This window comes from Setaria italica, chromosome VII (genome assembly GCF_000263155.2).
Source record: "Setaria italica strain Yugu1 chromosome VII, Setaria_italica_v2.0, whole genome shotgun sequence".
NCBI classification, from domain to species: domain Eukaryota; kingdom Viridiplantae; phylum Streptophyta; class Magnoliopsida; order Poales; family Poaceae; genus Setaria; species Setaria italica.
In genome coordinates, this window is record NC_028456.1 from 5,049,820 (window position 1) to 5,121,203 (window position 71,384).

Here is a 71,384-nt window from a genome sequence, read left to right on the forward strand (position 1 = left end):
CACGAGTAGACCTTGGACGGCCCACTAAGGGGCGTACTCGGATATGATCAGGATAAGGGATAGGCTTATCCCACTCGGACTAGTCAAGTATGTATGGAAAACTACTCGGATTATACCGAGTAGAACTTTGTAATTGTACTCGACTAGGACTCAGACTTGTAACTCTGCCCACCCGTGTATATAAGGGCGGGCAGGGACCCCCCTCAAACATGAACAACTCCAGTTCATCCAAGATCAATACAAACCAACACACAGGACGTAGGGTATTACGCGATCTAGCGACCCGAACCTGTCTAAATCGTGTTCCTTGTGTCACCATTGATTCCTTGATTCTCGACAACTCTTACCGCACAAAAGACCACCGAGGATACCCCCTAGGCGGGTTGCCGGTCTAAAACACCGACAGCTGGCGTGCCAGGTAGGGGCACTCATCGAGTTTCTCAGCACGAACTCAATGGCAACGGTCATCATCAAGCCCGTCTTCTTCATCGAGGCGGGCGCCACCTTCGTTTTCGGATCCTGACTTTGCATCGCTGATGGCTCGGGTTCGTTCTGACGCCAGATCATCAATGCTCAGGAGAAGAAAGTAGAAGATCTGACCAGAAAAAACCAAGATTTCAAAGTTGAAAATCTCGAGTTCGACTACGCGTCGGACTCGACGTCGCTTCGGACTAGTCGGTCCCCGTCAATTGCCAAGTCGGTTTCGATTTCAAAGCGGTTCCCGCACGGACTCCGCAATGCAGCCGAAGTTCACCAAGGTTTTCTTACTCGGATTCAACTCGAACTCGGGCACGATGAAGACGACGACTCCGACTCGGTTTATCCGCTAGAGATACCATTATCTGGTCCAGTCCAAGGATTGGTAATAACTTCAACGTCACAAGGCAGATTCATACATTGGCCAGAATTACGACCATCTCTTCTCGCCCGTGACTACAACTCGCGCCTTGTCGCTCATATAGACAACCTCCCATATCAAGAGGGCGTTCCACTCACTTCCAACCGCGAGGAAAGCTCCACAGAGATTGCAACAGCAAGCTCCGGAAGCTACTACCTGGACAGAGAAGTCCTTGTTATTACTCAAAATAACAACCCGGGTACTAGCCAGAACAGAACCCCCAAGCGATTAGCACAACTCGACAACATCTCCGAAAATGAGTCTACAGCTGACGCTCCTCACAATGAAACCTCCAAGCAAAGAAACCAAAGAAGGATGCGCAACGCCGCTCGAGCCGAACGACGGCAATCCATGGCCACAAATATTCCCATCACAAACCTTGAAAGGGCTTTCGATGCAGTGCAGGCTCAGGAGCACAATACTCCACTCGCAGAAATCGCCTCAATCAATCTTCTAACAACGTTGATGCCTCAAGATAGGGATAACGAAGCCACAGCTCAACTCGTGCAGCGCGACAACGGACTGATCGCACAACTCGCGGAGCAAGCCTATAAGTTACTTGACAAAGAATCACCAATTCCGTCCGTTCCTCACATCACAGCTCACCAAGAAGGCAGCAGGGGAGCTGCAGACAACAACAATGCCCCAAGAAACGACAATGAAGTTGTCAACCAACCTCGGCAACACAGCCAAGGCCCAAGCAAACACAAGGCCCCAGTACGCCATAAGGATGTTGGAGAGGTCAGCTGCACCAACTCGGTAAAAAGCATTCGCCCTACTTGGAAGAACCACGAAGTGTCCAACTTTAGTGATCTGCGAGAAATCCTCAACAGTCGGCACGAGCGAGAAGTCGACAACTACAACCATTTTCCTACTTTCACAAACCGGGTAATGAAAACAAAACTACCCGAGAAGTTTAAGCCAACTCAAATCACCAAGTATGATGGCAAACAAGACCCAATTCAATGGCTACGATGCTACTCGTTAGCCATCCAAGCAGCCGGAGGGCAATAATGACACCAAAGTTATCCACTTCCCCATATGCATGGAACCCGCACCACTGACCTGGTTTGAGTCACTCAAACCATGGGCAGACTTGACAAAGGCTTTCACCAACAACTTCGCCGGCTCCATGGCTAGACCAGGCAACAAGATTGACTTAAGTCAAATTAAGCAAAAAGAAGGCGAGACCTTATGCGACTATTTGCGACGGTTCTTCGAAAAGAAGGCTACCATAGTTGACATCTCAGAAACAGACGTCATCGAGTGCTTCCAGAATGGACTTTACGATCGACGAACATACCAAGACTTTGGTCGCCGACGACCAGCTAATGTCAAAGACCTCAAAGTCATGGTGCAGCAGTGGGCGGATGAAGAAGACAAAGAGCAAAAATGTTTCGGCTCCCACCGTAACCGTGGACGCGACAACAACAACAATGACCAAGATAGAACTCGACACAATGATACTCGAAACAACTATTCGAGTAATCACAACCACAAAAGGAAGCCCGACAACACTGTTGCTGCCATGACCAACTCTGGGAAAAAGGGATCCCGCAAAAACGACGAAGGGCCAACCTTCACCGAGCTACTCAAAAAGCAGTGCCCATAGCACCCGACTAGCAAGCACTCGGCAATAGACCGCTACAGCATGCACCGAGTAATGCAAGACTTACCCATGCCACCACCCCCTGAAGAGTACTCCAAGAAAAAAGATAAGGGCAAGAACAAAGTCTACAACGATGAAGACGAAGAAGGCGACTTCCAGACCGCCTCAAAAACTGTCAACGTCATCTTCGGCGGCATTCCAGGCACCGCATCCAAGCGAGCCAACAAACTTGTACTCAGGGAGATCATGGCCATTGAACCAACGGATCCAACTCCGCTAAAATGGTCAGAAGTGCCCATTTCCTTCAGCAGAAAGGACCAATGGACCAAGTTCTCAGAACCAGGCTGTTTCCCTCTAGTACTTGACCCGGTTGTGGCAGGCTCAAAGTTAACCAAAGTACTCATCGACGGCGGAAGTGGACTCAACGTTATTTTCGCCAAGACATTGAGGAAGATGTGCCTTGACGTCACTGAAATGCTTACTCCAACAGATTCACCCTTCTACGGTATCGTACCCGAAAATGCGGCTATACCACTAGGACAAGTCGTCCTTCCAGTTACCTTTGGAACTAAAGAACACTACCATACCGAGTACATCAGATTTGAAGTCGCCGACTTCGAGACATCTTACCACGTCATACTTGGAAGACCAGCACTTGCCAAGTTCATGGCCATACCACATTATGTTTACTTGGTACTCAAAATGCCAGGCCCCAAGGGAGAACTAACGCTGCGAGGAGATCTACGGCGATCCTACGAATGCGACACTGAAGCCGTGGAAATTGTTGCGACTTCTCAAGAACCTAGTCCCATGCAACAAGTCTTCACAGCTTCAAAGAAGCTCCACCCAACCGAACTAGAGATCCCAGAAAACAAATCGGGGTCCACAAAGGTGAAACCCGCCAACGAGCAAGACTTCAAACCAGTCGACCTCCAGACGGGCGACCCTTCCAAGACAGCCCTGATCGGAACAGGGCTACATCCTAAATAGGAATCCGCGCTCGTCAGCTTTCTTCGGGCTAACCACGATATCTTCGCTTGGAAACCATCTAACATGCCAGGTGAGCCAAGGAGCTGATTGAGCATTCCCTAAATGTCGATCCCAAAGCTACTCCAAAACGACAACGACTTCACCGGTTCGCTCAAGACGGACGAGAAGCAATCAAAAAAGAGTTAGCCAAGCTACTCGCGGCAAGGTTCATCAAAGAAGTCTTTCATCTTGATTGGCTCGCCAACCCCATGCTCGTTCGTAAGAAAAACAATGAGTGGAGAATGTGTGTCGACTACACCGACCTCAACAAACACTGCCCAAAAGACCCTTTCGGGCTACCCAGGATTGATCAAGTGGTCGACTCCACTGCCAGATGCGCTTTACTATGCTTTCTCGACTGCTACTCTGGCTATCATCAGATAAGCCTCAAAGAAGAAGATCAAGCCAAAACAGTGTTCATCACGCCTTTCGGAGCTTTCTGCTACAAAACAATGTCCTTCGGACTAAAAAATGCAGGGACAACTTATCAACGGGCCATACAGACGTGCTTCGAAAAGCAACTTCACCGCAATGTCGAAGCTTATGTCGACGACGTAGTCGTCAAAACAAGAAACCAGGAGGAACTCATTGTGGACTTGGAGGAAACTTTCTCTAGTCTACGCGCTTTCCGATTGAAACTCAATCCTACTAAGTGCGTCTTTGTAGTACCTTCCGGCAAACTGCTCGGGTTCATCATTAGCCATCGCGGCATTGAGGCCAACCCAGAAAAAATATCTATCATCACAAACATGCAGGCACCAGCAAGCATTAAGAATGTGTAGAAACTCACAAGCTGCATGGCCGCTCTCAACCGGTTCATCTCGAGACTTGGAGAATGGGGACTATCCTTCTTTAAGCTTCTCAAACGCCAGGACAAGTTCAAATGGACGGAAGAGGCAGATAAGGCACTAACGCACCTCAAAGACTTTCTGTCAAAGCCTCTTGTACTCACCGTCCTTCTCCGAATGAAGACTTGCTCCTATACATATCAGCTACTACTCATGTCGTCAGCACGGCAATAGTAGTCGAACGATCTGAACTACAACGGAAGTACAACGGATCATCGGTAAGATCTCAGTAAAGGATGAGGGATATAAGCATTTCCGTCAGGACAAAACAGGAGGTGTGTATTATGGAAACCGGCTAGTAGTACCCGCCGACCCCAAGTTGAGGAAGCAAATCCTAGATGAAGCTCATCTCTCCAAGTTCTCGATCCATCCTGGCAGCAATAAGATGTACCATGATCTCCGTCAAACCTTTTGGTGGAGTGGAATGAAGCCGGAGATAGCTCGTTATGTTTCAGAATGTGACACCTGTCAACGTGTCAAGGCCAGTCATTTGAAGGTAGCAGGAACCTTGCAGCCGCTACCTATTCCCTCTTGGAAATGGGAAGACATCAGCATGGACTTCATAATTGGACTACCCCTTACAAAACAACGGTATGATTCCATCTGGGTTATAGTGGACCGTCTGACCAAGACAGCACATTTCCTTCCTGTTCGCACCACCTACACAGTCAAGCAGTATGCAAAGTTGTACCTCGATCGTATAGTTTCCCTACATGGTGTACCCAAGACTATCGTCTCTGATCGAGGAGTTCAGTTTGTGGTACGTTTTTGGGAGTAGCTACAAGCATCTATGGGTACCAAGCTCATCCGAAGCTCGACCTATCATCCTCAAACCGATGGCCAAACCGAGAGAGTCAACCAGATTCTTGAAGACATGTTAAGAGCGTGTGTTATCCACTATGATAAAAACTGGGACAAGTGTCTGCCCTTGGCAGAATTCTCCTACAATAACAGCTACCAGGCCAGTTTGAAGATGGCACCATTTGAAGTCCTGTATGGCCGAAGATGCAGGACACCCTTGAACTGGTCCCAACCAGGGGAAAGACAGGTCTATGGCCCTGACTTAGTGGCAGAAGCCGAAGAGCAAGTGAAGGTAATTCAAGCAAATCTCAAGGCTGCCCAATCTCGACAGAAGAGTTACTTCGACCAGCGGAGAAGACCCCTGCAGTTCGACCTTGGTGATCATGTGTACCTTCGAGTCTCCCCGACCAAAGGAGTGCAGTGGTTTGGAATAAAAGGCAAGTTAGCTCCCCGCTATGTTGGCCCTTATGAGATTGTGGAGATATGTGGACCCGTTGCTTACCGGATCCAACTCCCAGAACAGCTATCGGCCATACATGATGTTTTCCATGTGTCTCAACTGAAGAAATGTGTCCGAGTTCTAGCAGAGATGTTAGAGCAAGGACAGCTTCAGGTAGAGCCCGACCTGACCTACGCCGAGTACCCAGATCGAGTTCTTGACCAAAAGGAAAGGCACACCCGACGCCAAGTGTTAAAGATGTACAAGATCCTCTGGAGAAACCACACCGAGGATGAAGCAACATGGGAAACAGACGAATATCTGAACAAGCGTTTTCCAGGTTTTCTATCCCCTCAAGGAGGTAAGGACAGCACACCCCCTTGATCTCTGAATCTCGGGACGAGATTCTTTTTAAGAGGGGTAGGCTGTAACGACCGACCCCTCAACCTTCCCGAGTTAATCTTGATCAGAGCCCTTGATCCTAGTCATCTGTCTTGCTTGACCGCGCCTAAGTGCTCAGCTATCCGCCTGGTCCCGACCCCTGAGATCCGACCCCTTCCCGCTTCGCTCCTCTCCCGACCCCGGCGAGCTCAGCCCACCATCGGATTCTGCTAATCTTCCTCCACCATCCGATCTATCCACTGGTGGACCCGTGAGATCTTTTCCAGATCCCCCGCGACAGCTGCACTCGAGTTGCATGGCTGCTTCAGAGTCTTCCTGCCGCGTGGCTCGTCTTCTCCAACGCCTGCCGCTCAGTTTTGTCTCTGGCCAGCGACCGAGTGGGTTCCCGCGCCCCCTTTCCCCAATGGCAGCGGCAGCCCTCTGCACCCCTTTCTGCAGAGCCTCGCCTCCCGCGCCCATCATCACGCCGCCAGATCCCGGCCCCAGAGCCTGATGTCGCCCGTCTTTTTCGTCCCTTCAGCCACAGTCGCGCTGCCTGGTCAGCGCTACCCGACGATTCCTTCACTGCCAATCCCGACCGCGGCCGCGACAGTTCCTTTCCCCCGCTCTGTCAGAAGCCGCCCGACAATCTGTTGTTCCGCGCTCTCCCCCGCGCCCGCGTCCGCCTGTCTTCTCACCTGTGCGCCCTCGATTCTAGCGCCATTAAGCCGGTCGCTTCTATCAAATCTTCCGCACGACGACGCCCGCTTTCCGCCAAATCTCAACCACCAGTCTACCCGCTCCTACGCCGCCCTGACGGCAGAACGCAATGATCGCTGGCGTCACCCCCGGAGTTCTGCACCACCGCCCTCTTCGCTCAATCGCCGCCCCGGCAGAGCACTCCATTGCCTCTCCCCGGCCTTCGCGCCGCTCCCCTTCTCTCTCTCTGCGTCGTTTCCTTTCCTCTGCTCCAGCAGCTATAAAAGGAATGCCCCCGTCGCCTGAGTTCCCTCCGCCCTTGTTGCCTTCAGCCTTCTCTAGCTCCCTGCTCAAGCTCCTAGCGCCACCCACCCAATTCTTGAGGAGTTCTTCTCTCAGTTCTCTCTCAGTTTTCTCCAAGTCACCCAGCAGCTTGCTCCTCCGTGCTGCGTAAAAGCTCTCTTGTGATCCGCAGGAAGCAGCGCCGCCGCCAGAGCATTGCCGGTCTTAGCTTCTGTTCAAACCTTAGTCCCTCCGCCCAAAGTCCGCTTCTTTCCGACCCCAAGCTTTCCTTTCAGGAAAAAGGTGAGTTGCCGACCCCAGTCCGCCTCGCCCGACCCCTCCTATTCGCCCGACCCCGGTTCCATCTCGCCCGATCCTATCTGTTCCGCCGACCCTCATCCGCCTCGCCCGAGGGCTTGGCTGTGATCTTTTTCTTCAACTCGAGGGTGTATGTGTAAAACTTGGAAACCCTTCAGCGCTTGCGTCTAAGGACCCCCAGTTTATCACATCCTCTAGTTCAAGGATCAGACCACTAGTTCCTTTCCTACCCTTACCTCTTGATCATCATCAGCTCTCTCGAACCACCATAACCTCCTGCTCTTTGTCGCAAGTTTCTAGGCTCAGGCGAGCCAATGTTTCTGTTGAAATAACCGTCTATGCTAACCCTTGCATTGCATTCGTGTAGAGCTGCACCTCGCCGACGGCTTCTACGAGCTTCACCCGGCGCCAGAAGAAGAAGCTGTAGCCGAGCTCCTGTCCTCCGAAGCCGAAGTCGCCCCCGAAGTCGAGCAGTTTCCGTCCTCCTTGCTTGAAGGCAAGCCTCGGTTGCATGAAAATCCTACGTGTTTTGCCAGACTTGCGCATGCCTTCTGTAACATGCTTGTGCATTTACGTATGGGAGTTGTGTGAAACCCTAGATGCATGACTTAGTTATCCCAGTGATCTGAGCACTAGCTGTTGGACCGAGTAGCTGCATTGCTTAACTAGGAGACGGTAAAAGTCGAGTGATTTCCTGTCACTCTCGAGTTGTAGGAGTTGCATGTTTACTCTCCTGTTATAACTATAAGGACGATGGACGGGGCAGGGTTTTGGTAACTCTTTGGTGGTCGGATGGTTGCCCCGTCTGTCTATGAAATCTTGCTAAGGCCCGACAGTGGTGGTGTTCGTGATCAAGTGTTTGAAAGTACTAGCCTCATACTTAGTATGGGATGAGGAAGCCTAGTACCAGATTGAACCTAGACGTGAGCGGTCGCCCCATTGTTCTTGGAACGGAGTTTCCCCTGCTGGTTGTCGCACGTGGTGGCAAGCGTGGTCACGGAACGGCAGAGGCCGGGTCTGTGGAACCTTGCACCAAAGGAAATGGGCCTGACACGGGTTAGGGGATTGATGGGGAAGGCCGACACAAGAAGCGACCTCCGGGTGCGCGGATGTCGTGAGGCTAGGTTCACCATGCATGGTTAAAGAACTCGAATCGATTCGTCTGCCTCTCACAGTTTGAGATTGCTTGATCGCTATGTCACCCTGAGTAAATGAGGAATCTGATGATGGCAATGTTTGTTGTTATATCTACACATTTTGTTTGGTTCTATGAATGCTTAGAATAGGTGTCACAACCTAGACTGGTAAATGAACCTAGAACCGGAGCTAAAACTTGAAAATAGGGTAACTTAGTGCTTTTGGCAAACCAACCCCTCAGCCAAACAGCCTGCATGTCTAGAAGGAGGAGTAGCCCTTACTCCTATCGGTTAAGTCTTGTTGAGCTTAGTAGCTCAGCCTTGTTGTGGCTCCTATTTTTCAGGTGAAGTTGCTGCTTCCGACCCCTCTCTGGTTGGTGCTTGGCTGCCCCAGCTCCCGCCAGGCTGGACGGTCGAGTGGGATCCTTCCTCGGACGGCGAGGAGAGGAGCCAGTGATATCCCGGGTGGCCTCACCAGGGATGTCCGACCCCGACGAAGTTTTCCGCTAGTGTTTTCTCTGTTGTTTCTTGAAAACTTGTAAAACTCCGATGTTGGATTTTATGGCCAAACTAAATGGGTAAAGCTCGTTCAACTCAGTGGACTTGTTGTATTCTCTGTAACCACTCACCTTCGTGTGGGTTTGCTAAACTCGATCCTGTTTAAGTGGTTAAATCGGATGAAATCCGACGGCACTTTGTATTAACTCGGTTTAGGCAGGAGTGTCGCATATTAGGCGGCTTAACCCTGCTTAATCAAGCTAATCCGAGGTGGTTCCGCCACAGCTGGTATCAGAGCCGTGTTTAGCATTTCAGAGAAATCCAACAAGCCCTAGACACTTCTTTGAAAGGGATAAAAGTTGCAAGAAACTTTTGAAAAATCTCGTACGATCGTTAAGGATGACTTAGTGCGAGAGGCCCTAGGGGATTTTGGGGTTGTTTTAGGTGACTAATAAGTATTTGGTTATTTCGCTAACCCTTCCAGCACTTCGCCACGTCTATCATACATGTGCCGAGTTCCGCATCGCGAGCATGCGAGGGTTGATAGGGAGCTCCATTCAAAGGACCCTATCTTCGCGGTTGTTTTCGCCCACGTCTATTACACGTGCGTAGGTTCCGTATGTGTTCCATACGAAGGTTGGTACGGTTCGATTCCAACGAACCTATCAGCACGGTTGTTTCGCCACGTTTGTCATACGTGCGCCGATTCTGCATCACGAGTATGCGAAGGGTTATATGGTTCCATTCAAAGGGGACCTATTTCCACGGTTGAGTGCTATCCATGCAGCCTTAAACGCATGGGTGTCGTTCCTATAGTGAGCGGTAATGTTTGGGAACGCTTTCGTGGGTGCTGGCATGAAAGGTTCGTGTGTGGTGTTTTCTGCAGGTTGCTAACCGCGTTCGTATAAGAGACGTTACTAGAACCGACTAGTTATTATAGGGAGAGACGTATTATTGCCTTGTCACCGGCGCTGACCGCGTAAGACCCAAAGTTCGGGCAGTTGTTTTTGGTTAAGAGTAAGGTAGGCCGTGCATGCGTCATATCTAAAAGGTTGTACGGTTCCCTTTCTCAACAGCAACCCTGTTCGAAAGAGTTCTTCTGGATCTAAGGATTTCTAGTTTCTCTTAGTTGCTCTCGGTTGAAAACCGTATGCTTCTCTATCCGACCCCTAACCCTTGGAATCTATCTCACGTGGTTTTCGGTTTTCTTGGTTCCAGATGGCTGTTCCCGGACATGTTGTTTTTGGAGCGGACGGTACCTTCCAATCGACGTGCCTGCACTTCGAGGGGTTTCTCGCGATTCTGCGGGATACGCTGAAGTGGTTTGGGTACCAGTCCCCGCCCTTGTATGCCGGGCGGTTATATCTGGAACAGGGCATTCAGACCTGCCAAGTGCAAGCGTTGGTACCACCTCCCCTTGCACGGCCCGACTGGCCCTCTCTTGGCATAATAGCCTATGGTCTCACTCCGGAAGATACATGGGAGTCTGCCGCCCTTCAGTTGCTCACCCAGTTCTGTCAGCTGCATCCCGTGGAAATCACGCTAGACCCGATCGGCCTCTTCCCCGTCAGGAACCGGTTGGACCCGGCATGGCTTGATCGCGTCGGGAACATCGAGGTGTTAGCCACCACCTGCGCCATGGTCACCATCTCCACCAACATCCGGTGCATGGCCGCTCTCTACCGGTTGATAGAGCTTCAAGGGAGAGCCATGACCCTTTTCGCCTGGACGGCAGCAGATACCCACGGTTACCTCCAGGCAGCAAGAAGAGATATGGTAGGCCAAACCTACCAGCTGATCCAACGTGGTATCCAGATTCACGATATGCAAGATCGGATCTCCGAGCTAGAAGGAGAAGTCGCCGACCTCGTGGACGGCATGATAGAGCTCTCGGAGGAAAAGATGGAGGTGGAAATGGAGTTGGCAGTTGCCAATGCCCACCTGGAGGAGCACCAAGCTGAGCTCGAAGATATGCATGCCCTCAACATGCAGCTCGAAGCTCAGGAGGACCCTGAGGAAGATGAGGGAGCGTCCAGCATGGATATAGAGGAAGATGGCGCCCCTTCTCCGACTCATAGTGTCCATTGGTAGATTAAGGGTTCTCAGGGAACCATCTTTTTGTTGTACTCCTCGGCAGCCTAGATTTTGGAAAAGTTGTAATAGGTTAGCCTCGAGTTGAGTGCTCCCTGTGTTGAAACACCGTTGTATATAAAGTTAACCCTGGTGCATAGCTTTCTCATCTTTGTATGGTGTGGATGCTAGGTTGAGAAAGTTGCGCCGTGACCATATGCTGTGTTCTGAGGACCTATTCTTGGGCCGACCCCAGCTTGTGAAACCGAGTGCGCCGACCCTTTGAGGCAGTTTCCGCCTCGTCCGACCCTTTTCAAGTACGGACCGTGTCCGACCCCTTGGTTTGAGTGGATCAGATCATAGGAGTCTGTATGTGGCATGTGTTGCCTGAAGTGGAGTTTTCCATAGAGTTGATTCCTGGCACAGCCCCGATATCTAAGAGACCCTATCGGATGCCACCCGCTGAGTTAGCCGTGTTGAAGACCCAGTTGCATGATCTGTTGGAAAAGGGCTTCATTCGACCCAGTACATCATCTTGGGGTTGCCCCGCCCTGTTTGTGAAGAAGAAGGATGGCAGTCTACGTATGTGTGTGGATTACCGATCCCTCAATGCTGTGACAGTCAAGAACAAGTATCCGCTGCCACGCATTAATGTCTTGTTCGATCAGTTAGCCGGAGCAAAAGTGTTCTCCAAGGTCGATCTTCGTTCTGGTTATCATCAAACAAAGATTCGACCCTGCGACATACCCAAGACAGCTTTCTCTACCATATATGGACTGTACGAGTACCTAGTCATGTCCTTTGGACTCACCAATGCACCCGCCTATTTCATGTACCTTATGAACTCGGTGTTTATGCCCGAGCTGAACAAGTTTGTAGTGGTGTTCATTGATGATATCCTAGTGTACTCGAAGAACAAGGAAGAGCATGCCGACCATCTTCATATAGTTCTCCAACGGCTGAGAAATCACCAGCTCTATGCCAAGTTCTCCAAGTGTGAGTTTTGGTTAGATAGTGTCAAGTTTCTGGGACACACTATCTCCAAGGATGGTATCACCGTGGATCCCAGTAAGGTGCAAGAAGTCATGGAATGGAAGTCTCCTGCCTCAGTACACCAGATCAGGAGTTTCCTTGGATTGGCAGGTTACTATCGGCGTTTCATACCGGATTTCTCCAAGATAGCTAAGCCGATGACCGAGTTACTGAAGAAAGAGGTCAAATTTGTGTGGGACACCAAGTGTGAAGAGGCCTTCAAGACCCTGAAGCACTTGCTGACCACCACTCCAGTTTTGGCTCAGCCCGACCCCTCTAGGCCGTATGACGTATACTGTGACGCCTCTAGCACTGGACTCGGATGTGTTCTCATGCAAGACACTCGAGTCATTGCCTATGCCTCACGTGCGTTATGACCTCATGAGCTAAGCAACCCGACACATGACCTTGAGTTAGCAGCAGTGATACATGCCTTGAAGATATGGAGGCACTACCTAATGGGAGCTCACTGCAACATCTACACCGACCACAAGAGGCTCAAGTACATCTTCACTCAGACCGACCTCAACATGCGTCAAAGAAGATGGCTGGAGTTGATAAAGGATTATGAATTGGAAGTGCACTATCATCCTGGCAAAGCCAATGTGGTAGCCGATGCCCTTAGCCGCAAACCCCATTGCAACTGCTTGTTGTCAACAGCCTTCACCAAGACTCTGTGTCACGAGATGGGAAAACTAAGTCTGGAGATTATTCCTCAAGGAACCCTTGGTCACACCATCCTTGACTCAGTTTTGGAAGACCGAATCCGGTCAGCGCAAGTAAGAGATACAGAAGTACAACGGATCATCGGTAAGATCTCAGTAAAGGATGAGGGATATAAGCATTTCCGTCAGGACAAAACAGGAGGTGTGTATTATGGAAACCGGCTAGTAGTACCCGCTGACCCTGAGTTGAGGAAGCAAATCCTAGATGAAGCTCATCTCTCCAAGTTCTCAATCCATCCTGGCAGCAATAAGATGTACCATGATCTCCGTCAAACCTTTTGGTGGAGTGGAATGAAGCCGGAGATAGCTCGTTATGTTTCAGAATGTGACACCTGTCAACGTGTCAAGGCCAGTCATTTGAAGGTAGCAGGAACCTTGCAGCCGCTACCTATTCCCTCTTGGAAATGGGAAGACATCAGCATGGACTTCATAATAGGACTACCCCTTACAAAACAACGGTATGATTCCATCTGGGTTATAGTGGACCGTCTGACCAAGACAGCACATTTCCTTCCTGTTCGCACCACCTACACAGTCAAGCAGTATGCAGAGTTGTACCTCGATCGTATAGTTTCCCTACATGGTGTACCCAAGACTATCGTCTCTGATCGAGGAGTTCAGTTTGTGGCACGTTTTAGGGAGCAGCTACAAGCATCTATGGGCACCAAGCTCATCCGAAGCTCGACCTATCATCCTCAAACCGATGGCCAAACCGAGAGAGTCAACCAGATTCTTGAAGACATGTTAAGAGCGTGTGTTATCCACTATGATAAAAACTGGGACAAGTGTCTGCCCTTGGCAGAATTCTCCTACAATAACAGCTACTAGGCCAGTTTGAAGATGGCACCGTTTGAAGCCCTGTATGGCCGAAGATGCAGGACACCCTTGAACTGGTCCCAACCAGGGGAAAGACAGGTCTATGGCCCTGACTTAGTGGCAGAAGCCGAAGAGCAAGTGAAGGTAATTCAAGCAAATCTCAAGGCTGCCCAATCTCGACAGAAGAGTTACTCCGACCAGCGGAGAAGACCCCTGCAGTTCGACCTTGGTGATCATGTGTACCTTCGAGTCTCCCCGACCAAAGGAGTGCAGCGGTTTGGAATAAAAGGCAAGTTAGCTCCCCGCTATGTTGGCCCTTATGAGATTGTGGAGATATGTGGACCCGTTACTTACCGGATCCAACTCCCAGAACAGCTATCGGCCATACATGATGTTTTCCATGTGTCTCAACTGAAGAAATGTGTCCGAGTTCTAGCAGAGATGTTAGAGCAAGGACAGCTTCAGGTAGAGCCTGACCTGACCTACGCCGAGTACCCAGATCGAGTTCTTGACCAAAAGGAAAGGCACACCCGACGCCAAGTGGTAAAGATGTACAAGATCCTTTGGAGAAACCACACCGAGGATGAAGCAACATGGGAAACAGACGAATATCTGAACAAGCGTTTTCCAGGTTTTCTATCCCCTCAAGGAGGTAAGGACAGCACACCCCCTTGATCTCTGAATCTCGGGACGAGATTCTTTTTAAGAGGGGTAGGCTGTAACGACCGACCCCTCAACCTTCCCGAGTTAATCTTGATCAGAGCCCTTGATCCTAGTCATCTGTCTTGCTTGACCGCGCCTAAGTGCTCAGCTATCCGCCTGGTCCCGACCCCTGAGATCCGACCCCTTCCCGCTTCGCTCCTCTCCCGACCCCGGCGAGCTCAGCCCACCGTCGGATTCTGCTAATCTTCCTCCACCATCCGATCTATCCACCGGTGGACCCGTGAGATCTTTTCCAGATCCCCCGCGACAGCCGCACTCGAGTTGCATGGCTGCTTCAGAGTCTTCCTGCCGCGTGGCTCGTCTTCTCCGACGCCTGCCGCTCAATTTTGTCTCTGGCCAGCGACCGAGTGGGTTCCCGCGCCCCCTTTCCCCAATGGCAGCGGCAGCCCTCTGCACCCCTTTCTGCAGAGCCTCGCCTCCCGCGCCCATCATCACGCTGCCAGATCCCGGCCCCAGAGCCCGATGTCGCCCGTCTTTTCCGTCCCTTCAGCCACAGTCGCGCCGCCTGGTCGCCGCTACCCGACGATTCCTCCACCGCCAATCCCGACCACGGCCGCGACAGTTCCTTTCCCCCGCTCTGTCAGAAGCCGCCCGACAATCTGTTGTTCCGCGCTCTCCCCCGCGCCCGCGTCCGCCTGTCTTCTCACCTGTGCGCCCTCGATTCTAGCGCTGTTAAGCCGGTCGCTTCTATCAAATCTTCCGCACGACGACGCCCGCTTTCCGCCAAATCTCAACCACCAGTCTACCCGCTCCTACGCCGCCCTGACGGCAGAACGCAATGATCGCTGGCGTCACCCCCGGAGTTCTGCACCACCGCCCTCTTCGCTCAATCGCCGCCCCGGCAGAGCACTCCATTGCCTCTCCCCGGCCTTCGCGCCGCTCCCCTTCTCTCTCTCCGCGCCGTTTCCTTTCCTCTGCTCCAGCAGCTATAAAAGGAATGCCCCCGTCGCCTGAGTTCCCTCCGCCCTTGTTGCCTTCAGCCTTCTCTAGCTCCCTGCTCAAGCTCCTAGCGCCACCCACCCAATTCTTGAGGAATTCTTCTCTCAGTTCTCTCTCAGTTTTCTCCAAGTCACCCAGCAGCTTGCTCCTCCGTGCTGCGTAAAAGCTCTCTTGTGATCCGCAGGAAGCAGCGCCACCGCCGGAGCATTGCCGGTCTTAGCTTCTGTTCAAACCTTAGTCCCTCCGCCCAAAGTCCGCTTCTTTCTGACCCCAAGCTTTCCTTTCAGGAAAAAGGTGAGTTGCCGACCCCAGTCCGCCTCGCCCGACCCCTCCTATTCGCCCGACCCCGAATCCATCTCGCCCGATCCTATCTGTTCCGCCGACCCTCATCCGCCTCGCCCGAGGGCTTGGCTGTGATCTTTTTCTTCAACTCGAGGGTGTATGTGTAAAACTTGGAAACCCTTCAGCGCTTGCGTCTAAGGACCCCCAGTTTATCACATCCTCTAGTTCAAGGATCAGACCACTAGTTCCTTTCCTACCCTTACCTCTTGATCATCATCAGCTCTCTCGAACCACCATAACCTCCTACTCTTTGTCGCAAGTTTCTAGGCTCAGGCGAGCTAGTGTTTCTGTTGAAATAACCGTCTATGCTAACCCTTGCATTGCATTCGTGTAGAGCTGCATCTCGCCGACGGCTTCTACGAGCTTCACCCGGCGCCAGAAGAAGAAGTTGTAGCCGAGCTCCTGTCCTCCGAAGCCGAAGTCGCCCCCGAAGTCGAGCAGTTTCCGTCCTCCTTGCTTGAAGGCAAGCCCCGGTTGCATGAAAATCCTACGTGTTTTGCCAGACTTGCGCATGCCTTCTGTAACATGCTTGTGCATTTACGTATAGGAGTTGTGTGAAACCCTAGATGCATGACTTAGTTATCCCAGTGATCTGAGCACTAGCTGTTGGACCGAGTAGCTGCATTGCTTAACTAGGAGACGGTAAAAGTCGAGTGATTTCCTGTCACTCGCGAGTTGTAGGAGTTGCATGTTTACTCTCCTGTTATAACTATAAGGATGATGGACGGGGCAGGGTTTTGGTAACTCTTTGGTGGTCGGATGGTTGCCCCGTCTGTCTATGAAATCTTGCTAAGGCCCGACAGTGGTGGTGTTCGTGATCAAGTGTTTGAAAGTACTAGCCTCATACTTAGTATGGGATGAGGAAGCCTAGTACCGGATTGAACCTAGACGTGAGCGGTCGCCCCATTGTTCTTGGAACGGAGTTTCCCCTGCTGGTTGTCGCACGTGGTGGCAAGCGTGGTCACGGAACGGCAGAGGCCGGGTCTGTGGAACCTTGCACCAAAGGAAATGGGCCCGACACGGGTTAGGGGATTGATGGGGAAGGCCGACACAGGAAGCGACCTCCGGGTGCGCGGATGTCATGAGGCTAGGTTCACCATGCATGGTTAAAGAACTCGAAACGATTCGTCTGCCTCTCACAGTTTGAGATTGCTTGATCGCTATGTCACCCTGAGTAAATGAGGAATCTGATGATGGCAATGTTTGTTGTTATATCTACACATTTTGTTTGGTTCTATGAATGCTTAGAATAGGTGTCACAACCTAGACTGGTAAATGAACCTAGAACCGGAGCTAAAACTTGAAAATAGGGTAACTTAGTGCTTTTGGCAAACCAACCCCTCAGCCAAACAGCCTGCATGTCTAGAAGGAGGAGTAGCCCTTACTCCTATCGGTTAAGTCTTGTTGAGCTTAGTAGCTCAGCCTTGTTGTGGCTCCTGTTTTTCAGGTGAAGTTGCTGCTTCCGACCCCTCTCTGGTTGGTGCTTGGCCGCCCCAGCTCCCGCCAGGCTGGACGGTCGAGTGGGATCCTTCCTCGGACGGCAAGGAGAGGAGCCAGTGATATCCCGGTTGGCCTCACCAGGGATGTCCGACCCCGACGAAGTCTTCCGCTAGTGTTTTCTCTGTTGTTTCTTGAAAACTTGTAAAACTCCGATGTTGGATTTTATGGCCAAACTAAATGGGTAAAGCTCGTTCAACTCAGTGGACTTGTTGTATTCTCTGTAACCACTCACCTTCGTGTGGGTTTGCTAAACTCGATCCTTTTTAAGTGGTTAAATCGGATGAAATCCGACGGCACTTCGTATTAACTCGGTTTAGGCAGGAGTGTCGCATGTTAGGCGGCTTAACCCTGCTTAATCAAGCTAATCCGAGGTGGTTCCGCCACAACACCCTTCATAGACTACATCAAAGATCACCAGTTACCATCCGACAAAAATAAGGCTCAGCAAATCTCCTGGCGAGTAAAAAATTACGTCCTAGTTGGAGACAAGCTTTACAGGAAAGGTGCATCATCCGGAGTACTCATGAAGTGCGTTACCCGGGAAGACGGCCAAGAAATCTTAGAGGAAATTCACAAAGGAATTTGTGGCAACCACGCCTCTTCGCGGACAATAGTTGGCAAGGCTCTCCGAGCAAGCTTCTACTGGCCAATGGCTTTGGCTGATGCTAAACAACTAGTTCAGAAGTGCAAAGGTTGTCAATTCTTCACCAAACAACAACATGTACCGGCCTACAAGCTAGTGACAATACCTCCAACATGGCCGTTTGCCTGCTGGGGGCTCGACATGATAGGGTCGTTACCAACTGCGCTAGGAGGATTCAACCGAGTACTCGTGGCAATCGACAAATTCACCAAGTGGATCGAGGTCAAACCAGTCACTTGCCCCAAGGCAGACCGGGTCCTCGACTTCTTAGATGAAATCGTACACCGCTACGGCTTTCCCAACAGGATTATCACAGACCTAGGGTCAAATTTCAACAATCACGACTTTTGGAAATACTGCGAGAATAGCGGCATCGACGTTCGCTATGTCTCGGTCGCTCACCCGCGAGCCAATGGACAGGTCGAGCGTGCGAATGGCATGATACTCGACGCCCTGAAGAAAAGACTACATGACGTTGGCAACACCAAAGGCGGCAAATGGCTCAAAGAATTACCCAATGCTCTGTGGGGCCTACGTACCTAGCCATGCAAGACTACCGGGCTCTCGCCCTATTTACTCGTGTGTGGCTCGGAAGCCATACTACTCGCCGACATCATGTGGCAGTCACCATCAGTTGAACAATACGACGAAGAACTGGCAGAAGAAACAAGGCGAATAGATCTAGATAGTCTCGAAGAAGCAAGATGTGCAGCGCTAGTGCAATATGCTAGGTACCTTGACGGTTTGAGGCGTTACTACGATCGCAACATCAAGGAACGATCTTTTAATGTGGGAGATATGGTCCTCAAGCGAATCCAAGACACAATAGGGTTGCATAAACTCAATTCACCATGGGAAGGTCCTTACATCATATCAAAGGTTACGGGACCTGGATCTTACAGATTGCAAGAGCTCTCAGGAGAACAAGTGCCAAACTCTTGGAATATAGAACACCTTTGTCGCTATTACCCATAGCAGCACCCGAGTGATTGCTTCGAGGCAACAACTCATGATGACTACTCGGGCTAACCTCCCGACTACCGACTTCAAGATACATTAGTTTTGACAAGAGTTATCAACTCAACAAGGATCATTGCCCCGGTTCAAAGTTCCCGTCAAGTAATTCTTTATTCAAAATTGAAGATACATCAGCAAAGTTACATACGAGTAGGAGTACTCGAAATACACAAAGACTACAAGCAACTGCCTACTGGCAGGCTGCATTTATGCCTCAGGCTTTTACTATATCACAAGGCCACTCAGGTCTGCCGAATACAATGGGAAGGGCCTACACGCAAGGAAGCTGCGCAAAACGCAGCCATATCCAGGTCCTCTACCCAAGGCAACACTAGGAACTCCTGCATCGCCACTGCCTTGACAGCGGCAACGATGAATCCCGCGCGACGCGCCTAGAGGGAACCAAGGCTGCTCTTTTGCTAGCCTTGCGGAGCCAATCCACTCTACGGCCACACCTCCACCTCTAAGAGAGCGGGATAAAGACCGCGGCACTCATCACCCATCACCCGCGAGTTCCAGCGCGTACCCCACTGGATCACGAGCTGCAAGATAAGGCGTGCGATGAAACCTCCTACGAGGATTCTTCTAGCATCGCGGCTATCCCTACGAGCACAGGAGTCTGTGGAGGGAAGGTGGCCTCAATCTACGAGGAATCTTCTAGCACCGGTGCACTCTTTGATGGCTCTCTACACTCAAACAACAGCAACCGAAGACAATCCATTGCTACTCAGAAACTTGGTTTAGGTCAACATCTAGATGGATCTATTTATAGCCGAGAGCTGCAACTACCACCTACCCAAGAGTTACTATGTGCCCGTGATCAATGCAGTCTGACAACTTCTGACTCTGCCCACGTGAAGGCACTTATGCCACAAAGGACAAAAGAGTATAGTACAGTCGTGCATCCACAAAGGACAAAAGAGTATAGTACACTTGTGTACCCTCAAAAGTAGAGTACTCGACAGCATTGTGACTACTCGAAACCCAGCACTACTCTAAGCCAAGCCCGACCTACATCATTATCTCGGGGGCTTGGAATACTCCGACCCCAGGACTTCGGGTTGGACGAGGCGGAGCTCTTCCCTCAAAGGATCGGGCTCAGCCGACCCTAGGACTTTGGGTCGGGCGAAGCGGAGTAAACCACTCCTCCCCCACTTAAAGACGACTACTTCATGCAACAAGAGAGAACCAGCATCCATTTCTCAAAGTATCGTTCAAAGTACTTGAAAACAACTACAAGAGTACATAAAAGTTCAAGGCTCTTCCGGAGAGACAAACTCTGACATCTTCGACGTGATAGGATCCGCCTCCTCGAGGTACTGCGCATATGCTTCTTCTGTGCACTTACAAGCCACGCCGTCACCAACCGCCGCCAAGTCTGCCCTCGGGTAGTAGGACTTCACGACTGTAAGGACGTATTTGCAAACAGCTTTGCAGAGTCCCGCCACTTTACTCGGGGCAGCCTTCAATCGCTCGACTAGTGATTGCGGCCTTGCGCCTTCTTCCACGGGGACTATGGCGTTTACCAAGTCTTCAGCTGCTATAGTTAGCTCCTGGAGTTCACCTCGAAGTCTTCCCAGGGTCTGGGCATGATCCCTGCATGCCACCATGGCCATGGCAAGCATCACACCATTCTGCATCTTCCTGTCCCGCTGATGCTCACAAGCAGCCTGTGCTTCCGTCAGCGCGGCCCGAAGACGTTCAGCTTCATCCGCCACTCGATCGTGCGCGTTTCTCCAGTCGAGGACTTGGCTCCTTGCAGCCGCCTCTTGCTTCTTGAGCTCTACAAGACAAACAAGTTCAACCACAGCCGACTACAAGCAGACATACTCGAAGTATGCAAATTACTCACCTTGATACTTTTTGTTCAGCGACTTGTAGCGGCTCTCCAGTTTTTGCTGCAGGACTGCGTGATCCGAACGTTCCACAGCAAAAGACTTCGCTCCAACCTCATGAACCCTTAGAGCTTCTATCAGTCGAGCACATTCCTGCTCCAATTGATGACTTCGTTCCTGAAAGGGTCCGAGTATGCAAGGCAATACGATCAGTTGAAAGCCTCACAATTACTCGATCTATGTGACAACTCAAAGGAAATTCACCTAGAAGCTCCAGAAAACATCGACGGCCCTCTGGAACTCTGAGTCAGATGGCAGGCTGAGCACTGGTCTTTGAGTACTCTCCACAAGATGAGGAGTTGTACCCAAAGTGGCACCTACAACATTTGTCATCAGTCAACCGCTTGCTATGACTACAATAACGGAACCACAGAAACATACCTGGAGCAGTTGCATCTTTGGATTTTTCCACTACAGCCAAAGTTCCGCCAGTGGATGTTGCTAAGGTAGCACTCCCCGAACCCGACGCGGCAGCAGGAACCTCCACCGAACGGATGACGTCTTGAAGCATAGACATGGTAGCTCCAAGGCGACCGGCGTCAACTTCGGGTACCTCCTCAACAATTAAATCCTCCAAGGGAGAAGATAACATAGTCGGAGCATCCGACTCTACCCCTGTTTCCACAGGGATAGACTCCTCCGCATCTCTGCATCAAAAAACATCATTATACGACTTCAAGACAACTTAAAGGTATACACCGGATAAGCAAGCTCACCGAGTTGAGCGTGGCGGAAATCGCAGACGTTTCTTCTCGACAATAGGTGGCCAGGTAGTCGGCGCCGCAGGAACAGCCGCCAGCGCTGTCTTCTCGCCAAGACCTTTAAAGTAGAAGTCAAGACTCCAATTCAACTTAGACAAGCAAAACTAGTCGGGACAGAACGCTCACCACTGACGATCACACTGGACAACAAAGAACCAGTAGCGACTATTGGCGACACCTCCTTTGCAACACCAGCTGCTCCAGCGGGCAACCCCAAGACAGCCTGGTTAGTAACGGGCAGCATGGCGGCCGACGGAGTCGGTACGGATAGCTCGGGGGCTACTCCAACTTCTGTTGATGGCACCCTCTCTGGCACCATATCAACAGATACATTACCGACGTCTGGGTCGGTCACGACTACTTCTTCAGAAGCAGCCTCATCATCACCAAGCGCCGTGTCAACAGCCTTTATGACCAAGACAAATTAGTCACAACAATAGCGATTTCAAATTCATCAGCTACAGATGAGTTCACAACTACATACCTTGGTACCCCGAGACTTCTCAGGGGTTGAAGCAGACTTAGCCGCAGACATCTTGCGGACTACTCTGCGTTTCTTCACAGGAGGAGAGGGTTCATCCTCTGACTTCTCAGCAACAGTTTCTGACTCTTCTTCCAACTACTCCAAGTAGCCGGCAAGAACTCGAGACTACAAAAAAAAAGTCGATATTAACAACAAATATCACACGAGGAGAAAAGTACAAGTCAGGTGCAAAGGCATACCACTTCTGGCTCATACCAGGCATTGTACTGACGAAGAGCCACAGGGATCACTGGTACTCCCTGATAGTTCCTGAAGAACTTGGCCAACAGCGCCTCTACATCATCATCGGATATATCTTCATCGGACATACGCGATGGATCCTTAAGACCAGTGTACTCACTTCCCGAGTGAGCACGACTTTGAAGTGGCTGGACTCTTCTCTTCAGGAAGCTGGCCGCCACATTGATCCCAGTTAGACCGAGTGCCTTCAACTCGGTAATTTGTTGCATCAAGTGATCAAGTTTGGGGGTGTCTTCAGGTTCGCTCACCCAGTTTTCTGCATGCTTGGGCGCGTGACCAGTCACCATAGGCAAGCGAGGATCATGGTTCCCGATGTAGAACCACCTCTTCTTCCACTCCCCATGGGAGTCAGTCAAGTTATACTCAATGTATGCGCCCGAGTTCCTGAGTTGGAACCCGGCGCCTCCAAAGACTTCTGTCCTATGGACACTAGGCTGCGGCTTACAGCAGAACAGCTTCCTAAACAACTCGAGATTTGGAGGAACTCCCAAATACACTTCGCAGAGATGTACGAAAATCGACATATGCAGTACACCATTGGGGTTCAAATGCACAAGTTGAAGCTTATAGTACTCGAGAATACCTCTGAAGAAGTCGGAGGTGGGCACTGCCAACCCCCTCTCCACAAAGTGCGCGAGCATCACTATCTCACCTAGATGTTCCTCAAATTGCCACGCATTTGGAAATGCGGGGCGCCACTCAAGAATTTCCTTCGGCTGCAGAAGCTTCGCATCCACTAGCGCTTGCATGGCTTCCTCCTTCATCACTGAATGTTGCCACGTTGCTCCAGATGGCGGCGGCGCAGTCTGGTTCGTTGGCCCCACCTTCGGCGCCGGCAGCACCAGTTCTTTCCCCTTCTTGGACTTCACCTTGCCCGTCGCCGGAGCCTTGCCCTGGATCTTCTCGGGTTTCTTGCCCATCTTCTTGGTGCGCATCCGACGGACTCAACCTCAAGCTAAAACGGCACTCACCCTCGGATCTCTCTCAAGGGGCGGCTATGGCGGCGGCGAAACTTGCAATGGCGCAAATGTGGAGTAGGAGAGCAGGGGAGGAAGAAATACAGATCTGATTACCGTACAGCACAAATCTAACCGAAAGGGGGCCCTCCAGTTTTATCTCCGCCAGCTCCAGTTTCCACGCGTCAGTTACGCAACGGATGGATTTTAAACAGATTAATTGCAGATTAATCACCTTAAACACTCAACAGCTACTATTTTCAATGGACTACTGACCACTTCAACGACAGAGATCGCCTAAGTGCTCGGGGTCTGCGGGTACCGTACCCGATGGTCAGTTTTTTCTTTTTCAAGATTTCCAAGGGTAAAAATAGACAAAAAGTTGGATTGACCCTAAGCGTGACTCTTCGACTCAACCTAAGGCTCGGGGGCTACTCCATATGGAGTGCGATTGACATCGCACTACCATATAAAAATTCTCGGAACAGAAACAACTCGAAGGAACAAGAAGAGTACCTTCCAGCCACGCGATAGTACTCGAGCACTTCGGTCTGCAACCTCTACGACGAACTACTCGAATAGTGCCCACAGTGCCCAAGACTGTGGCGCACGACTACAAAGTACTCGGGGGCTTGTCGGGCATGCACACCAGGCCCACGAGTAAACCTTGGATGGCCCACTAAGGGGCGTACTCGGTTATGATCAAGACAAGGGATAGGCTTATCCCACTCGGACTAGTCATGTATGTATGGAAAACTACTTGGGTTATACCGAGTAGAACTCTGTAATTGTACTCGACTAGGACTCAGACTTGTAACTCTGCCCACCCGTGTATATAAGGGCGGGTAGGGAACCCCCTCAAACACGAACAACTCCAGTTCATCCAAAATCAATACAAACCAACACACAGGACGTAGGGTATTACGCGATCTAGCGGTCCGAACCTATCTAAATCGTGTTCCTTGCGTCACCATTGATTCTTTGATTCTCGACGACTCTTACCGCACAAAAGACCACCTAGGGTACCCCCTAGGCGGGTTGCCGGTCTAAAACACCGACAAGCATCACACAGTCTTCTATCCTTGGATACCCTGGATTAGGGTTGAAAACGGATCAGATACGAACGAACATGTATGGATACAAATACAGATAGTTATTTTTTTCTCGAATTGAATACGGATACGAATAGTGTCAAGATGTGTCGAATAATGATATTCATTCTATTCGCATACTAATATCCAACTTTGAGTATCCAGATTCGGATACGATATGAATATTGATCGTCCGGATTCGTGTACGAACTATCCATTTAAGTGTCTGGATCTCTTTGGTCGGACGAACGGACGGATAATTTCCGTAACACTTTCATCCCTACCCTAGATATCTTGGTGGGTGGGCTTCTGTCCTTTCTTTGGCTCAGAAGGTTCCCATATTTCTTTCCTCGATACCCTGGATACCTTGGTGGGCGGCTTATCATTTTTCTTATAATGAAAGTTTTATTAATTTTCAAAGCATTACATCGAGCGGATACAATATCTTAAAACACTCCCGACCTCAGCATAGCGGGATGCACACAACGTAAAAGAAGATATAAAACATAACCTAAACATTCTATTAACAATCAATCCTCACGTTGGGTAAAAACTCCTTAGCCACTTGCGCCAATCGCATTGATACCAGAACAACCAAGTCCTGTAAAACCGACCTCCATAATATAATCCACGGTGCGGAGCCAGCGTATAAAAAAAAATAACCTACAAGGAAGAAAACTTATATTTTTTCCTCAAAGACTATCATTACTGCATAGACATAATAACCAACATATATGGACGCCGCTCCTAGCAGAATAAAAATAGCGGCTTAGATACTTTGCAGTACCCCGGAGCCAACTTCCAAAAATGTTAGACACATTATGAGGCTAAGATAGACCTTACGCTGTATATATAATAGACCACACAGCATCGAGCGAAATATTGTTTACACAAAAAATGTTGAATCGTCTCGTCCTCGTGACAAAAGCAAGAATTTTTGCTTCCATGCCAATTACGTTTTGCCACTACGGCATGTGAGCTAACAAGCTTGTGATCACAGGAAAGAACTAATTATTAACAACTAAATAGCGAAAGAGGATAAAGAGCCAGCACCAAAATTACATTTTAGAGCAGCGATCCTGAATCTTTGTAGAGATAGATTCAGGTTCATATCATCATCATCTCACTCTCTGCATATTCGTGCGTGTACTGCCCAACCATACACGTCTGCATCAGCTCGTTTGATAAGACGACAGGCCGAGATGCTAGCTGACAAAGCCTGCATGCCTAATCTAAATTATTGTCACATGCCTACAGATCCACCTACTTCGATGCTTGCATTGCCTACAAGTGCGATACAGAGATAGCAAGATATTTCAAGAGCTCAAAATAAACCATATCGCTGGGTCCTCAAGAGAGCTAGGGACGACGAAAGCTTGTGTTTGGTTCAAGACTAAACTTTAGTCTCAGTCCCATTTGAACGTTAACATACTAATTAGAAGTATTAAATATAGGTTAATTACAATACTAATTGCATAAATGAAGGTTAATTCGCGAGACGAATACGAATCTATTAAACCTAATTAATTCATGATTAGCACATATTTACTGTAGCATCACATGATCAATCAAGAAATTAGGATTAATAAATTCATCTCGTGAATTAGACTTCATTTATACAATTTGATTATGTAATTAACCTATATTTAATATTTTAATTAGTATTTTAACATTCGAGTGACGGAGACTGAACTTTAGGGGGTGTTTGGATACGAGGTCCTAAACGTTAGGATGGTCACCTCGGATGTTTGGATGCTAATTAGGAGGACTAAACATAAGCTAATTATAAAACTAACTGCAGAACCCCTATACTAATTCGCGAGACGAATCTATTAAGCCTAATTAATCCATCATTAACAAATGGTTACTGTAACACCACATTGTCAAATCATGGACTAATTAGGCTTAATAGATTCGTCTCGCGAATTAGACTCCATCTGTGCAATTAGTTTTGTAATTAGACTATATTTAATACTCCTAACTAGTATCAAACATCCAAAGTGACAGGTACTGCAATTTAGTATATCCAAACACCCTCTTAGTCTCTGAACACAAAAAAAACATACATGTCTCATGTCTGCTTCACGAGCTCTCTACACTACAAACACACTCGCGTATCAGACTCCACAGAGTCTCTGCTTGCTGATCGACCCCCACAACACAAGCTAGCAAGTAAAGCCGGCATGGACAAGAAGCGGGTGGCCATCGTCGGCGCCGGCGTGAGCGGCCTGGCGGTGTGCAAGCACCTCCTTGAGCGCGGCTGCCGCCCCGCCGTCTTCGAGGCCGAGGCCGTCCTCGGCGGCGTGTGGGCGCGCGTGCCGGACTGCACGGCGCTGCAGACGCCGCGGCCGCTGTACACGTACTCCGACTTCCCGTGGCCGGAGTCCGTCACGGAGGTGTTCCCAGACCACCGCCAGGTGATGGCCTACCTGGACGCGTACGCGCGCCGCTTCGGCGTGCTCGGCTGCGTCCGGTTCGGCCGCCGGGTGGTCGGGATGGAGTACGACGGCGTCGGCGAGGAGGACGTCGCGGCGTGGGAGGAGTGGGCCGGGACAGGCGAGGCGTTCGGCTCCGGCGACGGGGAGTGGCGCCTCACGGTGGCCGACGACGAGGGACATGTTGAGGTCAGTATAGTATTTCTGTATCTATATACTTCTTGGAATCATGGATTTTGCAGCATAAAATTAACCTGAATGGCAAAATATCTCTATCCATTGGATGAAATTACTACATGAAATTTGTTGCATCGGAAGATATTCCACTTTTTTCTTTCCTCGTATATATCCTTTTGTCAACAAAAGCTGTAACGCCGACGTCTTTCGAGCTGAAAATGACAAGTGCAGTCCAAAAACGCAAGCTATGGGCGCGATCCGGTGACAAGTGCAGAGGTTGGAAGAATGCAGCACAAACGTCCAAGGTGGCGGCAAACCTTTGCTGGTCGCGCACCTATTAGCTCCCTTACGTGTTAGATTTGAATGAGGCAGCTGTGGTGAAAGCTTGCGACCTGTTTCAATGCATCATGGATGATGCAGAGGAGACACCGGATTGGACTTTCCGGTCTATCGGTTCCCTTCATTAGTTTTAAATTTTATATAAAGGCTTTATATGGACTTTATCTGAAAATTGAGACTATCCGTTCAGTATTATAATTAGAATCATTTGTAATTAAAAAGTCAAAAATTCTATAGAATGAAATAGAGCTATAAGGATAAAAACTGTTAGCTTTTTCCCCTTTAAAAGATGACTGTTCCTGCAACCCAGAATTTCTTCACCTTTTTTTCTCCAGATACACAAGGCAGACTTTGTCATTCTCTGCATTGGGAGGTTCAGTGGTGTGCCCAACATACCCACATTCCCTCCAGGCAAAGGTCCAGAAGCATTTGATGGGCAGGTGTTCCACTCCATGGACTACGCCAAGATGGGCACCAAGAAAGCCAAGGAGATGATCAAGGGCAAGCATGTCACCGTCGTTGGCTATCTGAAATCGGCAATTGACATTGCTGCTGAATGTGCTGAAGCTAATGGTACAAAACAGAGTCCTCTTCACTTCTTATGCTGGTCGTATATATATTGGCCCATATAAATTGAATCATTTCAGGCTATATTATCTGAAGAATTCTGCATCACATTTTTTTAACTCTGCTAGCAGAATTTATAAAATTATCTAAATGAACATTTTAATGCTATATATACTGTTTCCTTGTTATTGTTGATAGATTATTCATCGGTATGTAGGACCTGATCATCCATGTACAATGGTGGTCCGAACAAAGCATTGGATCATACCAGACTTCTTTGCTTGGGGAATCCACATATCGCTGCTATACCTAAATCGCTTTGCAGAACTCCTTATTCACAAACCTGGTGAAGGATTTCTCCTTTGGATCATCGCGACCCTATTGGCTCCATTGGTAATAATGCATTTTGATACCCTTGTCAGAACTTTCACATCTGTCTTAAGAGTCTAGATCAATCACACATGCATCATGTGTGTTTTGCAGAGGTGGCTATTTTCGAAGTTTGCTGAGAGCTACTACTCCATCCCTATGAAGAAATATGACATGGTGCCTGATCACAGCCTTTTTGAGGCATTAGCTACATGTTTGATTGCCATAGAACCGAAGGGTTTCTACAAGAGGTTAGAAGAAGGAAGCATAATTCTCAAGAAATCAAAGACGTTCACCTTTTGCAAGGAAGGTGTTCTTGTGGAAGGTGAATCCTCACCGATAAAGAGCGACATAGTGATATTTGGAACCGGGTTCAGGGGAGATCAGAAGATCAAGGACATGTTCAAATCAGAGTACTTTAGAAGTATCGCAGTTGGGTCCACATCCACAACTGTACCTCTCTATAGGTAATTCTGTATGCACAATGTTACAATGCTGTGAATGTTTAAATTCTTCGTTTAAACCATTTTCTTTGATCTGCGACATGTAATTCACAGGGAGTGTATACATCCTAAGATACCGCAGCTTGCTGTTCTCGGTTATTCAGAGAGCATTGCAAATCTGTACACGTCAGAACTTCGAGCCAAGTGGCTGGCGCATTTCTTGGATGGTGGCATCAGATTACCAAGTGTGGCAGCAATGCAGAACGATGTCCTGGAATGGGAGAAGTACATGAAAAGGTATGCTGGCAGGTACTTTCGCAGGTCCTGCGTCGGACTCCTTCACATCTGGTACAATGATCAGCTATGCCGGGATATGGGGTGCAACCCTAGAAGGAAGAAAGGATTTTTCGCGGATTTATTTGGAATCTATGGCCCTGGTGATTATGCTGAACTTCACCCCAAAGAAGACTAGACCTTTGGGCTTCAACTCTTGTGGCAGTTATCTAGAACTTCTCTTCTGATCTGAGTATTACTAGTTAAATAAAGTAGGCTGTCACATCACATGTAGGCTATAGCAGAACAATAAGGATGTCCATCGTAGGACTTGTACAATCCGTATAGAGCTCACAACGAAGTTATCTTGAACTTCATTTTTAAGGTTTGAGTGCAGCAGTTATGTTCTCCGCACTTCGGTTAAACTTTGGTAGAGAATTCTACGTTGATCAATGGCAAGGTCTGACGCTGGCAGCCGACGACGAACCACATCGTGTCTTGGTGCCTTGGTGGTTGTCTTCCTGCAGGAGGGTACAGAGGTTTGGAAGAGAAACCTTCGGTTCCCTGGCTGGTGTTGCTAACCGCTTGGCTTCTATGGAACGAAAGAAATGATTGGGGCTCTTAGAGGTCACCCTATCTAAGCAACGCAGTTGGTGAAGAAGATCATGGAGGAGGAAGATCTTCGGTGCAGAGAGCTGGATTGATCCGTGTTGCCGATGGAGCAGTAAGTGTCGTTGTTGCAGGTTCAGTTTCAATCGCAATGGTAAACAGGTTGAAGACGAGTTTCCATGTCATATCTCGTTAGAAGCAAGTTTAGAGACGGATTGGAACTTTGTAACTTGGTCGGACTCTCTTCTTCATGATGGAAAATGCGCAACACCGTTCTCGTAAACTAAAAATAATTTTGTTGATTGCTCAAAAAACTGTAAGCATCACGGCACTACTGTAAGATGCATCAGAAATTGAGTTTCTACCTCAAAATGAACAAGATGCATCCGTATAATCTTTAGTTTACATTTTTCATATATTATGTCCAAGTAACTATCACACGTGTAAATGACGGATTTTGCTATTTGCTGGGGCACCCCTACTTGTCCAAGTAGTGGTCAATTTCTGTTTTTAGCCAATATCCCCCCACCATTCTTTAATTTTTAGCAAATTTCCTCATGTGGTCCTACGTCTTTCCTTTTGGGGGCTAGTAGTTTCCACATCTTCCAATTTTGGGATGTTCCTTCCCATGTCTATTTCTTATTGACTAACATTTTTTAGTCCGAATTGATTCAATGTTTTTATCTGAGATTTGTTATTTCAACTATTTCTTATAAGAAATGTTGAACTAACATTTTTCTTGTTGACTTAACTTTTTACAACAAGTAACTAAATATTTAAAAATTAAAGGAGAAATATTTTTTTCTTTTATTGGTGATCACTACTTAGTAATCTATTGGAAGCTCAGGAAACATTTGATATGGTAAATCCCTCTCCTCCTTTATCTTTCTCAAAGCCTGTGCTGCCAGTTCTTGAAAATTATTGGCAAAATAAGCATTTTGGTCACTCAACTTCATCCCAAGGGTCAAATTCGTTCCTCAACTTTCAGATCGTCCAATCTAATCCCTCAACTTTTATTTTTAGATCAAATTTGTTCTCGTACTGATGTGGCACTTTAGCATGCACTTTATGCTAAAGACTAATGCAAGAGGTCATTTTTACCCTTGGCTTCTTCTCATCCTCATTTAGCTGCAGTTTGACAGGAAAAAACACTTTGCTCTTGGTACTGGTACTTGCGGCGTAGCTGCTGCATCATGTACACTACTCCCAAAAGTGATAAAATGATAGCTCTAATCAAGAAGTTTAGGCATGCATGTTAATGCCGTTGCACAAACAATTTTGGGATTTGCTTGTAGATGGGCCAATGCTCCATGTATGTGCTGTATAATAATCGTGGGTCACGATGTATGTGCGTGTGGGCAAAATAATTAGGACTAAGCTTAATCCCTATCCTGACCCGTGACTAATTCTAAAGCTGAAGTTTACGTGCACCATTTCATTACCACGAAATGGTTTGATTTGTCATAAAGGGATGATGATGAAGATTATAAAAATTAGTTTGTTCATCACACACTAGGAGCGTGCATTGACTTACACTCAATTCATTCGGACCTGGTCAACGCAAACGATGATAAATTGAGGGAAGGAGTTAGGGTAAAAGTGACTTTTCGTATTAGTCTCATGCTAATATGAAGCCTCACATCAGCACAAGGACGAATTTAACCTAAACATAAAAAGTTGAGGGACTAGATTGACTGATCTAAAAGTTTGAGAATGACTTAACCCTTGGAGCAAAGTTGAGGGACTAAAATGACTATTTTGCCTAATTTGTTTGGCAATCCTAGGCTTTGTTGAAACTTGGCGTTGGACTTGTAGTGGTGTCAGAAAATCTGAAAACTTGAAATTCAAATTCTGACGAAAATTGCCATGATATGACTATTTTGCCTAATTTGTTTGGCAATCCTAGGCTTTGTTGAAACTTGGCGTTGGACTTGTAGTGGTGTCAGAAAATCTGAAAACTTGAAATTCAAATTCTGACGAAAATTGCCATGATGTTCGTTGAAATTAAAACGTCTCAGTGGAACTCTCACTATGAGATACAGGTACCCTCAAGCTCAAGGTAATTGCTACAGTGGAAACAACCGAAATCCCAAAAAAAAAACAGTTTAACTCAGTGAAAAAATGTTGAGATTTGACTATTAATTCAGTTAAAATTGTCATGATGCTCGGAATTTGAGACTTGAGAGCATAAGAATGGTCCTTGAAAGACTGAATCAAATGTTCAAAACCACAAGTACACAAACTTCTCTCTTGTTCTTGAAGCACAAAGCTACTAAGTTGTAAATTAAAGAAGAGAAACGCGGAGAGCCGGAGACAATACCATCTAATAACCTGCTAAGTGTGACCTGTTACAGTCAAGAGTGATCAGTAAATTTGAAAGAGGAACATATTAGTGGCATGCTCTTCCTTCGGTAGCTGCAGTTTCTAGACCTGTTGCGAATTTTACAGCAGGTGATTTGACAATGACCAATCAGATCAGAAGAAACGAATGTGGTAGAAAGATCTGAAGCCTTGAGTATCCAATCAAACCAATTCAACGCAGATCCTCCCCTCCAAAACACGTTTGCTCACGTCTGGAGACATCCCTTGCTTTCTCCACGCATCCACTCCATTCGATTCTTCTTTTCCCTCCCTTTTCTCCCTCCCTTTCCTACAAAACCAGAGTTCCCCTGCTTCTCCATCCTGCTTTAAAGTCCAAACCAGAGCAGAGCTCCCCTGTTTCTTGGCTTGGCCAACTGCTTCATCTTCGGTGGTTCTGTTTCCACAGAGCGATCAGTTCAGCAGCAATGTCAGAGGCAGCGCCCATGGTGGACTCAGAGTACATGGCGGAGATCGAGAAGGCACGGCGGGACCTCCGTGCCCTCATCGCCAGCAAGAATTGCGCACCCATCATGCTCCGCCTAGCGTACGTCCTCAGCCTCATGTCCCCCATGTGTGGTCTAATTTGCAAACATTTCCTTGCGGAACAACCAATGGCGATCGGTCTTGCAGATGGCATGACGCCGGCACTTACGACGCCAAGACCAAGACTGGAGGCCCCAACGGCTCCATTAGGTTCCAGCAGGAGTACAGCCACGGCGCAAATGCAGGGATCAAGATTGCCATTGACCTTTTAGGTCAGTACTTCTTCCATCAGATACATCTTGCTCCTCTCTGTAGTCCCAAGTGAATATATTTGGAGTAGCCTCCTGGTGCTTTTGAAACGCCTATCATCAAATGGATGAAGTCTTAACACCCTAGTCCTGCTTCCTCCTGCGCAGAGCCAATAAAACAGAAGCACCCCAAGATCACATATGCAGACCTGTATCAGGTAACACAACTACATCCGCACAGATTATTACTCAATGATATCATACCATATCTAATACTGTTTTGCTGACCAGCTCGCTGGAGTTGTTGCCGTCGAAGTTACTGGTGGACCAACCATCGATTTCGTTCCTGGCAGGAAGGTGAGTCAGTACACGAGATTACCACACTTTATCAGCGAAACGAAAGGAGTATATCATGTCAAAGTTTCTTACTACCTTTCCATGTTTGACCAGGATTCTTCAGTTTGTCCAGAGGAAGGACGCTTGCCGGATGCAAAGCAAGGTAGCTTCCCAACACATCACTGGCACTATCTAGTACAGTGCTGTTCAATGATTTTCAATATGATCTTTCAACATATGTTTGCTCTTTCCGAACGAAACAAGGGCTACAACCTCGCAATTGGAAATTTGCAACGCAAAAGAATCCTGCTGATCTACTGTAAATAAGAGGTTGCTTCCAACAAAATTACTGATAATGTTTATTTTTCTTTTTCTTGAACTTTGTATTGGTGCTTAGGTGCTTCGCACATTCGAGACGTCTTCTACCGGATGGGCTTGTCTGACAAGGACATAGTGGCACTTTCTGGTGGCCATACTCTGGTATATAACATAATAATACTGTTTTCATGTACATGTATATAGCAAGCACGTTTGTTTTGAGTATTGAAAGGTTAAAAAGGATTAACATGCTCTGAATTAGAGTATCATAGTTGATTCTTATTTTATTTGAAATGTGCATCCCGATGATACAATTTTCAGGGCAGGGCACATCCAGAGAGGTCAGGATTTGATGGAGCATGGACTAAAGATCCACTGAAATTTGACAATTCCTATTTCGTGTAAGCCTTGCCTAAATATCACTTGTTCAACAAATAGGAGCAGGATTGTATTACCTTTTTCTTTTAAGATTGTGCAGTAATGTCACACTGTTTTCGTCGCTTTGTATGATACAGTGAACTGCTGAAAGGTGACTCTGAAGGGCTCTTGAAGCTCCCTACTGACAAGGCTCTTGTGGAAGATCCTGAATTCCGGTGCTATGTTGAAAAATATGCCAAGGTTCATACAATTCAGTTCCCATCTTCCATTCATGCTCCAACGGCTCCTGAAACAGTAGTAGTTGTTTTCTCATAAGCTCGAATTGTTTAGCCAAAGCATCTATCAGGTTGATAGTGATACTTTTTGCATTTTATTTACTTTTGATTTTCTGCCCATGGAGTGACAAAATTCCTGCAATCTTAAACTTCAATACTAAAAATACTTGACATTAATCCTTGTTAGTTCACTGAACATTTTTTTCAATCTTCACTCGCAGGATGAAGAGGCCTTCTTTAGGGACTACGCAGAATCACACAAGAAGCTCTCCGAGATGTGCTTCACGCCCCCTCGCTCTGCTTTCTCGTGCAAATCCGGAAATAAACAGAAGTCCTTGCTGGTACAAGCTGCAGCTGGGGTTGCAGTTGCTGCTGCAGTTGTCGCATGGGCATACCTCTGCGAATCCAACAAGAAGATTGGCTAACTTCTGCTCATCGTACAGCAGCACTGGTGGAAGAATTGAAACTAAAGTACTCAAAACATTTCGAGGCCATGCACTTGTATTGCATCTAGTTGTGCTACCATGCATGTTATGGTGTGAGCCGTGAATGAAATAAAGGTAATTATGGAAAAGAGAACAACATACCAAATTAATTATTGGTATAATACTGATTTATTTGTTTCTCTGTGTAATTACTTGAATCTTGAGCCAAAATCCACCATTGGTTGAGTGGCATGTAGCTCATGGTGCACCTCTTTCTTGATAAAAAGCATGACCAAGTGATATGCTGACGCAGTGCTCACTGCTCAGGCAGTTCAGCCAGTAGTAAGGCAAGAAAAATGGTTGGTGTTGCACTGAAATCCTCTGCTGAGAATGGCCTTGAACAAGGCAAGGTCTTTCTTGCTCATACATCCAAATTGAACAGCAGCAGGAATTATCAGTGCATCTAAAAAAAAAATTCTTGATGGCTGCATGGCAAAATGGTAGGATACACACCAATTGTCAGTCTGGTCGGTGGTGATGGAATTGTAGTAGTTTGGGGTTTCATGTGCACCCTGTTTTGGCGAGAAATATAGTTTATTAAACATTGTTCATCGAGAACATGTGTATATATAAAGAGACCCTTGTTGTAATTAATGATGGTGTTCAACCCCCAAATTGTGATCCTAATAACATATCATAAAACAGATACATCAAATGCATGAACTATATACAGCCAGAACACATTAATAAGTAAATACAGAAATTTTGAACCAAGTCCAACCAGCATATCATATAAAAAATAAAGACTTCAGTCTTCAGATATCTGAACCAAGTCCAACCAGCATAACCTGCGACAGGGTAAAACCAAGTCTTCAGATATCTGAATTGCAAGGAAAAGTCAGTGGCTCTGTCTCACGAATTTCTCACCATTTGGATTATTCATGTTCCATTCCCCTTCATTTTCTTGATCTTAACCTGTCAAATAGATGCCTGCATGGTGAATATGCTAAAATAAGTTGAAAAAAAAATGTGGGGCATGATATATGCCAGATTGCCAACCATGCTCACATTTGCAAATAACCATACAAACCTTCTCTAACTTAGCAACATACAGTTCAAGGTCACTTTTTTGTATTACAAATAACCAAACAGATTTTAGACCAAGAACTTGTATGTTAGTTCATATAGAATGGGCCTTACTTTGTTGAACTCATCGCAATTCAAATAGAAATTACAATGGATTGTGGAAATGGATTGTGGCACCATACCAGTTTCACCACTCTCTTTGCTGGTTGCAATCCAGATATGACCAGGAACTTCCCTAACAACCTGCAAATAACTCACAGTTAGTGAAAGAAACTGCACATAAAGTATTTTGGGGAATATAAAAAAGAATCAGGGGAGTATGTGTATAATGTATTTACCATACGTTAGTACAGTTTGAGCTTTTCAACTTTCAATTTCTTGCAATGTTCCTTCAACTCCTTACTGCAATTGTAGACTTCTAGTTGTTCAAGTGAAGTGGGGAGACCCTCTTTAGGCAGTGACTGAATGCCAGGACATGTGTCGATCAGTAGCACCTTAAGGGAAAAAAAGGCGATAAAACCCTGCAGGCAGGGATTGCAGACTCTGGCAGCCCCTAAAATAGAGATTTTGGATGTTGGTGAGGAGCTGAAGTGCCAGCTCTTGTTCTTCTGTGAAGATCTGCATCCGGTTGTCAAATTGAAAGCATAAGGTGTGGAGGGTGGCAGAGAGATGCTCGCAAATGGGATATACCAGAAGTTCAGAAATGTTATCTATTCTAAGCTCCTCCAATTGAATTGAACCTGTCACCTTTGTCCTTGCTACTGCTGAGATCAGATTAGCTGTTACTGAGGAGAATCAATCGTGATGGTTGACAAACACAAGTTTAGTGAGGCATTGAGCGAGGAGAGGATCAAACCCATCAATGTTCAGATTATTACAGTCAACTATTTCTAGATGGGTAAGACATCTGAGATTTGACAGTAAATACATTGCCTTCAAGCTCGATACTTATCTAATAATAAGCTTTCTGAGGAATGTAGGGAAAGGCCTGTGGACAATCGCTTCTTCCATGGACCACCATGACAATAACTCGTCACATCCCTGTATTTGTAATGACTGGAGGGATGTGAGGTGCCCTATTCCTCCATCCTCTGGATGCAGAAACAGTTTCTTACAGTTGCAGATCTCTAACTTGAGCAGTGAGATGGAAAGATGGGAAGGGAATGAAAGCAAGCCTTCCTCAACCTCATCCTCCCTTTCCAAATCATGTGTTCTGCACAATCTTGTTATATTTGGACAATCAAATACCTCCAAATATGTAAGATCAGAGCAACATTTGAGAAGGTTTGACAATTCTTTTCCTGTGATAGCAGAGTCATAAATCATGAGAGATTTAACAGGAAGGGCAATAACTCCGCCCAGATTAGCATCACATAGCACACTGCCACAATACCTTATATCCAATTTTCTCAAGGAAGTTAGCTTCTGGAGACCTGTCAGTGACAAAAGTGAGATCTTGCAAGCATATAGCTCTTCCAGTTTATGCATATTGTGGAAAGCCAAAGCTCGGTTGTAAGCATCAATCACCAGGTCCTTCCTATGATAGGAGAAGCTGCCTTCTGTAGTTTGGACACTAACATGATCAATTGTTGAAGTATGTGGAAGGGGAGGTAGAGACAACTGTGGGCAGGCCTCTATCACAAGCTCACGCAAATTGGGAAACCAAGTTGTGTTAGAATCTTGTGGGGAGGAACCAGTGCAAACTGAGAAAGATAGTTCGGTAAGTTTTGGGCAGTTTGTAATAGCAAGCTTTCTGAGCTGATGAAACAAACGCTGAGTATCTTCTCCAACCCATTTTTCAAGTTGTGGCATATCAGTCAACTTAAGTACCGCCAACTTTTGGAAGCTTCTATCAGTAATATGTCCAAATTCAGTTCCTCCAAACTGATGCATTGAAGAAATTTTCTCCAACTTGAGTTCCATGAGATGTGACATGTGCCCAAAAGGTGGTAGAGTTGTCCACGAAACACCATGTAGATGTAGGGACTTTAACATTTTAATGGAGCTGTCAGCACGCAACCATGTTGGATATGTTGAGCCCCCATGATCTTTAATACAAAGCTCTCTAAGATTGGGATGTGGCCTAAGACTCTCAAGAACATCTGCTTCCAGAGTTGGCTTCCTGTTCCTCTGGCTATCCCAGACTAGTTTCAACTTATCTAGCTTATCTTTCAACATTAGTTTAGCTCTAGCAGCATCTCCCTTTGTTTTGACATTTTCGAGATTACATATGCTGAGTGACCCTCCGAGTTCTTTCAATTCTTCCAACTCACGTAGTTCAAATCCAATGTCATGTTTCCTAACTTGGAATTTTCTCAACTCTTGTAAAAACTTCATTTTTCCAACCCCAGGAATTTTGCAGTGCAGTTCTTTATGAGAAAGAAGATGGCGTAAATTGACAAGACGGCTCATGCCTCTAGGTAAACTAGAATCACCATCCCACCCCTTCAGATCGAAAAACTCCAAGTCATAAAATCTTGTGATTGTGTCAGGCAAAGAAGTAACCGAACCAAATGGTAACTGGATTTTAAGATAACGAAGGTGGATGAGTTTTGAAAATCTGTGTGGTAAAAGTTTGAAGGTATTGAAACTAAGCTTAGAACATGCAGAGCTTTCAGTTCTTTAAACATGTCTTGGAAAATTTTATCAAAGCTTGCAGTATATTTTCCAATAAACAACAAAGTACGTAAATTTCCAATATCTAGTGTTTGTTTAAGTTTGTCTGTTTCCTTTCTAATGTTTTCATAAAACTCTGATCCCTCACTGTAGGTGGTGCTATCTTGTGCAATGAATGATATATGGCAGATTGATGATTGGGCGCTTTCATATCTAATATTGGAGCAATCTATTCTCATGCAATCATATGATGAAATGCATTGTGCTAATTCGTGGAACAAATCATGCACAACATAGTAGGAATATGTTTCTTTGTTTACTTTACTGAAGATGCCAGTGTTCACTAATGTGTTAAGATATTGCAGCCCTACTTGTTCGATGCTAGTGTTTTGACCACTTAAATCAATAATTCCCAGTGCCTTCCACATATTAATCAATTCTAGACCATCAAACTCATAATCCTCAAGGAAAAGAGCACATAATTGAAAACATTTTTTCAGATGAAAAGGAAGATAGTGATAGCTTATCCTCAGTGCCGGCATGATATCCTCATCGCCTTTTTGATATCCCCACTCTTTTCTTTCAAGAACTCTCATCCAGTGCTCCCGTGTGAAATCTTTCTTCAATAATCGACCAACAGTTCTGGCTGCAAGAGGAGAGAATTTCAGTTTCTCTACAATTTTTCTTCCAATATCAAGTAAATCCTCGTCCTTCTCTGTTCTGTAGTCATCAAATGTGCATGCAAGAAAGAACTTCCATAACTCTTTAGGCTCCAAACCTTCCAGAATTATTGGATTTGTAGTTTCCACCAATTCTGCTATATTGTGAAATCTTGTTGTGACCATAATCATGTTGCCATCTACTTCCGCCTTTGTGAGTGGAGCTAATAGTGTTCTCCATTCAATCTCACTTTTGCAAGTCCACATATCATCCGATGCCTAAAAACCTTTTTGCCTTCAATCCTCTTTCAATTAATTTTTGAAGTTGATCCAAATTTGTCAGTTCACGTGCTCCACTGCTGCCTTCATTTTCAGTGCACCTGAAAATTTCATTAGTGAGCCTGTGCACACTAAAATTAAGTCACACACAAATCCAAATTATGATGGAGAATTGTTCCTGTATTCTTGGGTCATTGCACAAATGCTGAGTCAAAGTTGTCTTTCCAATGCCAGGAGGACCGACAACAGGAAGAATTGACAGTCTTTTAAGGTGATATTGACCAGCTGTCATGTCATCAACCAGTTTATCAAACAAGGTTTCTCTTCCAAACAGTGTGACTTCTGTACACATTGAGGTCGTAACAGGTCATTGCGAAGCAACTGCCATGTCCTGCGGAAGGCTGGAAATGTTCAGTTTCAACAGATCTGAGACCTGACCACAGAGATCTTGCATGTTCTCTATCAGTAACTTGATTCTCTTGGACATGTTCACTCTATTGAAAAGTGGCCTAGGTGGACCAGTAATAGTGTTGACATCATCACCACCACTGTCATCACCACTACCATGTTCAGATCCATGAGAAGACAAGCAGCATGAGAGCCATTTACGCATAAAATGGCGACCAACATGGCGTGCATGAAAGGTAAAACCATCAAGGACAACATGCACATCTGCAGCAGCCTCATGGGTGTTATCAAGCTTGTCCTGGGTGAGGTAATAGTCCAACTCATCCAGTATATCCTCTGCCTGATCAGCTGTGTTGCATAACTGGTGCAACAGCACCAGTAAGCCCTGGTTATCGCTCACATCTCTCTTCTGGGCTTCATGCAGAATGCCATGTGTGTACCACAGCTTTCTTTTGATAGCTTCCATATTGCCATTGAGCCCCGAGCTTGCGACCCACGCTTCCACTAACTTGCTGGAAGCTTGTTTAGCACCTTCCCGAGGAACCAGTTTGCTGTACCAAGAGCAAGCTCCATTTTGCTCAATGGAGGCAGTGCAGTGGTATCCTTTTGGCTTTGGGGGTTGTTTAATTTGCTTATGCAGTCAGAGCCTCAGAAGACCTGCTAAATTGCAGGAATTGACGATTAAAACTGCAAACTTCAAAAAACATGATGCAGTTGGAGATAAATGAAATGAAGAGTATGTTAACTGTGCCCAATAAGCAGATTCTAAGATATCTACTCAGATATTTAGCACTAATTAACTGTGATACGTAAGCAAATTCTGTGCAGTAAAGACTTCAATAAACATGATTGTGCTTTATGTTCTGAAATCCAGTTTATGTGACCTTGATAAGTGATTCTGCATATTTGAAGACAATAGTTCATCAAAATCATTGGACAATTTTAACAGTCTAGTCAAAATGAGTACCATGCTGGCATGCAACATAAAGTGGAGCACTTCTAGTGCACCTAGCTTCATAAACCATGATCTTTTTGCTCTAAATTTCTACCCCAATTAGTGTGTACTCAGTACTAACTGGAAAATCAAACCAAAGAAAGGAGTGAGATAACCAAAATGTTCTAGTTAATCTGAAAACGGAAGACTTCCAATAATAAATAGATGAATCCCCAATTCCAACCCAAGGTTGTGGATGGTATTGAACAAGGATGAGAGGAAAAGGAGCTCAGCTCAATCTTAACCGAAGGCTATGAAAATAGTTTTATGCAACATTCAACATGGCTTTTAATCAAGAGATCTACAAGATGAAACCATCAAGTCCTGCTCATTAATCATTATAGACTGTAACTGCAGCAGCACATACCTTCAGAAAACAATCCCCAGTGCTCAGAGATCCTAGGAGAATATTTCCATCCCTCTTGTTCATGCCAGTGAGCAGTGACAGAAGGATCTGCATGGGCAAGAGAAGAGGATGTACTGGTGGTGGCTGAGCTTGTTGAGATCTGAATGGAAGGGTGATGCACTGAGGGAATTGATCTATTGCAGGACAAGTTAGGCTGTTGATGCCACGAAAAATGGGATCTTCAGAAAGAAGGAGACGAACTTCGTGGAAAAAGAAATTTATAATGTGCTGGGACTGGTGGTAATCATCAATGGTGTCATCAATCGTGGAAAAAGAAAACTATTTGACTTTACCTTCCTTTATTTTGCTGGCTGTGCACTCACCTAGCGATAGCGTTATCTACAGACTGCATAAAGAAGAATTGATTCCAAATCAAAGCTCCACGCTCTCCCACTATTATATAATAAAGTATTCATCAATCATGCTTTATATGAAAGAAGAAAAGCCAGGCTAATGGGACCATCATTAGCTTTCCTGCCTACTACCAGAATGTAGTTTCTGAAAGTCATTCAGAAAAAAAATATAACATGTTTCCCAGCCTGTAGTTTTATGAACATCAATCACTTGCCTGTCACTTTTGAGTGAAAACTGCAAACACTTACGATGTACAACTACTGTTCCTTTCTCCATAATCTTGGCTACAGTGATCATAGAATCCCCAATTTTCAAATTCATGGCAGAATCGACCAAAAGAGAAGGTATGATAAAATGCATACAACCTAACAAGAATGAAATCTAAGGAAATCCTCAGTGACCGGCACAGCGCGGCAGAAATCTAAGGACATGAAAAAGGATTTTCATCACCATTAAGAGATAAGGTTCAATGGGTAATCATAGAAATGCGCCACCGCGTAGATCGCACGGGCACAGGCCGCCCTAGAACCTGAAGGGCGACGCGCATGGGCGGGGAAGGTGGTTGCGGCGGTCATGCTAGCCGACGGGGGCGACGAGGCGGAGGCCGGCGTTCGTGACCAAGGAGGGAGGTGGATGAGGTAAGTGGGCCATCAAGACCTGGATTGGGCACAGGAGTTTTCACGCTTTTTGCAGTTTGACGGTCTTGCTTGTGTGAGCTTTGTGGGTTGGGCTTCCTGGTGGTAGACCCACCTTAAGAAAGCCCATTTCTTACTATCTAAAAAAAAGAAAGCCCATTTCTTGTTGCAATTATCAGGAGGACTTCTAACTCTAATACCCACCATGCTAACGCTAAGGTGACATTTGTGCAGATTAAGTAACCTTCAACTTATTACTTGCACAGCTGAAAGGCTTCCTACAAACTGCAATGGAAGTTATGGTAAGGAACTAAAAATGTGCCGGATGGTTCAAATGCAGTAAGCATTGGGTTTTAAAGGAAATCTTAACTAGACACTTTTATTTAATCCTGATGGTCTTTGCAGCAAAAATAAATAATCTAGCTAAATAGGATAAAAGAACAAATCATACAGAAATTTTGTTGAAACCAAATCTCTAAATTATGGCCCAAAATAAACCAGAGGCCGACAGGTTAGCCCAGGATACGGCCCAAACAGGAGAGGGTAGGTGTATGGGCTCGGTCCAGAATAAAAGCGTGCGCAGGCCCAAAATGGAATTGGAGTATAGGAAGTAAAGGAAGAAATACATCTTGTAGAATATTGCTTAAAATAATTACATTCCTTTCACAAACATATCTATACTCTAAAAAGTGAGAGAATTGATGTCAATTCCCACCAAGAGTTATACCTACGTACCTCTCGAGGAGGACTCACTGTTCAGGTATTCCCCTGTAGAAGATTACGACGAGGGGGTTCATTTCGTCGTAATCCTGCCGTTCTAAGGCCTTGTTTGGCATGGCTCCAACTCCGGGTGGAGCTGCTCCACTCCAGAACTCTACATGAAGCCAGCTTCGCTCCAAAACTTCAGAACAAAAATGGGGTGTTTGGCTAGATAGGTGCTCTCAGCTCAAAAAAAGATCGATTTCAGTGTGGATTGCCATTGTTGCCCCCCAATTAAGGTCCCACTTGTCATCCTCTCTATCCCATCTTCTTCTTCCCCTTTTTCCACTGCACTGTGCCGCACACGGGAGACCTGTTGGAGGTATGCCCTAGAGGCAATCATAGAAATGATGATATTCCATTTGTATCCATGATTTGTATATTGTGTTCATTGAATATCCATTAAAGGCTACTTGAATTGATTTGCAATTATGTGAATTGTATGTGAAACTCTTTACTTGTATGGTTATTCTAAAGTTGTCCCTAGTCGGAGTTCATGTGAGGACACACATGAATATTAGACTAGCACATGTATTAGTTGATGACTATGTTTCACAAGTCATGGACATGGAGATGTTGAACTAATAATGTGGACACATGTGGAGACATGTGTTAGGACTGACCCAACACGAGAAGTAGTTCTCTCTTTAAACAACATATACGCTTTGTCCTTAGACCTGAGATTGTCGCATGTATTCTAGATGTGGATCGACCTACTTAGGGGCTATCAAACGCTACGCCGTAACAGGGTAGTTATAAAGGTAGCTTTCGGGTTTGTCAAGAAGCATGCTATGAGACATGGTCAATCAAGATGGGATTTGCCCCTCTCTGATTGAGAGTGATATCTCTGGGCCCCTCGAGTGATCGGATCCGAAAATGCATGGCCATGCTACGTACGGTTAAGAGTTAACCTACAAAGGGATTCCGAATCACAGGATCGAGAAAGAGCGGTCGGCTTGAAGCTAGACCAAATATCGTGAGGCAAAGGGAATAGCATGTATATTATGTTGTGATGGTTCGTCTGATATGATCTTCGTGTGCGTATAGGAGTTGGCACGTCTTGCTAGAGGCCGCTACCGACTATTGGGCCGAGTAGGAGTACTCGGGCCATGTCTATACGTAACCGAACCCATAGGGTCACACACTTAAGGGGCTGGAAGCCCAATTCGGATCTGATCCGAGTTGGATTAGGTTTAGGAGTACTAATGGGCCTCGGATCCAGAGGCCCATCAGGAACCTCTATAAATAGAGGGGAGGGGGCGCCCTAGGGTTTACACCTTTTGGCGAAACACACCTGCCGCGCCTCCCACGCCCTCGCCTGTTGCAACTCGCGGATCTAGCAGTCCGGCTTGCGACGCTTCCTCCCTGCACGTGTGGATACCTTGGAGGTGTTGCGCCTGCAGCACTTGGACGAGCCATCGACGAGCCGCCGACGAGCCACGACGAGCCGACGACGAGCCGCGGTACCGGAGGCGATCTTGCTGTGCACGTGGACGAGCTGCTGAGGAGCTGCTGGACGTGATCGACTACGTACGACTATGTTGATCGACTACGTACGACTACGTGATCGTCTTCACTGCATCGACGCATATCTACATCTTCCGCACCAGTAGTGCGTCGAGTGGTAATCCCGTGATCCTTATACGGCAGTTCTTCCTGGTTATACGCGGTAGAAATTTTGATTTGCGCTAGTGTAGCCTACCTCGTATCCCAACAAGACCCTCCACGGGTGGCGGGGTGGGCTGGGCGGCAGGCGGCGGGGTGGACGACGACGAGGGCGGTGACGGGCGGCGGGGCTGGGCGGCGGGCGGCGGGGTGGGCAGCGACGGGGGCGAGGTTGGACGGCGGACGGCGGGCGGCGGGACGGGCGGCGGGGCGGCGACGGGCGGCGGGGCCGGCTGGCCACAGGGGCGACGACAGGCGGGGCTCTGGCGGCAAGTGGGGCTCGGGAGAATAGAAGGGAGAATAGAATGAAACGTTTTTTTGTGTAACCAGTGGCATTGGTGGGTAATTACCCACCAACTCCACGAGGAGGTTCAAAAGAGAGGTTTCTGGAGCAGCAAAAGAGGTGCTCCGAAATCCACCTCCATTTGCACTACAGCTCCATGGAGTTGGCAACTCCATGGAGTTTTGGAGTTGGGGTGTATGGCTGAATTTTTTTATGTAGTTGCTGGAGTTTAGGAGTGGGGCCATGCCAAACAGGACCTAAATCCCGCCCGCGCTCATTTTTTTGACACCGCGCCTTTTTTTTTATTTTTCTACCCGCCAGCAACCGTGTGGTGGTGTTGTATGAAAACTAATAATTACCACCAATAACCGCATGATTTTTCAATCATTTATTTCCCTTCATCAAATACGCACTTTTCAATTTCCCCTGATCAACGCGAGTTTCCTTTTTTATCATCGTTGTAGCTATATAAATCTATACTGACATGGCCGCGCGTCCAAGAAGCGAGATCAACGAGATCAATGTATTGTTTTGGCTCCACGGCTTCTTAGCGGCACACCAGGTCGTCAGGTCTACATTACTAGGCCGTGAGACGTAGGTGAGTATATGAAACATGGTTTGTCTAATCCACGCATGCTTCACATGGTTTCTCTAACCCACGTTGTCATCACAGATTTGTTGCAATGAGCGAACGAATTCCGTTCCAGGATATTATGAACACCACATCTCGTCGTGCACCTCGCAGTAGTAAGAGGCGATTTGACGATTCCAACAATAATGATTTAACATGAAGCTTGTTTTACGTTTCTCTTTATGTTTCTGTGATTGAGCTTGTTTGTTTTGTTTAAGATCTTGTTTGTTTTATTTAAGATCTTGTTTGTTTCATTTAAGATGCAAGCAGTGACGGAACATAAACGGCAAAACGATGTGAGAGCTATGCAAACTTGCCATCTGAGGTGAGAGCTGACATGAATGCAAAGCGGAGGCAAGATTATGCACGTGAAAAAGTTGAGAAACTGGCAGCAGCTGTAAATACTCGTGGAGATCTTCCACATCAGGGTTCTCATCAGGGCAGTCTGCAGCAATCTTAGTGATTACACCAGAAGCTGGTTTGACAAAACGAACATGGAATTCAAGTATAAAAATAGCGAGAGTATAATTTCTTAAATCTTGGAATTTTATAATTGCAGGTTGTCGTACTGTTTCCGGATTAGTAAACCCAACTCCTTCTAGAGCCGCACAATCGTTGATCAATCAATCAATTGTTTCCTTTCAGAGCCCCTCAATCGCTGCTGTTTCCAGATTGGCAAACCTAACTCCTGATCTAGGTTGTGTGCCAACTCCTGATCCAGATTCTGTATTTTCAAGACTTTTTATGTATTGTTTTTTGTGTTAATTCCATTCTCCTTTGTAAATTATTTGTCTATCTGTAGTCGTAATGCTTACCAGAACACCGTTCTCAGGTTATTTTTTTCCGATGCGTTTTTTTTTCAAACACCTAGGTACACTTTGTTTAATCGCGTATAATCTTTAGACAAACTTCCTTAAATCTTGGAATTTCATAATTCCAGTTTGTCATGCTGTTTCCGGATTGGCAAACCCAACTCTTTCCAGAGCCGCTCAATCGTTGATCAATCAATCAATTGTTTCCTTGCAGAGCCCCTCAATAACTGTTGTTTCCGGATTGGCAAACCCAACTCCTGATCCAAGTTGTGTGCCTACTCTTTATCTAGGTTTTGTATTTTCAAGACTTTTTATGTATTGTTTTTTATTAATTCCATTCTTCTTTGTAAATTTTTTTTATCTGTCTGTAGTCGGAATGTCTATTGGAACACTGTTGTCAGGTAATTTTTTCCGATGTCTTTTTTTTTGTGCAAACACCTGGGTACACTTTGTTCTATTTTATGTCTGGTATTTTGGTTGAAGGTGACAATGGTGATGAGGATGATCAAGACGAGTGGCTCCATCGGAATGATACATATGCATGCAAGAGAAGTGCAACCGTAGATCGTGGGTGTGATGAATTGACTTTTTTGGAAATATGATTATTAGGAAAAGGTAAACACGATAGTCATTATCGGTGCCTTAGTTTGTAGTGGATTATAGTGTATTTTATAAAATATTTCATGTTTACGAAGGATAGGTTAAAAAAGAAGAGGAAATATGGATGGTTATCCCTTGAAGAAAGAAATTTAAAATGGGCAAATCAGAGGGAAAACCATCGACTTAAGATTGATCGGCGTGCCAACATTGTCTTTCATACTCCTGGTACGTCTGTGTGCAAATATTGTGGTCAAATTGTTGTAGTGTCGCATGTTCGTTATTCCAATGGGCCTCATACAGCTGCATGCATGAAACAAATAGGGAGCGAAGCATTGACCTTGATCCCCAGCTCATGTCTTGATTCTATGACTAGTATGTCACTTTCACAAGTGGTAGGGTCCTAATGCATGCTTGTTGTGCTCTCCTCACATTATCTCTAGACATTGCATCATTTATATTGTCGTGTTTTAATTGCAGGTGAAAATGTCCAGTCAATGCCAGCAATGACTGTGCACCCTGTTTTCAATGATCCTGATAATATGCATACACAAGATGATGAGCCAGATCATATGAGATATGGGAACCAGATGATCCCTTACAAGGTGTAGAAGGTACATTTTAAATGATCCCTTACATGGTGTAGAAGGTACATTTTAAACCTACGTACGACATCCATTCTCTACATCTAATTCACTGTAATTTCTTCTCCATTGTCCCAGACAATGATTTAGATCAGATAAATCCTTGACTAGGTGATGAGATGTCAGAAGATGATGAAGTTAGAGTATTTTTTGAGCAATGTATGTGTTATATAAGTACTGATATATTTTTCTGATGTTTCTGTTACCCGACCATAAGAAATTTAATTTACGTTATTTATCATCCGTTTCAGATATCCATTACGAGTATTATAAAGATTCAGAAATGGCTTCCAACCTTGCTGTCCCATTTGATAGAGTGTACAAGGAGCTTCCTAAAAAGCATCACGTTTTGAGAAAGGTAAAAAATTGTGAGTTTTGTAATGCGAAAAAATTCCCTGGTGAATGTTCTACTTTCTGTTGCAGGAAAGGGAAGGTCCACATATATATTCTAGAAGTTCCGCACGAGCTGTGCTGGTTGTTTGCCAGTCAAACCGATAGGGATGCAAAATATTTCAGGAAACAGATACGGTACTTCAACTCACATTTCTCTTTCACTAGCTTTGGGATTTCCATTGATCAGTGTTTAGCAAATGCAAAGGGTTCTGGTGTGTATTGTTTTAAGGCGCTGTTGACACCGGATTTTGACCAATAAAATCCCATAAGATCCAGAGTGAGAGATGGCCGGCTGCAAGCATCTATGCAGACTGTGATCGGCAAGTTTCTGGTGATCAGAATAATGGCCTGTTCAGAGATATTTTTTGCTAGCCGATTGACTGTTCGTTCAAGAGAAGACCAAACCTCCGTTATGTTTTTTGATCCAACGTGGACAAAGCTGTCAGACGTGGAGTCCGGGATTATGATACAAGAGTTGGTTCTATCGGATTGGTCAGGCAAGGTAATTAGAATAAAATAGGCAAGATTGAAGGAAAAAGCCTCCACGTATAAGCAAAGGTGATTAAATAAAAAAGGAAGGATACGACATGTGTGTTTATTTGCCTTGCATACATCACATGGGAATAGTTCAGATTAATCACGCAGGTAGATCTGTCGTGGTACGGATGGATTGGAGAAGGCTTCAATAGCAAGGATTCTATAGAAAGGGAATTAGAGTCCATGTATCTTAATATTTCCTTTTGTTTAGATATTTAGTATTAGGCAAGTTTGTGTATGGCTCAGCCACGAGTCATTGGTCCAGGGTATAAATATGTACCCCCTAGCCATTGTAATTTTCATCACACGATCAATACAACATATTTACCTTTACGTATCTACCTTTCGGCTTCACGCCATTGCCCTAGGAGCAGGAGTAATGTAGCTTCTCGACGAGTTCCTTCTAGCAAGCTGAGCTGCATTGACCTCGATCTCCGGCAAGCTGTAAGTGCCCATCATCAGGTGTACTAGACTTCAACTTCTGGGCGCATCGTTGTCGTTGGGTCTGGTTTCATCTACCAGTTATCGAGTATCTTGGATCTTTGACTTGCGGCGCATCGCTTCTGTCTCGATCTACGGTATTCACCAGTTATCCTACCTTGATTAAGTTTGCATTAGCTGATATTTATCTGTTCTATCATCTTGCCGTCTAGTTTGCTTTAATTAGCTCTAGATCGTATCATCGTAGATGATAGATCACTTAATAGCCTGTTGCATCTTAATATTGGTTATCCTTCGAGTGCTGTTAGAATTGAGTTCCATTGTGATTGGATTCATCAGCTGGCGGGATTTAAATTGACGTCCTGCTAAGTGTTTCTAGGCTGCAACTACCGGGCGCATCGCTATGGTTTCACCTACAAATATTGGTAGCGATGTTAGTTTGAATCTCATTGGCTTGTGGCTCTGGCTATGGTGGAGTGAGAGCTCGATGGCACTCTATTTCCTATCGGCTTTCTAGTCAATGGTTTTTGCTAAATTGTGGTGCATAAGCTTGGATAGCCGATGAGACACCCATGCTCATCAAGATACTGGAATCGGCTTCATAGCCGATACATTTATCCACCATGCTTTATTTTGCTACGTCATCATCACCGTTGGTGCCAGGATCATATCGGCCTGATCGGCCGGTTGCCTCAAACTTCGGAAGGATCATTTTCTCCTTGTCAGTTGAATGGTCAAACTGACTGGCACGCCCGTGCACACCACACGCGCCGATCTACAGGACCTGCACCAGAGTGAAGCAAATCTCCCAGACCTTTCGTGTGTTAGTCACCGCCTGATTTTTGTGTCAACACCCTTTTGGCAGGCCTAGTGGGATGCTGAATTGGAGCATGAAACAATTTTTGCATGCGTCGCTAGCACTAATCGGCTCCTGGAAAGCTGGTTGATTTTATCAGCTGAGAAGATGTTACTTTAGGCCTCGTTCGTTTCCTTTGGATTGGTTCCGGCCAGGAACCGTTCCTGACCAGGATCAAGTGGATCCCCTTCCTTCACTCAATCCTGACCTGTTTGAAATCCTGCCCAGGAACCATTCGAGACCATAAAAAGCTATGTTCGGCTGGACAGGAACCATTCCAATCGTATATTCAATATTTAAAGAGTACCAGAACAAGACTACCTGATTATGGTACTTAAATATTTCAGTTTAATATTCAACAAAATCACAGATTCACCAACGCAATGATTTCAATTCAAAAATTTAAATAAATATTGAACATGAGCAATGATCAAGGATCATCATATAGTATGTTGAAAAGGAAAAAGAGAAAATTTCCCATACTACTGCAGACTATAATTGTTACTAAAGAACACATGCTAGAGAGTACAGAGCACTTCAGCTGAAGCCAGATTTTAGAGATTCCATTTGATCAACGAGAGCTTTCGAATTCAGATTATTCCCTGCCGTGTCTGAGCTTCTGTACCCATGCACTCGAGCTCACCAAACTTGAGACATCTCCTTTTTGGAAAAATTTCCATCCCTACAAATACCAGTAATAGTTGGTTAGAGAGAATAAACTAACTTGATTATTGAAGGTCAACATAACAACCATTGCGAACTTGTTCATCCAGATATAGCAGAATATGAAAATGTTTCCTAATAGCATATTGTTGTGCAAAAGGAAAAAAAGGAACAATGATTTGACTCATATCACAAACTATGTAGGCACACAAAAAAGATGTTGCTGCTGTGTCTCATGAAACATAGTAGATTACCAGTTACACATATGAGTTCCAAACTTTAAAGGTGCAAAGTGTGACGCATACAATAAGCAACTAGTATTGATATTTCTGGATACATGTATATATGGCAATATTCGACATAGATAGGTAGGTAGCATGGCTGTAGACCAGAGTAGGTTACTGATATCAGTCTTGAGCAAATTAATTTTGAACAAATAATGGCATATGAACAAACTGAAGGCATGTGCTTATCTCATCTCACCTGCTAGGCCATCTCATTCCTAAGCCAAATCAAAGTGGATTCTTCATCTTCTTCACTAGCACAAATGAAAGTCTCTCTATTTTCTTTGCTCTTGGTGAAGATTGCATAAGCTTTGGCCTTTTCCTGTTTGGTCACTTCCATTGTGTTAATGATCGATATGCACCTTTTGATGGAGTATTCATCACCTTTAGCAGCTTCCTCATCTCTTGCCTCATTTTCTCTTGCTAGCTGTTTAGCTTCATCTTCTACTTGCTTTGTCCTCATTTCCAGGAATCTCTCCATCATGGCTTCAATTTTTGCACTCTTTCTAGACCTTTGTCCTTCCTCTTCTGGTTTCTTTCTTGATGCTGCCATTCTTCGTTCTCCACTTCTTGCCTCCTCTTCATCTCTTACATCCTTTTCTTCATCCTCTTCATCACGTATCTCAATTTCCTGTAGGGCTTCTTCCTCAGCTTCTTCCTCTACATCATCAATTTGGTGAAGGGGCTCTTCCACACGTTGTGACTCAATAGAAGTGAAATTGTATGTCCCTTCAGCCAGATGACCTACATTTGGCACAATGCATTCAAAGAAATAAGACAAGCACCTATTTTATGTCATAGAGATTTGATTGGGAAAAAGCTTACTATACAAAACTTACCATCATAGAGTTCTCCCAAAGCATCAAAGAGCGGAAAGCTTGCCTTGTTGTTTTAAAACTTCTTGATTTTCGGGAAAGTCTGCATATTTGAAAACATATTGATCAAATACAAAGTTATCACTATGAGGTTATCCATAGAATTAATTCAAGAAATTAACTTACCACCATGAGGTTCTCCCACATTGCTGCTGATCCTTCAACCATATTTCTTTGTTCATTCCATTTTGATCCACTTTGCATTCTTGCTGCTTTGAGCATCTTGTAGTCTGTCTTAAGCTGACATTCTTTATCTTGAATTTGTGCCTTTGTGTATGAGACAGACTTGTTTCTCAGATGGAACTTCTTCACCATCTTGTTCCACCCTTCAGTGTTCCAACCGTTGTCACTTCTATAGCCACTATCTTTATACTCATGCAGAATTTCAACAAGTGATTTCTCAAGAGTTGGGTTCTAGTCTGCTCTTTGTTTTCCTACGTAAACAATGGTCAAGCATTAGTAATAAAAATTTCATAGCATCAATCATACAAAATTAACAAGAAAGCATGAATAAACATTAAACACTGTACCTCATGGTGAACCTCCACTCCTCTTTGCCCCACTGCATTTAGGAGAAGGCTTCTTTTTTGTAGCACTTTTTGTAGGCAGGAACCTACTCAACTTTGGTGACCCACTTGAAATCACATTGAGCTTTGGGGAGCCTTTTCCAACCATCGCTTTTCAAAGAAAAAACTTATCCATCAACTAATGCATGATACAAGCTTATTAACTTATTCATCAATTTATTCATGATACAAGCTTATTAATTCATGAAGACTAATTTACATGTTGCTGGTACTGAACCCACATTTCTTGGGTGATGGCATCTCTCAAAGCATTGCCTTGTGCAGTGCCTGAGTCATTGATTTGATCGCCATTTGGTAGAGAAACAAAGTGTGTTGGGTCGATATTATCCGGCTTATGATCCAACCATTCCTCATCTCCATGAAGTAATCGGATTAGATCGTGGAAGATGGCTGCAGCTATTGGTATTTTCACTTGATTTTTCAATGTATGGAAGGTGGCAACTTTGAGAATGGGGAAGCGCTTCTTAAGCACTCCCAAAGTCATTTCGACATGGTTCCTTAGTAGTGCGTGGCGATGGTTGAAGAGCTCCTTTGAGTTTTGTGGTCTTCGATGTCCAGCTCCAAATTCTTTCAAATGGTATCGAACCCCTCGATATGGAGCGAGGAAAGATGGAGTATTTGCATACCCTCCATCAACCAGATAGAATTTGCCTAGAGGTACCTGGAAGCCCTTGCTCATAGCCGATCTTAGCACTCTGGAATCTGTAGCTGATCCCTCCCATCCACTAGAAATAAAAGTGATGTTGAGATCGAAATCACATGCCACCATCACATTAATGCTTAGTGTGCCCTTCCTATTCCTAAAAGGAGAATGCTTCTCAGGGGATATGGAAATGGGGATATGAGTTCCATCAATGGCACCAAGATAATTCTTGAAGAATGGATAGAATCTAGGATTATCTTGGATTTTCGAATGCACTTGATTAGGATGGGGGACTGGAGGAAACGACGAGAAAGTGTGGGAATGACCTTCTTGAAGAAATGGTTGATGTGACGATGGAAGGTGTCATTGCTATGCCCAAAGGTCACTACAAGATCCTCATATGAGGCTTTGCGACTTAACATGTATAGGAAGAAACCCAACTTCTCCTCCTTCGTAATCCTTGTATCAACAACGAGCCTTTTCCTTCTAAGATAAGTTGCCAACTCTTTGAAGATGTGGGGTTCCATCCTAAATGTAACTTGACAGTTCTTGATATGTCCCTCAAGGAGTCGACAAACCTTAACCTCTCCTGTTTCTTATGATGTATGACGTTTCTTCTTTACCCCCTTCTCTAGCAGAACCCATCAGATATAAGGCAGGGAATAGATACATCATCATATCATCATCTTCTTCCTCCCTCCTCTTTCTAATATGATCTCTCAATGAGATATTCATTGTAGAACTAAAGCATATAAATTTATAGTCAAATAGAAGCTAAATAGATAAAATGGAAGGCTAAACAGGTTAAATAGAAAAAAATAAAAGACTTAAACATAGATAGAATTCTATACCTGCTGGAGTTGGTACCGGATCCAAAAAGGGGTGGTTCACCTTCCCCAACTCTTAATGGTGCTGGTGGGATCTACAAGTCAGCACATCACACAGAAGTCAGCACAAATATAAATGACAGGTGAGGTGTTTGCTGCACTAAACATTCCCTAAGCAGCAAAGTGGATGTCAGTTTGGCATGTCATTGTTATGTATAAAGGGAAAGCACCTGACAAAATAGCACAAGGCTGCAATAATTGACTATAATCTTTGCTTCAAGAGCAATTTGATTGACAAAGCAAGCATATTGTTCCGAGAAGTTTTTTTAAGACACTATACTCAGTTATACTGAACCTGCAGAAGCCTACTACCAACTATTCAAACGCATCAATTACCTGATAGCAAAGAAACTCATATAGGATGTTGTGGCCATGCTCAGATGGCTAGAAGGCTACAGAGCGATAGCATACTTGTCTGGTCTGTGGTCATGCATGCACCCATGCCTAGTAGATGACTAGAAGTCTAGAACGGTTGTATTTGGCCTTGCCTAGGACATCAACGGTAGTTCTAAAAAAAAAAGACAGCGGCGGCAAAGAAGAACAGAAACAGAAACTGAAGCAGACTGTTCTGATAATAGAAAACACTGAATTTTCATGACACATATATAGAAAATTGGAAAGCATGAAGCTGGCATATCCACTACCCAGTATAAAACATATAAAGATTTTTTTCAGAACAGTTTAAGGCAAAGAATGCACTTAAACATGAATGCTAAAATAATATTTTTGCTACAGAAACTGTAAGTTGAGGTAATGCTTCTTGCCGTCACATGTTTATCACCATCCATCCAAGAAACTCAACAGAATGAACAGGGAAAGGTTGCACACTGCAATTTCCCATCAAAACTGGATTGAATAGATCTGATCTAGCTATCAGTCATATGGCCTGATCAGCACTGCTATAGTCAAATTACAGGACTGAAAGAGGCTTTAATTTCAGACTACCCTGCAATTTAATTTTAGCCAAACAGCTAGACTAGGCACATGAATGAAAACAAAACTGAACTTTTTGGGTCCTGCCGTCCTAGCTACAGTCATATGACTTGTTAATGTTTAATATTTAGGTTTTGCTGCACAAAGTTATCTATCATCTCCTCGAGGAAATGGGAAGGGCCATTGTAGAGAAGGCACCTGGGACAGCTGAAACCTAGGTTTCGGGGGAGGATGAGATTCTAAACATATTCGAGCTGAAAGGGCGCAGCAAGTCAAAAGGACTAGACATCAAAATTGCTGGCTGCCGTATAACTGACGCCCACTGCAAGATCTACGTGAGATAGAGTTGCATTACCGCCACACTAATCACCAATCTCCCTGCAAGATCTACCAATCGCCGCCTGACGGTCAGTAGCCACCACCAAATTCGCCTTGCAAGATCTACAAGAACAAGAACGCGAAGATGGGAAATGGGGAGGGAGAGATGGCGTCGCTCACTAGGGAGAAGGCAGCGGAGATATTACACTGATGCCATCTATACCAGAACCTCTCATGTCCCATGCAAATATGTCACCATCCTCTTCAACAACAATCACCCATCCATGGTAAACTATGATATCAAAGAAAACCTCTGGATAATGATTGTAGGCGTTGTCATCATGGTCAGTTGGATTCTTCAACACCCTCCAAACATGTTCACCTTGTGTTGTGTATGTCAATAATCCATCAGAGAAAAGTGCGATGGCCTCATAGCCATCCTTGTGGGATGGCGTCCGGGAAAGGACGATGCACCAGACATCACGTGCAAATGGAGGAAATATTACACTAAGTTCCCTATATGATGGTAGTTCTATACCAGACAGATTATTACCAAAGGATGGTAGTGTAACCTTAGTTTTGGTTATTTGGTTTAGGAGCTCCAAGTCGAGGCTTGTATTTGTAGTAACTAGTCAATCACCCTTGCCACCTAACCAGATCCTACGTTGCAACCTCATTCACACAGCAAAAGGACAATGCATTGGAGACATCGTGTAAACCAAACTTGCCTATTTTCAGGTCATCCTCAATCCCCCAGCCATCTTGATCTGGTTGATATGTGACTAGTATTGCCCTCCCTGACTTCAAAATAGTAGCTCTGAGGGTCTTGCAAACCGACTCCAGTGACTTGCAGGTCAAAGAGAAGCTGATGACATCCAACATGATGTAGCACTGGCCTGATCTTCCGATAGGTATAGATAAACTCGATTTGATGGAGACTCAACATTGACGATCCGGCTTAAAAACAAACACGATTCAAACCATGCAATCTCTACACCACTACTTCATTGGTTATCAACCAAGCACAACTTGATTGACCTCGCTGAAAAGGCTTTCCCTACAAGCGAATTGAAGAACACAAGCAAGAGAACGGTAAACACGCAATCTGAAATTGCAAATATGGATGAAGCAAAGATCAATATTAGGTTTAGGCTCTTGATTTGAACGGTCTAGTCATCACAGGCCAGGAGAACAAGAACAGGGGCCCTGGATCACTGTAAACGGATTTGGCATCACAGTTACAATGAATCAATCTCAATTTCTCGATGAAAAACTAGAACTAAACAAAACCCACATTCTAAAGGCAGTGGCTTCTGAGTTTTATACCCAAAGAGGTGTCCTAGGGTTGGGGGCGACCAGGGGGGGTGCCCACAACATGGGCTTAAGGCCCGACACGATACAAGGCCAAGTTGGCCCAAACAGGTGACGCAGCACCTTGTCATAGTCACACAGAATTATTCATGAACCTTCTGGAGCTAGAACTAGAACCAAAAGAACGGCTTCATTGTCCCCTTTCCAACGCATCAAAGAATCAGATTAGCAAAGTTCAATAAGTATCCAAAGTACAAGTCACAATTGTTGGCTAAGTCGTGTTCTAGGCGCATCACAATAGGTTGAAACAAAGGACAATGGATAGAACTCACAGAACAGGCAAAGAGCAACTCAGGCAATTGTTTTTATTCTTTTCCCTGATTGTCCCTCCAGGACTAGTAGGAAACCACTTTTTTATTTTTTCCAAATATTTTTGTTATATTTTACTTTGAACAGGGATCACACAAGATGGAACCACAAAAAGTTTCACCTTAAACAGAGGTGTGATGTTGTCTACAGAAAAACAAGCAGGTTTGCTGAAAACTGTGCAACAACTTAGGAGCTTGAAAACTCCCACTTCCTGATATTTTTTTGGACTTATGAGAATCGCAAAAATGCCAAAGGTGTTGAATTGTATGTGTAAAATTTCATTCTAAAAATTTGAAAAAAAATTCACCTCAATCGGAGTTCCGAGCAAAAAGTTATGTCTGTTTCAAGGAAGGTCGCCGGGTTTTCGGAAGGCACAACTCGGCTGGTAAGACGGCGGCAGCTAGGGCAAAGCTTCCCTATCCTTGCAACACCGATCACGGCTGAGCAAAGCTTCTCAGCAACAAATCCAATGGCAAAACTTCCCTGGTATGCAGCAATAGGTATTCGCCAGATGAAACAAGAAGGGCTGCGATGCAAAGGCAACACAATATGGCTTGCAACCTATCTAGGGTTTGTGCGGTGAGAGTTCACACAAGGCGGCTAGCGGGGCAAGTCAAGTAATGTGGTGGCTTGACTCGTTGTTTGGGTAATGGTGGGTGGGATAGCAGTGGAAATAGACAAACAGCAATGGCGCGATTGCACTATGACCACGAATCACAACCTAAATCAGCAACAAGACTCGACCACGGACATGAGCTCAACAAAGCGAATCTGAAATGAAAATTGCAAAGGCTAAAAAGGTGATAGGACAGCGGAAAGTGTAAATATTTTTGGGCTTTTTTTTGTGGACTATTGGTGATGAACACAAACTGAATCTAAAGGGGAAAGACAATAGTATACCTCACGACCAACCTGGAATCCTGATACCACTTGATGTAGCACTAGCCCGATAGGTATAGATAAACTCGATTTGATGGAGACTCGATGTTGATGATCCGGCTTCAAATCAAACACGATTCAAACCCTGCAACCGCTACACCATTGCTCCGTTGGTTATCAATCAAGCACAACTTGATTGACCTCGCTGAAAAGGCTTTCCCTACAAGTGAATCGAAGAACACAAGCAAGAGAACAGTAAACACGCAATCTGAAATTGCACATATGGATGAAGCAAACATCAATATGGGGTTCAAGCTCTTGATTCGAACGGACTAGTCGTCACAGGGTGAGGAGAACAAGAACATGGGCCCTAGATCACTGTAAACGGATTTGGCATCACAGTTACAATGAATCAATCTCAGTTTCTCAAAGGAAAACTAGAACTAAACAAAACCCACATTCTAAAGGCAGAGGCTACTGAGTTTTATACCCAAAGGGGCATCCTAGAGTTGGGGGCGACCAGGGGGGAGGCGCCCACAACATGGGCTTAAGGCCCGACACGATACAAGGCCAAGTTGGCCAAACAGGTGATGCAGCACCTTGTCATAGTCACATAAAATGTTCCATGAACCTTCTGGAGCTAGGACTAGAACCAAAAGAACGGCGTCATCATCCCCTTTCCAACGCATCAAAGAACGCCTTATTTCGATGTCGTATGAGGGAGATATGGTTGAAACCGTGCAGGGGTGTCAGCTGAATCCAAACCGAACGCAACGATCGAGTTGGTGACGACTTGTGACTTGGGGAAGACCATGACTCGTGTGCGTCTAGCAGGGCGATGTCCTCATCACAACACATCAATGCGCCTGATGATCTTGCCCCATGTCTCGGTAGGCAGTTTCGCACCATTGCACAGTTGGCACTGCAAGCACGAGGGAGGACGGCATGATAGAGTTCTCGAAGGTGCTGCAAAGGTAGAGATGGCGGAGAAGCTTTTGCGTTGGTTTCTTTGGGCTAGGAGAACTAGGAGAATACACAAGCAGATAACGCTGACAAGTACTCAAATAAATGTGTGTACGCACCTTGAAAAAAAAAGGAAACATGGGGCTGATTTGTCGGGTGGGAGATTCAATCATCCTTTCCTAATTTGAGGTGCGCATCCTTGGTTTATGGCAAAGAATGTGGCATCCAGTCCTGATATATGGCAAAGTTTCAATGATAGGTATTGACGATTATTCTCTTCTACCCCCATGATTTTTCCCCCTGATTATGTTTATCAATTTTCTATACTTCACATTTCCTTGTATAGTTTTTAATTCGTGCATGGTAATTTATCTCTGTTATAATCGCTCCGCCTGACCTCCAGTATATCCAATTTTGTTATTCCTTTCCTTCTATAAAGCAAACACGACTTGCCTATATATTCCCTCCACGTACCACTTTGCAACTATTCTCTCTTTTTCCTCACGTAGGCTACCCAGATGTGTACTTGCAGTTTGCTCTTTGACGTCTCCTATTAGTGCATCTCACAAATGGAGGTTCATGTTCCTTTACTCTCCAAATGTCACACAATTCTATCACTTTAAGTTGATGATGAAAACTTCTTGTGATTGTGATTTTCTTTATGTTATAGGATTTCCTGATTTTCGCTATTATAATATAATGCAGGGATACGTTGCTGCATCAGATGATATCGGTGTTCCTTCCGAGCAGGACACGGGGTTAGGTGAAGGAGGGCTTGGCAATGGGCATCCGGAAGAAACCACCATTGACGTGTCAAGTTAGATGGGTCTACTATCACCCAATGCCTGGTATGTATATATATCATCTATATCTATACTTATATGCTATTGTGATTACTCGGTAGATTTTATACGTATTTCATCTCGATTTCTACTCCCATGGATGCTGGTAGAGACGATGACATCACATGCTAGCACTGTTTCTTGCCTGTAGGGTGGTGACTCAAAGTGTTGGCATTGTTCCTGATGAAGAAAAGCAAGAAAACACTCTCGACCTTGTCTCACTAGGTGATAATTACATTGTTGCCGATGAAGAAAAACATGAAACTATACTCGACATGGTCCCATGATCCACTATCATCCAAAGCCAGGTACAATGCCATTTTAGTTTTAGTCTTTAATGTGATAATGTGATTGTTCAGTGGTTGCTATACTTTATGATGGATGTGATTTTGTTTGCCATGTTGCTGGGAGAGATTGAGACATTAGATGACGATGTGGTGCCCTACGAAGACGACACAGTTGATGCGAAGGACATTGTTACCCGTGAAAATCTAGAGATCACCACACGCGTGGATGCATCAGATGCCATCGCTACCAACCAAGAGATCAAAGCTGAAGATGATGTGCTGGAGTCTGAAGATGGTAATAACCTTCTGGACCTCATTAATAGAGTTGATGCGTTGGAGAATGCTGTTGACCTGGAATTGGAAGATCTTAAAGTATCCCGTCATAACAAACCAAAGAAGGTCCACTTTAAGGAAGTGCAACCCCAAGGTACTTGTTACGTGACTATTTTAAATAAAAATTTCTTTTGTATTTCACCTCAGTTGTCACTGTTGCGTGTTTCCTTGTGTTTCCTTTTTCATCTAATATAGATTATACATGTGACGAGGAAGATGAATCCATTATTAAATCAATTGGTGGCTGCCGGGAAGAGCATGTTGTAGTGAGGGTGGATGACATTTTCATTAATTTCGAAACCTTCAAATGCCTTCTAAGACGTAATGCTTATGTTAATGGATACGTGAGTACTTCATACATGTATAATTTCTTTGATGCACACTTTTATCTACTATATAATATACAATACTTATAAACAATAGATGTATTTATATTGCAGGTTATAAACGCCTACATAAACCTAATCAGGGCTGAAAAACATCTGCTATGCATGGCAAAATCAACGATTTACCTAGGGAATACTTTGATTGTTGGCCTTCTCCAACGTGATGGTAAGAACAAGGAAAAAATCAAACCAAATATTAAAGAGGACTCCATCGTTGAAAGGGTGATGAAATACGTGGCACATGACTTGGTAACTCTTTACTGTACATTTTTTCGAAGGTGCGTTTGGTACTTGTATACTTTTACATGTGACATGTCATGCGAGCTATTTGATTGCATCAGGTGTTTCTTCCAATTAATATCGAAGAAATGCATTGGTACCTTGCCGTGGTTAACCCCAAAAGATGTGAAATACATGTCCTCGGCTCATTGGGACCAATGAGCCGTGATGACCTAGGTCATGTTGTAAGTATTATATTCTATTGGCACTTTAATAAAGTGCATTTATAAGATATCTTATCATTTCTTTGAAATCATAGTTGGACGGCTTGAAGTTACAAATTGATGCAGCATTAGGAGTTAGGGATATTACAGACCACAAGTGGCCTGACCTACAAGTTTCTTTATGGCCTGTTGTTGAGCAATTCTATCACAGGATGCAGACTGATGGGTACGTTGTTATAGTTTTTCAAAACATAAAAATAAAAATAAAAATGTGCATTGTTTCAAATTTTTTATCTATACTTTGGTACTCTATTTTTGGCACGTAGGGTGTCATGTGGTTTGTTTCTATTAAACTTTATGGAATACTAGATGGGTAAGAAGCTATCTGACACTTTTACGAAGGTAAATATTATGAAAAATTTGCTGTATATATACTAGCTATAATTTATACTACAGTAAAAGTAAATTACAAGATATATACTACTGCGTAGAGCGACATGAGAAACTTCAGATTGAAGCTCGCTGCCACTCTCTGTGATTCAACACTTAACACTACAAAGGAATTACCGGACGACGGCATCACAGATGACTATACATTTGACACCATTGAATTTGTCATTGAAAATAAAACACAGCTGTCCCAGCTGATGTGCATTAGGTACAAAGATACAGCTATAGCAGTTTGCAACTATGTCCTGTCCATCAAAGATGTAGATGCTTTAGTGTAAGTCACATGTATATAAATGACTTCATCCCTAATTTGTACAAGTGTCAATTAATTATAGCTATTTCTACAATATCTATATCCATAATAGATCTATGTCGTGTCATGCAAACATTGTCTTTTAAGAGAAAAGAATGGGTTCCGAGTTCAGATCCTTATCCTATAAGCTTAAGTTTGAAAAACCTCCAAGACATACTTGATGTCAGTAGATCTATGGACGTTGATGTGTTCAACCTAGCAGTGCGCATGCTTGCATGTGATATGGCTATGGTGCTGAGGGAACCAAAGAGTCACTTTATGGAATTGACATTTTCCATAAGTTATCTTCTAATAAAACTTTTGATTTGCATGCTCATATTATTTGTTTGATATTGTTTTGTTTTATAATTCTACCTCTCTGCAGTACATTTGTGGTTACAGACGCCATTCTCGTCTTCGTCTCAAGCATGATCCTAAGTCGCTTGCAAAGTTCTTTGATGATTGGCCTCGCAGTGGAGTTTCATTTTCTGAATGTCGGCTGGTAAGTTGAACTCAACCTATGTATCAGCTAACGTTGAATGGAACACATTTTATGTTAACATCTACCAATGTAGGTTGTGGTGCCTTACTATGCATGCGGAAATTTCAGCATGTTTGTATTGGACAAACATGCTAGAATGATAGCTATAATTGACCTCCAGTTCATCATAATCCTGCGTATAATCATCCATCCTACTACTATCTTCCTAGAATACAGAAGATTGCTAAAACATATGATCGTGCCATGGATGAAATAGATCCCTCTTGGAATGATGATATTTACGATTGGAACCATATATATCTGTGCCTTGTTCCCAAGACATTTGATAGGTAACAATACAACTTTACCTCATAAGATGAATAAATCATTTTTTAGAGATGTTTAAATTTAAATGTTTCTCTTAACTTGCCCAGCTGCTTGACTGGGTTTTTAGTAATTGAGCTCATGAACATGTGGGATGGTGAACGGATTCATGGTTTGCTCAATGTGGTTAGTATTGACATGTCCTTGTCCATCAATCTCCATCTCTACTTAAATTCCTGAGTGCTGATAGCGAATTTCATTTTTTCCTCATTGAAAGGATTCAAGACTCCTCAGGAAGTGGCTTCTTATTGAAGTCCTGAAATCCAATTTTAATGAGAGCGCAGATAACATACCAGAAGATGTAAGAGTCACTGTTTGCTCCATAAGGAACACATATGTCGAGAAATACATCTAGATGAAATATTATTTGTTTCTACTGATTGGAAGGGTTGCCAAGCATAGCTGTAACTGTTTATTTTCCCAGCATGGCAAATTACTTCTAGATGAACATCAGTTGATGAACTTGGATATTTGTTGATCCATCTATCTATCAATAATATAATTATTTTTCTCGCCCAGAATTGAGCTTTTGTACGGCCTCATTGACGAAGCATATTCGAATAATTGTTGATCCATCTATGAATAACTAGACGTGGTATCGCATGTGTAACTCTGACACATGCATAATGCCTCCGTGATCTTGCATGCAATGAAACTTTGCTAATTATAAACATGATTCATATAATTGACCAATAGTCATGGCAGCAATCAGTCTATATCTCATATCTTGCTGCTCACAAGTTCAAGTATTTATCCACCATCACCTGATCCTGCATGCTAAGAAACTTCGCTAATTAAGCAGGATCTCGTGTAGTTGATCAATAATCGTGGGAGCAATCAGTCTATACCTCTTATCTCGCTGCATACAATTTAAGTACTACTTAAAAGGAACTTTACGCTCAGAGATCATGTAATTTTATTCACACAAGTCTATGTAATAAACCAGGTAAGTGAAAGTAAATCACCAATTATATGTCGTATGGAAACCAATATTCGGCATATTACTTCATTGATTGGAAGTAAATCACCAATTCATTGATTAATTTCCTAATCAATTAATCAATTGTGTGGTAGGAAACTAATCAATCAATCATATTACAACGCAAAAGGAAATTAATCAATCAATTTTGATATTCAGCTGTTGGCGTTAGAAATCGGTCAACCGAATCCCAGCGGCCGACACACGACCCGGGAGAATCTGCTTAGCTCCTGTTCGGGTGAATGCCCTGGTGCGGTTCGCGCGGCGTGCCAGCCAATCTGACCTGTTGATTGGCAAGGAAGAACACGTGTCAAATTCAGAAACTACGATCGGCTAAGTTTCCGATCGAGAGAGCTTATCGGCAAATCGGCCGATATACTGTGATAATGAAATCGGCTATAAGACAGCACGATCCCTGTAGCCTTGTAGACAGAAAAATACTAAAGTAACCGGTACAAAGCTTTTAATAACAGCACCAGGAAAAGATCTAATCGGCAACGAATGGATCTAACAACAGAAAGTAATGAAAGCCGATACTACCGATTCCTAGCGGGATAACTGGTGATAAAAACTAGGAAAACAGGTAAAAACCTATTAATCTAGTTGATATCGATAACTGATGAATAAATCTAAATGAAACAACAGCGATGCGCCGGAAGTTAAAGCTTAGATATTACTCGATAAGCGGAACTTACAGAATCGGCCGGAGATCAAGATGATGCAGCCCTGCCAACCCGCACGAACTCGTGAGAAGAAAAAGTAATGGCGAAGTCGCCTGCTCGAAAGTAAGTACGAAGAAGAAAGTAACTTGTTGTATTGATTGATTGTTGTGTTTACAGATTTACAAAGGTAGCTATTTATAGCCCCGTACAAATAATCTTCTTAACCGACTAGAACTCTATCTCTAATTCAAACAGAAAACAAATATCTACAAGCACAACCCGTGCTAAACTAGTTACCCCACGCTTCGTGGGCTGACCTCCACCTTATCCTTCCATCTTTCCAAGCCCATACAAGCCCAACTAGTCCATCTTCCTGATCGGCCGATTTCTTATCGGCAAAGGATTGCCGATTGGGAGTCTGGCGCATTCACCCTGAAGCGAAGCAAAAGCTGCCGGCCGATTCCGCATTATAGCACCATTTGACCGATTCCCAACTGTACTTCTTCGACTTCTTTTCTCCTTGGCGCCGATTCTACTGATGACGAAATCCGGCGTCAACACATGCCCCCCAGTTTCGGAGTAAAACACAGTCTTTTACTTCGAAATTCTTTATAACCTTCACACCGAAACGGCCGCAGTGAAAATATCCTTCCGTTTCGCGGTCTCCCGGCTGATCATTGCAATTTTTTGAAACGGGCGCCCACGACAGCCACTACCCCGAAAAACTCGACGCGCCGGCGCGGTGAAAATTCCATCTTTACCCCTTCTTCAGGCACCCTATAAATAGCGTTTCACCACAGCTCATCTTCAAGCTCACGTCTCTTTTTCCAACGCGCGCGCATCCTTCTTTTTTCAACTCTCCCTTGCCGTCGAAGTCTTGTTAGTTCCAGCTCCTGTTACTTCTTCCCCTTTCCCTTCGATGGCGACTCCTTCCGGCAATTCCCCGCACGCGATACTCCAGGAACAGTGCCCCCGGTGGTGGTAGCGACGATCATCACTTCGTCTGCAGATGAAAGAGCTTCATCAGAAATCCCAATGGCGGTCCCCATCACGGCCCCATCATCTGCGTCCGCGTCGGTGACCACGCCGATTACCCAGAACTTTATCCCGGAGGTAAATACCGAATCCTTCCCCTATCGGCAACATATTTATCTTAGATCTACTCCTTACATTCCTATGCCCCTTTTCCTTTTTAGGCGGTTAGACATAGAATTACTATTCATCTCACGGGCAGTCCTGGCCTTGTTTGCCTTGGTCCCATGGGAGATCCAGATCCAGCGGATCTTATAGATTTGGAAACTGACCGGATACCTTTCAAACGATCCGATATGAACTTAGATCAATGGGCAAGCACTTTTAGATCTTGGCCGAATGAAACTCCAGGTTGGAGAGAATGGTACCAACGGGTGGCTGCATCAAAGAGCGTTTCGTGGGACGAGCTCAAAATCAGCCAATGTATCAACCTCTCCCTGTCTCAAATGGAGAAGAACGAGCCGTTAGTGATGGCGGCTTCCTATTTTTGGTCTGACGCACTTAATGCGTTCTTATTTGGACACGGTCCTATGACCCCCACTCTGGCCGATGTGGTCCTCTTGACCGGCCTGGACATATCTTCCCCTGACAAACCTTTCCAACTTCTGACCGTACCGTCGCATCGGCTGGACACAAGAGGAATCGGCGGCTGGAAGGGCTTTATCAGTAGTAACAAGAAGACCGGTACTGTTGAGAACAGGGAACACACCGCTTTCCTGATGATGTGGCTAGAAAAACACCTTTTCTGTGGAAGAGCCGCCGGCCCAACAACCAACACCCAATCTTTAGCTGAAGCACTGTCTAGAGGAAGCCATATTCCTCTCGGGAAACATCTTCTGGGTGCCGTGTACCATATGCTCCATCAAATCGGCACAAAACTTTCCAAGGGAGAACCAATCGGCAACCCAGGTGGGCCTTGGTGGTTTGTCAATCTATGGTTGAACCTTGATATGAACAGAATCACCCGGCAACCAGTGGACCATATGATGTTTCCCAATATCGAATCGGCGGAGGACCCTACCGAGCGTCACCAATGCATGTCTTATGGTGAAGCAGCGTCAGCTTTTCCAGGTTGTGCGTATTCCACTACAAAGGTAGCCGAGTACTTTCGGTGCTTTTATAATGGATTTAACGAGGACGCAACTATCTGGTTTCCATACCAGCGAGACATTCCAGTTTTCGAGCTCCCCTTCTGCTTCGATTCAACTTCTGGCCGGTTTGATGAAAATCTTTATGAAGAACTGATCAAACCAGGACTCTTACTGGCCAACTTCTTTTCGGGGAAAGATGCCCCTACATACGAATTCTACAACCCGTCTACTGCTGCACGACAATTCGGCATGGGTCAATTGCCGATACGGGTGTATTTTGCTGGCCGAATTAAGTTCAGAGAAGCGCTTACAACTGGCCTGGATTATTGTCGGCTGCGAGACCGAATTCCAGACTCCAGTACGATTAATTTGAATGACTGGCTATTATATCCATTTGCCATCCAGCCGTTCAAACTTTGGTGGGCCGAATGGAAGCAATTTTTATTCTGCAACTCAGCATCGGCATACTGCAACCTTCTAGATCCGGCCAACATTGATCCCAACGCCGAGGTATTTCTGATTACCGATTTTGTTCTTTTCAACATAATTGAGCACTAATGATTTCATTGTTTCTTTAGGCCGAGAATCAAGCCCCTCCAACGCACAGCCGCAGCGGTCGGCTAATGGAGAGCTACCCGTACACCACTTATCCTCTTATCGGCTACGACGCTCCGTCAGTTGACATGATTGCTGGCCGATCGAAGAAGGTTCATAAGAAGGCCGTCAAGAAAACCAGTCGCCAAGTTCGGGCTCGTACGGAATCGGTGGACCCTCCTATGCTCGTATCGGCAGAAACCTTGACTGCACCACCCCAGGCTACACAAAGTGCTAATACTCAAGCCGTCATACAAGCCGGAGTGGCTGCCGCGTCATTATTGTTGGAAGCCATGCAGGTAAGTCCGAATTTTGCCATCTCCGATCGTTATTTAAATATTAACTTTTTCTTAACTCTGTATTTCCCAGAGCACCGCTACGGAAATACCACAATCGGCGACAACGCGACCGGACGCCAACGCACCCTTGCCCTCATCCATTGAGGTATAGTACTTATCTTACGGATTTCCTTCGGGTATCCGCGTAATGTACTTAACCGATTTTTAACGCAGGCCATCGGCACACCAAGCGGTATCCGTGTAATGTACTTAACCGATTTTTGACGCAGGCCGTCGGCTCACCAAGCGCTTCCCGACAACCGATTTCTTCCCAGGGAGTTGACCCGAGCTCCGCGCCGATTATTGTGGAGTCCTCTTCATCAGATGAACCCATGGCACAGGCCACTGAGCCAGACACAACAGCTTTACCAGCGCAGTATGAAGAAATTCGTTTTAAAATGGTAAATTCATAACCAGCTTTCACCCAGCCGATTTGCTCTGATTCCACGCCGATTCACCCATTTTCCTTATCTTCTTAGGAACAAGACTCCCCCAACAACAGCCTTTTCTCCTTTGCGGTTGCTCTTTCTGATGATGAGGAAGTCGCGTCCCGTCAAGTCGCTCTAAGCTCCGTTCCTGACGACGTCCGAGCTAAACTTACCAACATCCGATCCCTCCTGCAAGGGGACATCGGCCGATTGGTAGAAGATGCTTCGCCGATTCGGCAGCTATTCAGTGACGTCAGCGGACGAGTACCAGAGGAAGCGGAAGAGGCCTTGGCACCGGCGGCCTTTATTGAGTCCATGAGGATTCCCGTCTTTAGGGCCCTTCGTCATATGGCCGATCGCGCGAAACTGGCCAAGATTCGTGAAGATGAAAACGCCTTTAAGCGTCAGGCTCAAGAAGCGAATCGGCGTATCCATGTCCTAGAAGATTCACGCCCGGCGATCATTAGCGAAATAGATCGCCTCAAACGACGGAGGGCGGAACTTGCTAAAGAGATGGAGCAAGTGACCAAGGCAATCAACGCCGAAGAGAACAGACTTCAAGATTTACCCTCTGCTATTGCCGATTTGACACGGGAGAGGCAGCGTTTTACTCAAGAGGCTCTGAGACTCCACCGCAACGCATCGGAGGTCCCTGGATCGGCAGAAGAAGACCAACGGGTTCTTGACTCTGCCGATCAGATTCGGCGTCGGGCCATCACGGCTATCGATACCCTTTTGGGTAATCTGTAAAACACTGACCGCTTTGTACGAACATTTACTGCCTTCTTTGACCGACCCTTCGCGATGCCTTCTATTTACTGCCCTCCTTATTACCGATGGGACGTGGCCTCATCAGATTTCCACGTATTTTCCCCCATAAATATCGACCTCGGCGCCTCCTCCCAATAGCATCGATCTGGCTCCCATTTCGCCTTTCCTCTTCCTCTCATCGGCGCGACTACTTCGTCATGGCCTCGTCGTCATCCTCTTCTGTCAATCAGGTGACGCTCCGCCCTCTCCTCTTAGATCTTAGGAAATGAATGCGTCACCTTATTCCTTCTTTGTTTCAGCTCCAACGCCTTGGTCCGGAGCTCGTGCGTGCCATCGAGTGCATCCATTCCGAAGACCCTTTGACCCCGGAGGACAAGGCTCTGATTCTGGCCCATCAAGAGGAGCTCCAAGACCACATTACCGCAGAGGCTCGTGCAGTTTTGGATGCCGTGGTGAATGAAAGCCTTCGCCGATCTCCAACCGTAAGGGGTCGTCATCGTAACGTTCCTGGAGATGACGTCACCTCGGCGGCCCGCACGATCCTGGACTACATGGAGAGGAACGGCGGCCAACGGTCTTCCACCGATAGGGCTCGCCTGCTTCCTCGACCCGTCATTCTTGCAGCGGCAGAGGCTGCGCGCCTTCAAACTGAGCTGGAGCGGAATGGGAAGGCATCCCAGAAGAAGAACAGTTAGTTTGTTTTTTGTATTTTTGTTCTAAGGGCGACTTAGTGTTTTGTCGGCCATGTAATCCGTCGTCCGTACCGAATGAATGTAATCGGCCGTTCCGGTCGACTTTATGTGTGTCTCAAAACCGAATCGTATCGGTCATGTATGATCGTGTTGATTCCTTAGGCACCGACCCATATACTTGGGTAATATCTTTTTAAGTACCTCCCATTCAGAGCTCTAGTGAATTCTTCTCCTTCTATTGTTTCCAAGATATAGGCATTCCCTGGAGCGCATCTGCCGATTTTATACGGCCCTTCCCAGGTAGGAGACCACTTGCCGAATTTAGGATCTTTCGACCCGATCGGTAGTACCAACTTCCATACCAAGTCTTCGGGGGAGAACTGCTTGACTTTGACCTTTTTATCGTACCACCTGGCCACTCTCTTTTTATTCTCTTCGATACTTATCAGAGCCCTTAGTCGTTGGCCGGCCAAATCATCAAGTTCTTCCTTCATTAGAGATGAGTAATCATTGGCTGACAACTAATCCTGAAGTGAAATGCGCCTTGATCCTGCCCTCGACTCCCATGGCAGTACTGCATCGTGACCGTATACCAACTGATAGGGAGATAACTTGGTAGCCCCATGACAGGCCATTCTGTATGCCCACAGGGCTTCGGTCAAACATAGGTGCCACTTCTTCGGGTATTCTTCAATCTTCCTTTTGATCAACTTGATTATTCCTTTGTTGGAAGATTCTGCTTGACCATTGGCTTGAGCGTAATATGGAGAAGAATTTAACAATTTGATGCCCATATCGGTCGTAAATTCCTCAAATTCCCCTGATGTGAACATTGTTCCTTGATCGGTTGTTATAGTTTGAGGGATACCGAATCGGTAGACGATATGGTCCCTTACGAAATCGGCCATGATAGCCGAAGTCACAGTCCTTAATGGGATTGCCTCCACCCATTTGGTGAAGTAATCAGTAGCCACCAGAATAAACTTGTGCCCCTTGCTCGATGGTGGATAAATTTGGCCGATAAGGTCTATTCCCCACCCTCTGAACGGCCATGGTTTGATGATGGGATTCATGGCCGACGCGGGCGCACGTTGGACGTTTCCAAACTTTTGACATTCCTGACAACCTTTATAATATTTAAAACAGTCTTCGAGGATCGTAGGCCAATAGTACCCGTTGTTTCTGATCATCCACTTCATCTTATGTGCCGATTGGTGAGCTCCGCATACCCCTTCATGGATTTCTCCCATTAGGGTCTTGGCTTCTTCTGTCCCAAGGCATTTAAGAAGAACCCCGTCGATCGTTCGGTAGAACAGATCATCTTCGAGCAATACGTACTTGGTAGCGTGAAAGCGTACTCGTCGCTCCACCTTTTTAGATGGATCCTTCAGGTAATCGGCAATTTCTTTACGCCAATCGTCGGCTGCAAGTTCTAAGGCCATGGCGTCCGGAATCGGCCGATACCCAGATGCGTGCTGGGCGAGTTTGTTTGCTTCCTCATTGCGGTCTCTTGGAACATGCTCGATTACTGCCGATTTGAACTCTTTTAAAAGCTGTACGCAATCTTCGTGATAGATTCTTAATATATCATCTTTGCACTCAGCCCTTCCGGTTAGTTGATCCACAATTAGCATAGAATCCCCGAAGATCTCAACAGAATTGGCCTTGACTTCTCTCAACAATTGTAAGCCTTTCAACACAGCTCTGTACTCCGCTTGATTGTTGGTGGCGGCGGTCTCTATCGGCAGAGAAAACTCATAGCTTGCCCCCCGAGGCGATATGAGGACGATGCCGATTCCTGATCCGACCCCGCATGACGACCCGTCAAAAAATAATTGCCAAGGCGCTAGTTCTACGAGGGCGATCTCCGGTCCACAGTGCTGGGCGACGAAATCGGCCATGACTTGACCCTTGACGGCTTTTGCCGATTCATACCGTAGGTCAAATTCTGACAAAGCTAAGATCCATTTACCGATTCGTCCTTTCAATATCGGCAGTGACAGCATGTATTTCACTACATCATCCTTGCATACGACTATACATTCTGCCGACAGTAGATAGTGCCTGAGTTTGGTGCACGAGAAGTAAAGACACAAACACAAACGTTCCACCGGAGGATATCTTGTTTCGGCATCCAGGAGTCTCCTACTGACGTAATAAATGACCCGCTCTTTGCCTTCAAACTCTTGGACTAGAGCCGACCCAATAGCTTTTTCATCGGCTGATAAATACAGTTTGAACGGCTTACCAGTTTGAGGGGGAACTAAGACTGGGGGTGAGACCAAGTATCGCTTGATATCTTCTAACACCTTGCGCTGTTCTTCTCCCCATATAAATTCCTGGTCTGGCTTCAACTTCAGAAGTGGCGTGAACGCCTGAATCCGTCCAGATAGATTAGATATAAACCTTCTGATGAAGTTTACCTTGCCGATTAGAGACTGTAGCTCAGTTTTGTTCTGTGGGGCGACGACTTTGTTGATGGCCGTTATGGTCTTCTGATTGACTTCTATACCTCGTTTGTGCACCATGAATCCTAAGAACTGTCCGGCGGAGACGCCGAAAGCGCATTTGTTGGGATTCATCTTAAGACCATGCTTTTTGGTACACTCTAGCACCCTTCGCAAATCGGCTAGGTGTTCCTCGTGGCTTTTGGACTTGACCACAACGTCATCGATGTAGATCTCCACCAGGAGGCCAATGAGTTTGTGAAAAATGTAGTTCATGGCTCTCTGATATGTAGCACCAGCATTCTTCAAGCCGAAAGTCATCACCACCCACTCGAACAAACCAAGATGGCCTGGACATCTGAAAGCCGTTTTGGGTATGTCCTCTTCGGCCATAAGTATTTGATTGTATCCGGCGTT

The 71,384-nt window shown here is 45.4% G+C and overlaps 3 protein-coding genes, 1 long non-coding RNA gene and 1 pseudogene across 9 annotated transcripts; 2 read left to right on the forward strand and 3 right to left on the reverse strand.

The window, feature by feature from the left end:
- Positions 1 to 26,307: 26,307 nt before the first annotated feature.
- On the forward strand, positions 26,308 to 29,249 carry LOC101752640 (probable flavin-containing monooxygenase 1). Its single transcript, XM_004975030.4, has 5 exons — positions 26,308 to 26,856; positions 27,519 to 27,756; positions 27,968 to 28,143; positions 28,234 to 28,586; positions 28,677 to 29,249. The coding sequence occupies exons 1-5, from the start codon at positions 26,416 to 26,418 to the stop codon at positions 29,032 to 29,034; spliced, it is 1,566 nt and encodes a 521-aa protein (XP_004975087.3). The 5' UTR covers positions 26,308 to 26,415; the 3' UTR covers positions 29,035 to 29,249.
- Positions 29,250 to 32,094: 2,845 nt separating this feature from the next.
- Positions 32,095 to 34,477, forward strand: LOC101786781 (probable L-ascorbate peroxidase 3, peroxisomal). Its single transcript, XM_004975029.4, has 9 exons — positions 32,095 to 32,349; positions 32,436 to 32,560; positions 32,705 to 32,754; positions 32,828 to 32,893; positions 32,987 to 33,035; positions 33,270 to 33,352; positions 33,512 to 33,591; positions 33,706 to 33,808; positions 34,065 to 34,477. Exons 1-9 carry the CDS (start codon positions 32,231 to 32,233, stop codon positions 34,266 to 34,268), a joined length of 879 nt encoding a protein of 292 aa, XP_004975086.1. The 5' UTR covers positions 32,095 to 32,230; the 3' UTR covers positions 34,269 to 34,477.
- On the reverse strand, positions 32,555 to 34,082 carry LOC105914847. 2 transcript variants are annotated; one of them, XR_001164563.2, is made up of 5 exons: positions 33,947 to 34,082; positions 33,646 to 33,854; positions 32,969 to 33,075; positions 32,801 to 32,882; positions 32,555 to 32,696 (listed from the first exon to the last, which is right to left on the reverse strand). It is a non-coding gene; the product is annotated as an uncharacterized LOC105914847 (long non-coding RNA). The 2 variants fall into 2 exon arrangements; XR_002678505.1 differs by having other exon boundaries at positions 32,969 to 33,178.
- Positions 34,134 to 41,717, reverse strand: LOC101786109 (putative disease resistance protein RGA3). Of its 5 annotated transcripts, none has more exons than XM_022828236.1 (6): positions 40,678 to 41,717; positions 35,693 to 39,973; positions 35,537 to 35,597; positions 35,196 to 35,258; positions 35,050 to 35,116; positions 34,134 to 34,240 (listed from the first exon to the last, which is right to left on the reverse strand). In XM_022828236.1, the coding sequence occupies exon 2, from the start codon at positions 37,764 to 37,766 to the stop codon at positions 36,303 to 36,305; it is 1,464 nt and encodes a 487-aa protein (XP_022683971.1). In that variant the 5' UTR covers positions 37,767 to 39,973; positions 40,678 to 41,717; the 3' UTR covers positions 34,134 to 34,240; positions 35,050 to 35,116; positions 35,196 to 35,258; positions 35,537 to 35,597; positions 35,693 to 36,302. The 5 variants fall into 5 exon arrangements, with proteins under 5 accessions (XP_022683971.1, XP_022683973.1, XP_022683972.1 ...); XM_022828238.1 differs by lacking the exon at positions 34,134 to 34,240 and adding an exon at positions 34,893 to 34,951 and having other exon boundaries at positions 35,196 to 35,243; positions 35,698 to 39,973; XM_022828237.1 differs by lacking the exon at positions 34,134 to 34,240 and adding an exon at positions 34,893 to 34,951 and having other exon boundaries at positions 35,698 to 39,973.
- Positions 41,718 to 51,229: 9,512 nt separating this feature from the next.
- LOC101773191 lies at positions 51,230 to 51,820 on the reverse strand (annotated as a pseudogene).
- Positions 51,821 to 71,384: the final 19,564 nt, after the last annotated feature.

Excerpts from the sequence above, each read along its gene's own strand:
- LOC101752640 (XM_004975030.4), top strand. The coding sequence starts at position 26,416 with ATGGACAAGAAGCGGGTGGCCATCGTCGGCGCCGGCGTGAGCGGCCTG. Across the intron at positions 27,757-27,967 it reads TGAATGTGCTGAAGCTAATG|GACCTGATCATCCATGTACA; the intron begins GTACAAAACAGA and ends ATCGGTATGTAG. Across the intron at positions 28,587-28,676 it reads ACAACTGTACCTCTCTATAG|GGAGTGTATACATCCTAAGA; the intron begins GTAATTCTGTAT and ends TGTAATTCACAG.
- LOC101786781 (XM_004975029.4), top strand. The coding sequence starts at position 32,231 with ATGTCAGAGGCAGCGCCCATGGTGGACTCAGAGTACATGGCGGAGATC. Across the intron at positions 33,353-33,511 it reads TTTCTGGTGGCCATACTCTG|GGCAGGGCACATCCAGAGAG; the intron begins GTATATAACATA and ends TACAATTTTCAG. Across the intron at positions 33,809-34,064 it reads ATGTTGAAAAATATGCCAAG|GATGAAGAGGCCTTCTTTAG; the intron begins GTTCATACAATT and ends CTTCACTCGCAG.
- LOC101786109 (XM_022828236.1), bottom strand. The coding sequence starts at position 37,766 with ATGAGCCGTCTTGTCAATTTACGCCATCTTCTTTCTCATAAAGAACTG.